General features: G+C 38.8%; 2 protein-coding genes across 2 annotated transcripts; one reads left to right on the top strand and one right to left on the bottom strand.

Annotated features, from left to right (window-relative positions):
• Positions 1-36,081: 36,081 nt before the first annotated feature.
• Positions 36,082-37,124, bottom strand: LOC149002315 (Gibberellin-regulated family protein). Its single transcript, XM_089137299.1, has 4 exons — positions 36,987-37,124; positions 36,850-36,906; positions 36,732-36,765; positions 36,082-36,643 (listed from the first exon to the last, which is right to left on the bottom strand). Exons 1-4 carry the CDS (start codon positions 37,053-37,055, stop codon positions 36,462-36,464), a joined length of 342 nt encoding a protein of 113 aa, XP_088993425.1. The 5' UTR covers positions 37,056-37,124; the 3' UTR covers positions 36,082-36,461.
• Positions 37,125-50,550: 13,426 nt separating this feature from the next.
• Positions 50,551-55,516, top strand: LOC149002314 (uncharacterized). Its single transcript, XM_089138510.1, has 2 exons — positions 50,551-50,965; positions 54,601-55,516. Exons 1-2 carry the CDS (start codon positions 50,609-50,611, stop codon positions 54,628-54,630), a joined length of 387 nt encoding a protein of 128 aa, XP_088994636.1. The 5' UTR covers positions 50,551-50,608; the 3' UTR covers positions 54,631-55,516.
• The last annotated feature ends 16,573 nt before the right edge of the window (positions 55,517-72,089 follow it).

The following is a 72,089-nucleotide window of genomic DNA, read 5'->3' as shown; positions in this document are numbered from 1 at the left end:
AATATTACAGCTATATCTAGCGACGTCCCTTTCGGCGGTCGGTGCAGACTTGTTCGGGAGAAAGATAAAAAACCGTGGCCGATTTACTATGTAAGCCACGTGTTGCTAGATGCGGAAACGAGATATTCGCAGATTGAGAAGCGGATCTGGCTCTCATGATGGCCGCCAGAAGCTAAGGCCATATTTTCAGGCTCATCCAATTGAGGTATTTACAACTTTTCCTCTTAGTAAAGTTCTTAACAAACCTAATTTGTCTGGAAGGACGGTATCCTGGTCGGTTGAGCTCAGCGAGTTCCAAGTGAGCTTTAAGCTCAGAACTGCAATCAAGGCTCAGGCATTAGCCGACTTTGTAGTAGAAACTACTGCACCAAGTGGAGCCCACCATTGAGGATCCCATTATACCAACCACTTGGGAGGTATATGTGGATGGTTCGAGTAATAAAGATGGAGCAGGCGCTGGAATTCTATTAAAAAGTCCAGCAGGATTTATTATTCGATATGCTTTGAGATTCGCATTTAATGCAAGTAATAACGAAGCGGAATATGAGGCCCTGATAGCAGGACTTCGGTTGTCAAAAGCATTAGCTATTGCAGATGTTACTATTTATAGTGACTCTTAGTTTATAGTCAACCAAGTCCAGGGGGAGTATGGCATTAAAGAACCACGCTTGCAAAAATATCGGGAGATAGTGCAGGCATTTCAAAACCAATTTCGGAATTTGAAGATATCTCGGATTTCGAGGAATGAAAATTCAGTGGCGGATGAGCTATCCCGACTAGCCAATGCCAAGGAAAAGAATCTAGACCCTTCGGTCTACATTGAAGAGATAACTTTTCCAAGTTATCATGAGAAAGAAATTTCTTATATTGAAGCGAACGTTGCTTTGGATGGATCCAATAATCGAGTATCTAAGGGATGACAAATTACCCGAGGATCCAAGTAGAGGCAAGGTTGATCAAGATTCAATCAGCTAGATTTGTCATTCGGAATGGGAGACTATACAAAAGATCTTATGCTGGACCCCTTATGAGATGTATAGGCCCCGAAGGAGCAAAATCAGCTTTGGCTGAGGTTCATGAAGGAATTTGTGGAGCTCACATGGGTGGCCGAGCCCCGGCCCACAAAATTCTAAGACTTGGGTTATATTGGCCTAAGGTCCAAGAGGCTGCTATGGACTACGTTCGTCGATGTGGTAACTGTCAAATTCATGCTACAAGTATCGAAGCGCCCGGCGGAAACTATGACTTCAATTCTAAATCCCATTCCCTTTGCAATGTGGGGAATTGATATCATGGGCAAATTCACCAAGGCATCAAGGCGGACGGGAATATCCGATAGTAGCAATTGATTACTTCACAAAATGGGTAGAAGCGAGTGCACTGGCGGCAATTACTGAGAAAAAAGTGGAGAAATTTTTGCTTGAATCAATCATATATCGCTTTGGGATTCCAAAGATAATATTCACCGACCATGGTACTCGGTGATTGTCCACAATTTGAGCAATTCCGTGGAACATATATGATCGAGCATCGTATGTCCTCAGTGGCATACCCCCAAAGCAATGGACAAGTAGAGGTTACTAACCGAACGCTACTGGAAGGAATAAAGAGAAGACTTGAAGCTGACAAAGCTTCTTGGGTCGAAGAACTACATAATGTATTGTGGGCTTATAGAACTACGGTTCGAACACCTACAGGAGAAACTCCATTCAAAGTTGGCATATGGATCCGAAGCATTGGCACCAGTGGAGATAATGGCGGGGACATTACGGGATCATGAGTTCGAGGAAAAAGCAAATGAACAAGGACTGCTTGATAGTCTTGATTTGTTGGACGAAGTTCGAGCAAAGGCAATAGCACGAACTCAACATTATCAAAGAAGGATAGCGTCTCATTATAATACTCGAGTGAAGAATCTTCGGTACTTAGCCGGAGATCTGGTGTTGAGAAACACCCTAGCTTCCGACCCGCGTCACCAAAGAAAGTTGGACCCTTCCTGGGAAGGACCTTATATGGTTGTGAAACCGGTCGGTTCGAGGAGCTTACAGAGCTGAAGAACATCAATTCCCAGAAAGAGTTGGATCGTTCGTGAAATGCTAGGCATCTCAAAAAGTTTTATCCTTGAGGATGATTTCAATTTTGTTCGCGATATAATAATTTTCAACTCAATCAATGCAATTTTTGGCTTTCAACAAACTATCTTTTGATTGGGGGGCATCATACACCACATTCAAGAACAAGATCCAACTATAAGGCATCGGATGAAAATTCGTATGGGTCCTTCAACACTTATGGAAATTTTTCGAACTTTCTTAAGTCGGGGCATCGGATGAAAATCCGAGTGAGTTCCTTTTGCAAGGCGTCGGTTTGAAACCCGAGTGAGTTCCTTCTCAGACTTATTGTATTTCTTCGGAAATCCTTAAGTAAAGGCATCGGTTTAAAACCCGAGTGAGTTCCTTCTCAGACTTATTGTATTTCTCCGGAAATCCTTAAGTAAAGGCATCGGTTTAAAACCCGAGTGAGTTCCTTTTCAGACTTATTGTATTTCTCCGGAAATCCTTAAGTAAAGGCATTGTTTCAGACAATTAAGACCTAATACAACGGCGATTCAAGTGGCTAGCAAAGTTCAAGATAAAGTAATTTCTTATTTCTTCAAAAGATCCAATGAGGCCAGTATCAAAACAATTACAAGAGCTGGATACAATCTTCGATCAAAGAAGAAAGTCATTATAGGTGACTGTTAACAAGTTATACAAGATCGACGCGACTTTGCTAGAACAAACATATGAGTCAACCATTGGTGGGGATTCAAGGAAAAGAAGAGAAGAAATGAGGATTACAAAAGTATTTCGGTATGCATAAAATCCTCCGCAATTTCATACTCTTTGTCCAGCTTGTCCAAGAGAAGAATGGTCCTCGACCAAACTCGCATTCAAGACAAGCTCGTCATAATTGACTTCTTCTAGCGGAGAATAAACAGGAGAATCTTCCGGATATTGCATAATATCCGGATCGGAAGGTGGAGGATCAATCTTATCCTTGGTCCAGTCGGGAGGAGGAATACCCGGGTCGGTAAATACTTCGAGGATGGCAAACAAGACCGTAGGGAGTCGTATCAAAATGAGGATCCTTCCTTAATATTGATTCCCATACTTCGTTCTCACCATCCCGGTACGCCTCGCAAGTTATAAGCATTCAAAGCATATCAACAAAAGGCTTACTCGTGTAAATACTTGAAGACACAAGCTCTGCGAACATCAGTTGGAAGGGATTCGGGCAAAGGAACGACAGCTTGCCTTTCGGGTAACGTTTCGATCCTTTGGCCCCGACTTTCCAACTGTTCGCTCCAATCGCCGGATCTTCTCCCCGGCATCATCCAAATCTGACTGAAGACGACCAATCATTGAATTTTTTTCTCCTGCCACCTCCCAAGCTAGTTTCCGAAGGCGAGCAATCTCAGCATCTTTAGCTTCAGAGATCTCCCGAAGCCTAGAAACTTCATTGCTCAACCTACTGAGCCTAGAAATTGCTTCCACTTGGTTGTGGAAGTTACCAACAAGACTCCTGCAAACAACTTTCGAGTTAGTAAGGAGCAGAAAAGAAATTTTTCAGAATCAGAGGATAATGAAGAAAGACATACATTACCAGTGACTTCGTAAAGACTTCATCTGGAAGTTTGGAAAGAATTGCGCTCTCGAAGTCATTCGAGCAGCAAGACACCATTCCAACGCTCTGTCAAACTCGTTTGACACTAATTTAGGCGAAGGATGAGAAGGATGAGCTACACCAAAAGAAGGATGAGCTTCATCACTTGTCACCCGACGGCGCTTCCTAGTGGCAAAATCCTCCAACTCGGAAGGAGAGGAGGAGGATGCCAAACAAGCACTAGAGTTAGAAATAGGAGCAGCACTCGCCGGGACCACACCTTCATCGACGCCAACATAGTTGCCTCGGATGCCCAAAGAGTCTCCTTCGGGGTGCACCAACAAAGCTCACCAATAGGCTCACCACCAAAGCACCATCGGCAACGGAGTGATCAAGATCTTCCTGGGAAAGACGAGCAATCACTTCGGGCAAAGGAGGCGCAGGGACGGCATCAATAGAAACTGCGGGAATCTGACTTGAAGATTCACCGCCAGCAGTCGCCTTACGCTTGGAGGATTCACTAGCTGAAACCACCGCACTGGCCCAAACCACCACCGACGGAACGATTTTCTTGCAAGATTTTGCTCTGATAAAGTTCGGGTTGATCTTGGGAGCCACTATGCAAACAAACAAAAAAAAAACCAACCGTATCAGTACAGAAATAAACGACAACAACAGGGGGGAAACCCTAGTTTTCTATAACTTCTGACAAAACAACAAACTAAACCCCAAGTATAACTACCGTGCAGTTTACTCGTGGGGGAAGTGGGGAAAGAGATGAGTAATCAAAAAAACTCACTTGTTCGAAGTTGATAGAGCCGTTGTTGGAGTACGAGGAATACGGAAGCGTGCCGAAGGACGAAAGGTCGCTTTGGCACTTTAGCAAATCTAACTTGCAGAAGTCAGGATAGATGGAGAGTACCCACGAAGGCTTTAAATAGCCTCAGGTATAAGACGACGGTTGAAGGCTAAGGACAACCGACGACCTAGATCGAAATGACGCTTCGAAATCCGCAAAAAGCAAGATCAACGGTCGAAGGGATGCCACATGGAAACATGTGGAAGCGAGCACCTGATGCAGAGATACCTCCAATCGTCGCACCGCCATTAAAATAATTGATGTATTTCCGATTCATTGGAAACAAGTGAATGGTATACAAAAGCAGAAAACGTTTGAACTTCGCAGAAGGGAAACGTGCGGACTTTGCAATAAATGAAGTACTGGGGAAGATTAATGCATCTTCTCGAAACGCATCTTCACGATTTTTCTACAAGATTATTATTCGGCGAGGAATGAAAAGTTAAGTGATAAGTTTTATCATTAATACTTTGATATTCAAGGCAAGATTTCGGCTGGAGATGGGGAAATATAGAGGCCAACATGAAAAAAAAAAAGGCTAATCCATAAATTGGGGGGCAAACTTAAAAAAAAAAACACCCCCCTCCCCTTTTCTTTTTTTTCGGCGGGGGCCCCGGGGGGGGGGACTCTTTCCCCCCAGGCGAGAGGGGCCCCCCTCGAGAGTGGCCTCTCCTCGAACCCCCTACAACAAAAACTTTGTGTTTGCTTTTTCTTCTCCCCTCTGCCCCGCCCCCCCCCCTCCCTTCTTTTTCGTCGTATTGTGGGTGATCGTTTTCTTTCTTTTCCCCCCCCCCCCCCCGCTCCCCTCCTTCCCCTTGCCCCTCCTCGCGGCACTCCTCCCGAGGGTGGGGGGCGGGGGAGGGGGGGGGGTGGTTGTGTCTCCCCCCTCCCTTTCTCCCTCTCCCCCCCCCCCCTCCTCCCCCCCCTCCCCCCCCCGCCCCAGAGTGTGATCCACAACCCCAAGATCGGGTATCGAGTGATCAACCTCCCACATAAACAATAACATAATCATGAACAATCATAACAAGGGGGGGAGAAAAAAAAAAAAAAAAAAAAAAAAAAAAAGAGGATCATAAATGAATCGGAATAATAGATATAATCGAGTATCAAAATGATAAGTAAAGCGAGGCAAAAATCCCACTTTACAACCAGCGGAAAAGTAGCTCTAAAGAATAAACTAGACAAAACCTAATCCCAGTAGCTAGTACATTGGGTAACTAAATTGTTCTCCACTTTATAGACAACATCCTTATAAGTGTAAATCTCATAAATGGCACAAGGACGCTTCCACTCAATGGTCGGACTAAGCATCGTACGGAGCATAACCACTCGCGGAATCTTCGTAGTAATTGTGGTAACCGCAATCACCTTCCCCGGAGATATGCCTCTTTGCCTTGCGCTTCTTCATAGGGACCGTCATAGTACTCAAGACTGCAGGATAGTCTAACAACATTGTACAATAAAGGAATGAGTTTCAAAGAAACTCTAAGAAGGCGCTTAAAAATCCATAATAACATAAATGGCGAGGATTCCGAACAATCATGAATGCAATATGATATGAGACAAGCAATGAATGAATGAATCTAACTCTATGTATGCTGGTCTCTATTGGCGACATGCTTTAAGTCATAGCACCGTACCTCTTTAGGAAAGTCCACTCACATCCTCAACCATTTAAGATATCTTGGATTCTCTCACGGATCATTTCACCGGTCTTGAGCAGCCGATTGGTAATGGGTCCTTCATCCCTCGAGACAAACCTTGGCAGGGGTTAAGTCAACACACTCTCTCACAACCATTTGGTATAAGTACCGGCGCATGTCGGGGTAAAACCTAGCCAAATGCAAGTCTTCTACTTAGTTACATCAAGTCGGATCCAGATACTTCCATTCCTCGTCCCCGACGATCCTTTCCGGTATCCTTCACACTAGAGTCCTCATAGTCCCCCCCCCCGCCCCCAACAACCCAAATGAACACCCAAAAATGGGAAAGGGGGGCCCCAGGCGGCCCCCTCTCACGGGTTGGTTACCGGTCTTAAGCGCCCGTGAGCCCAAGTCTAACCATATGCAACCCTACCAATAAATGGCCCCCACAATGTGATTCCTGTCCTCTCACGGGTAGGTTACCGGTCTTGAGCGCCCATGAATCCCCATTGCTACCACGGGTCGTTCGGTCTCAATACCCCCTCCGATTAGGGTCCGACATAACAGGACATCCTAGCCAAACACTACTAGACAATCCTAGATATGTCATCCAACAGCTTTAGGAAGGTGTCCAGAGGGCATCTCCGGAAACATCCCATAATATTCCCGTAGTAGTCCAAGGACAGAAGTGTCAAAAGGACACCTCTCCTTTCCAAACCATACGTAAGCATACACATGCATCAATTCATATCATCACATATATGGTAACTTCATATATGGAAAGAAATCAATAATTACAATCACTTTTATAACATTGGTAAGTAAATCATACATGAATCAATTTAATATGAATAAGTAATGCTACTGTAATCAAAGTTATGCAACAGTAGTATATCATTGTAAGAATCTAATTTAGGAATCATATCTATGATATTCAAATATAGAAACTAGATTCATGCTATCTATGTAATTAAGGAAATAACCATCCTTACCTTTTATAACTCGCAAAGGAATCCTAAGAAATCAAGTAAGATCTCGGAAAACTTGAGAAGAAGGTCCTAAACAAGTATATACAACATATTAGGAAAGATCCCTAACAGAAAAGATACCAAAACATCCAACATAGACCAATTCTGGAGTTGCCGTACTCATTGGTCGAGTGGATTGGTCGAGTGGTCCACACAGTCGACCAATGCAGATAAAGAGCCCAAAAAAACAGAGTTTTAAGATATGAAATCCGAATTTGGTGGTTCAAAAGGGTACTAATCAAGGGGTAGACTACATCAGTAGTATTCTAACATATAGGGGACCTCAAAACACTAATCCAATCAAGATATCAAGATCCAAATTAGGAAACAAAAAGTTACCATAATTAAATCAACCATGGATCTTGATGAATTTGAAATAGAAAACAAAGACAAGAACAATAGGAGGATGGATCATTGCTTCGGTAAAGGTATCATGAAAACATACTTAGATCTTCATGGAATAAGGCTTAGAAGCATAAATCTAAATAAGGAAATAAAACCTACCATATATGTAACTACCATGCATCATGAAGAACACATAGTAAGGTAGAAGAGAACAACTCGAGATTTATAGATTATGGATCATGGAAGGAAAACACAAGAATTAACTACTAACATGATCAACATAGAAGATCCAAAGAGATCAGAATTCAGATTAGAAGTTTAACAAAGATTAGATCATGGTTTGATCATGATTCCTTCAAAAGCTTGCAATGATCATGGTTAAGATCATTGTTCTAGCCTCAAATCCTTAGGATGATCATGAGAACATGTTCAGAGATGTTTGCAACAGAGAATGCAGCATCTCTTCTACTGTCTCAACTCAAAAAGGAAAGAAAAACAAAGATGGAGGAGAAGAAGAGAGAGTAGACATACCTTTTGATGCAAAAAGAAGAGTTTCGACGAAGATCCGTCAAGAAAGCACCAAGGATGCAAGAGAGATGACTTGCAGAGGTCTTTGGTTCTGCTCCAGAGAGTTTGGAGGCAGCAAATACGAAGTGGACTCGAGATTGGACTTAAATAGAGCAAGAACAACCTAATTGCCAAAGACAAGACTCATTGGTCGAGTGGATTGGTCGACTGGTCCAGCCGACCAATCATCGACCAATGCCGACAAAGAAACCAAAACAGGGAATTGAAGGTCCAGATCAAATCCAATCCTAAAGGGGTTTTGCACACAAGTCAAGTGACTTACCTAATAGGTAGAAATGCCTTCAAACCAAGATAGAGAGCACTCCAAGTCCATCAACTAATTAGATCTTCATCAGATTCAGTTTCCAAAAATAGAACCTCATCATCAACTTTCATGGATTCAAAGCCGACACCAAGTCCTCTACCGGGATGGCCCAAAGCTGACTTCTTACTTTACTTCGGGTCATCGGACCTACAAATAACAAGGGGCCCCCCCCCCCCCCCCCCCCGTTTCCGGCCCAAGGTTGGGGCGGGGTTCCCCGCCCCCCCCCCGCGCACACCCAGAGTTGCGGGGCCCCCCCCCCCCCCCGCAAAGCACGCCCTTCCCGCCCCCCCCCCCCCCCCCCCCCCCCCCCCCCCTCCCCCCCCCCACCCCCCGCCCCCCCCCCCCCCCCTTCCTCCCCCCCCCCCCCTCCTTCCTTTCCCCCCCCCCACCCCCCCCCCCCCCCCCGCTCCCCCCCCCCCCCCCCCCCCCCCCCTCCCCCCCCCCCCCCTCCCCCCCCCCCCCCTCCCCCCCCCCCCCCCCTCCCCCCCCCCTCCCCCTCCCCCCCCCCCCCCCCTCCCCCTCTCCCCCTCTCTCCTTTCCCCCCCCCCTTCCCCTCTTCCCTCTTCTCCAGCCCCCTCCCAGCCCAACCCCCCCCAAACCCCCCTTTTCATACCAAACCCAAACTTAACAAACAAAAAACATTCCCGGAAAGGCGGAAGATATCGAAGAAGTCATAAGAAATTATGAAAACATAAGTAAGCAAGAAGACCGGTACCTTGTAGATTGACTAACAAGGGAGGTGTCATCCAGGGCTTCAAACTCTCGGCGATCGAAGGAGCAAGACCGAGGGAGCTCCATTCTCGCAGCTTTCTCGGGATCCCAAGTAACCCCGTCCGTCATCTTCGGGGTCCACCGGGGGGTGAAGACCTCCTCACCATCCATCGAAGCTTTGGATTTTTTATTGGAGGGAGCATCAATTGTGTCATGCCTCCTCTTGGTTCGGGCGGAGGAAGAGACATTAGACCTCTCCACCATTGGTTTCTTCCCTTTACCCGAAGCATCAGCTACAGGCCTAATATTCCTGATACCCCTATAAGAGGGGTCAGGAGAGGGAAGAGAAGCCTCTTGATCTACGGTCAAGACCTTGGGCGATCGTTGCTCGGCTGTCACAACGGCCCTAGCGGCCTTCACCCGCAGAGCTTTCGGGGTTCATTCTGGGAGGCACCGCAACGAAGAAGGACAAGAGTCGGAATTCAAAACATATCACTTCAGTCAAATCAAAGGATGATGGTTAGAAGCTCACAATGAGCCAAGCCCCAAGATCGAAGGATGGAGTTATACTCCACTTCATATTCATGTATCTCTTGATACCACGGAATGGATTTGATCTTCCTGATGGCCGCCTCGTCTTCTCTGGATAAGGGAAGGCCCCGGTTACTCTCGGACGAAGAAGTAAACCTCCTCCAGGTGGTTGGGAAGTTAAGATCTGATGGAGGCGCTCGACAGAAAAAGTATCGTTCGCGCCATCTTTTGTGGTTAGAAGGGCAAGTTCCTTTGACAAGGATGCTGCCCCTCCAATCAAGTTCAGCCTTATTGCGTTTGGAAAGAAAAAACCCATCCGGGAGGATGGGAGATAGAAAGAACATGAAAATGTACAAAAAGAGAAAGAGATGGCGTAATGCCAAGCTCAAAACACAAACCCAAGAAGCCGACGATGAGACGCCAGCTATTAGGGAGGAGCATTCCGGGACAAATGTTCCAGTGATTCAAAACTGCGAAGAACAAAGGATTAAAAAAGGGAAAGCGAACCCCGCTTTCCAAGTGCATCTATATACGGAGAAAATTCACCCGAAAGGGATGAATCAACCCTCTCATCGGGGTGGGGAGCCCTAACCTGATATGAGGAAGGAAGATCAAAATCTTGGACAGCTGAAAGAAGGGTTTAATTATTGTAAATGGAGGGAACTGAGCCAGGTCCACCATTGGACCCGGAGGTTTGAGGCTGCCTAGAAGACTCGACAATCTTGGAAGATCCAGACTCGAGAAGGATAGGAGAAGTTTCGGTTTTTCTTTCAAAACCTTTTTGAGAAACTTCAGCAAACTCCTGCCAGAGGACAGTTAGGGTTTTGTTATCACTATCCGACTGTTCAGGAGCAGGAGAAGCAAAAGCATCACTTCTATTACCAACATGGGGTACTAAAGAAGCCCTATCGTCCGCCATTACTCGTTTCGGAAGAACTACAAAAAGAAAAAGACCAAGAAACTTACCGATTCGGTGAGACGGAAGCTTGAGAGCAGGAAGGCGCGAAGGCAGGACAACAAAGGTTCAAATTCCAGACAGGGAAGAATGAAACCTACGAAGACAACGAACCGCTTTTAAAACTCCCGCACGAGTGTTTGGGAATCTGAACGATCGAGATTGATTCAAAATCAACGATCAAGATTGAAAGACGTTTTGAAAGTTTGAACTCAAATAGGCGTTCGGAAACCGTCGCTTGGATGACGTGAGCCACGACAGATCAACTGCAACGAGATATGTGGCCTTACACTCACAACGCTCGAGGAAAAGTGACCACCGCATTAAATGTGATATGACATTTAATGAAGCACGCAGAGATCATCACCTGACGACGAACCCAGTTAAAAATCAAGCCCTCGGGATCGACCGAACGCTTGGTCTGGGGGGCTCGTGATATGGAGAGTTTATGATCAGACCGGGTTCATACCTGGTCCGACCCTCGACCCCGGTCGAGACGGAGAAAACCGAATCGCTCTCGAGCGAACCGGATCCGGAAGATGGCTTGCTGAAGAAGAAAGCTTATTCGGCTGCAAGCGTGCCCTAATCTTACTTATGGATTAGGGTAATCACCCTAATGATGGCAGACTCAAACTGACGGCTGCGGATAATCATTATCGAAGGGATAACCATCGCATAACCTAAAGGTTATCTCAGGAGTCCTCTACTAGCCCAAACTAGTAGAAGTCTATCGCTTAACGGATCTAACTGATAGGATCCAACGAATACCCGAAGAAGGCTCAAGTGCATCCAACGAAGGAGATTCGAAGGTACACTCTATATAAACCTCACTACCATACAAGGTGAGGAAGGGATCAATCGATCGAAAAGAATACTATCTGAGACTCAGGTTCAGATACATACTGATAGACCTAAACTATCAGCGATCTGCTATCTAGATCACCTTTCCCAGTTCTTCATTCCTTAGCTCTGTGCTTCTAGCAGAGCCGTTTGTGATTAAGTTCATTAACTGACTTAGCCTTCGGAGGTGGACTCCCGACCCCAGCGGTCGGGCCACATCTGACACTTTCGTTTTGCAGGTCATCACGAGGAGATCTAAGAGCTGAGCAGATTTTGGACGCATCACAATAATATCATGACATTGGTAAAAAGAATATTCTATTTTTATCTTAGTAATTTTGTATACATGTGTATGTTAAATTAAATCAAATCTATTCTGCACTCAGACCAAAAGTTGGCTCTTGGCCTACGAACAAAACAGTACAAGTTGCAAACCAATACCAAACTTGTTGGTTTGGATACGATTTTGTGACTCTCATAAAAAACGGCTCAATCCGAACTAATACAATGACACCTGTAGAGCACAAAAAAATTTCCTTCTCCTACATAATATGACAAGCATGTATAAAATAAACTTAGGCACTATGCAACTCCATCCTTGTATAGACTCTACTCCAATCAATTTTATTTATGCACCACTAGGGTTTGTCAACTATTATATTTATATCTATTAAATTATTTTGATATAAAATTATTATTATTATTATTATTATTATTATTATTATTATTATTATTATTATTATTATTATTATTATTATATGGGATGATGATATTATTGACACCATTAATGAGAGTCAAACCCACAACTTCTATATATATATATATATATATATATATATGGGATGATGATATTACTGACACCATCAATGAGAGTCAAACCCACAATTTCTATACGAAAATGTGTTGTTCATTACCAATCGAGCACATGAGCGATAGTCACTCATTAATATTTTTTTCCTATTACAAATATTTATTGTGTCTAACACCATTTAGTTTTAAATAAAAAAATAATATAATTTTTATTTGAATCTCTTTATAACTATAAAAATTTTAAAAAAATTACTTTAAATTAACAAGAATTAAAGGTGTTAATTGCATACCAAAACCAGTTAACCATACCGAACCGCGCCATCTAAAATCATACCGTTTAAAATTTGATACGGTATGTACCAAAATCGATTTTGAAATTTGGTATAGTACCGTAGCAATTTTAGGAACTCATACTGTCGGTATGTACCGAAATTATACCAAACTAAGGGATATAAATATAATTTTGCAATTAAAGCATTTTACCTGTACTCTATCCCTAATTCCCTATTTTAGTCTTTCGTTTCGTCCTTCACTCATTTTCTTAAATTTACTTGCTTTGTCTTTGTGGATATTAGATTATATTGACTGTTTGATCGCAATTTCATTAGAATCTTAATGAACTAATAAAAAAAGTGGTATGAGTTCGTTCATACAAAAATTGTACTACACTAGATATTGTGTTTAAACAATTTTCTGCACCGATTTAATATTAAAACATACCGAACCATTTTTACAAATACCAAAACCGAATTGTGCCGTGTAAATTTTGTATAGTACGGTTCTGGTTTTCGGTATTCAAAGTTGATACGGTACCGAAACCGTCCCGAATTACTGAAACCGTATTGATTGACACCCTTCCAAAATGCACAATATTACATTTAAAATTCTCCAATTTGTTAATTCAATTAAACAAAAAATATATATATATTCCATTTTTCTGAAGTAAAGGCAAGTAACATGTTCTACCAAAAAAAGACAAAAAAGGCAGGTAACATGGGAATTTTAAAAATACTTCAACATTGAGTTCTACTTAATCTTATTATTATAACGAGATAACATAAAGAATATAAACATAACAGAAGAAAATTCAAGGGGAGTGTAAATGTAATACGTTATATGTAACATAGACTTAAGAATTTTATATGCATTTTGCTTGTAGACTTATGAGTTTTATATGCAATTTACTCCACTGAGCACATTAAAAAAACAAAGGAGAAATATCAGGAATTATATATACAATGCCACTGAGGCATTCCTAGGTAAGAGCTGTTAGTTTCCAACAGATACTACTAAGGTGATACGGAGAAAATTAAACCGAACCCGATCCAATCGGGTTCATGCCTTAAAACCCGGTTGAACCGTGATCAAGACCAGTCTTAACCTAGTCTCTACGATCGTAAAGGAAGGAGTCATTTGATGGTTATAAGCCACAAACGTGATCCCGAATCTTGCGGGATACGTAAACAAAAGAGAAATATAAGGAATTATATATACAACCTTGAGTTTTATATGCAGTTTTATATGTTTCTGCAGTATTTTTCAGAATAGTTCAGCAAATTTAGGTGTGTACTTGGAGAGCTATACAAGGTCAAATTGCATGGGATTTTCTCCTATAGTTCACTCAAGAAGCCTAGTTTTGGGGAGTACCTTCGGATTGTGCACAGGAGTCCGTTTGATATATCAATTGTCTCACTCTTCATCAGTGCGCAAATTCTAACTTAACACTGATAATGTGATCAAGGAAGGAGCAACATCATCAATGTCCATAGACTGGAGTTCCAACACCACATTATCAACTAGTAGGGTCCATAAGTCCCTCCTACCACCACTTCGGGTCTTCGGACCTACAAACACAACAATTTCCGGGTCGGGTCAAAGTTAGGTAAAAGCTGGATTTTACACTGACATAATAAATTGGCCACTGTTTCTTGTCTTTCTCACGAAAAAGTACTGCACTCACTGTCGAGTGTGATGTTGCCAAGTAAACTTGCAAAATTTCTCCTTTCTCTGGTCGAGACAAAAGCGGTGGTTTACCCAGTGTTTTCTTTAGATCTTCGAATGCCTTTTGACATTCTTCTGACCACTTCGCCTCCTTGCTGCCCCTCAAATCCTTGAGTACCTTGATAAAGGGAAGGCATTTTTCTCCTGATTGTGAAATGAATCGGTTCAAAGCATCCACTCGTCCCGTTAAGCATTGCACATCTCGAACGGTCTTGGGAGATTCCATGTTAATCAAAGCCTGTATCTTGGCCGGATTGGCCTCGATACCTCTTTGAGATACCATGAAACCTAAGAATTTCCCTGATGAGATCTGTGTTCAGTCATGATATTCCGAGGACCAAAAAATTTAATAACCTTCACCGCCCCCCCCGGGGGGGGTTTTTTCTCACATCATATTCCTTCTTTCCCGCCCGGCGGCCCTAAAAATCCTCCTGGATCGCCAAACACATTCTCCATTTCCCGTTTGTCTTTTTGACCATTACCACGTTGGCCAACCAGACTAGGCATTCGATGGGTTCAATGAATCCAGAGTTCTTCAAATTTTCAACTTCGCCACTGATGGCCTTGTGCTTTTCTAGAGAGAAGTTTCTTTTCTTCTGAATAACTGGCTTTATCTTTGGATCTATCCAAAGTTTGTGCTCCGCTACCCTCCTGTCACACCCCACCCAGCCGGATCCGGTAATACCCGAATACCCGTGGGGGTGATACACCGCAAGATCTAGGTTCAGTGACAAATCCAAACAAAACATGATATAGCATAATTCAATGGACAAGAAGAAATCAAGTTCAAGAAATAAATTATCAAATCTTAAATAATGATTACAATCATCCATTATTTCAAATCAAAACTAAACATCAGAGTCTTAGAAGAGAAAGAATATTTAAAGTTGCAGCGGAAAATCATTTAAGGAAGCTCTAAGATAAAGAAACTCCATAAGAGCAGTCTTGGCATGAACATGAAGCGTCATGAGCTTCCACTTCTTCTCTAACAACGCCCTCCTGGTAGCCATTCATCAAAGGATCCTCAGCATAGGAGGGGTCCTTATAACCTGTAGAGCAGTCTAAAGAAACAAACAAAATAAAGGAATGAGTTCATAGAACTCAGTGAGGTAACTAACATTCATGTCAATACATTCATCCATACTCCATATCATAATTCATAAAACAATCATGTATTTAATAATATAAACAATAAATGCATGGTGATGATATGATGTTCCTAACTCTATAATGTAGTCTCTAAAGTAGACACGCATTAAGTCACACACCAGTCTTCTTTGGGCAGTCTCATCACTCTTCCCTCACGGCACTCAAGCACGTCTGTTGGGTTCTCCACGGCAATTGGGTCAAGTCACATCAATCCGTGGCTGGGGTATAAGTCACCACTCTCTCACATCACCATTGGTATAAGATCTGGCGCGTGTCAAGGATTACTCTAAGCCCAATGCAAAGTCATACGGTCTCGTACTACATATGGTCCGGATACTTCCCCTATGGCTTCAACCAACTCGGTTCAGTATCTTTTCCCACCTAGAGTCAACGTATCCTATGGCACCAACCAACTCGGACTACGTTGACCCCTAACCCTATGGTCATCCACATATAATGGACAGGATGCTCTCCATGTCCTCTCACGGGTCATTTCACCGGTCTTGAGCGCCCATGAGCCCTTGTCTATTATATGCAACCCTACCATCTCATGATGACAGTGGGCCTGCTTGATGCTCACAGGACCCAGCCACTAACATCACGGGTTAACCGGTTTCAATACCCCTACCGGAAGGGTAGTAGTACTCATGAGGTTACTTAGCCAAACACTTCTAGACATGCCCTACATATGTCAATCAGTAATTAGGGAAAGCGCCAAGGGCACCATAGGAATGCGGCCCATACCGCCTCCTTTGGTATCCTATGGCAGAAATGCCAAAAGGGCATTCCCCATTCCCCAATGTTACCTAGACAATCACATAAGATCACTAGGGCAATGGGCGAACCCATGACCCTAGTAGAAAATACAAGGTAGAGGAAATAATAATATTCCTCCTCTTTCATCTCATACAATATCATACCATATTCATATCAATAACATAGGATTCAATAGCAAAGAGAAATACTTAAGCAATAAATCTTACATTCCATTCGTGCAAAGTCATACACATGCATATCATGGTAAATATAAATTTACAACAGTTTATATCAATAAAAGAAATTAAAATAACAATAAATAATTATGTATAACAAGGTTAGTTATTCCTCACCTTTTTACTTTGCTCCTTTCTCCAAAGTCCAAGAATTCACTCCCACAAGTTTGGTGACTAAAGATACATAATGCCTATTCATGCAAGAAATTAATAATCACAAATTAGAGTCCATTTGGGTTTCAAAGGATATCCCAAAATCTTCCCACAAAAATCCAAATCCTTACCCCTACTTTACAAAAGGGTAGTTCCCAACCTTACTAGTGAATGATCTCTAATTCGCCACCGAATCGAAGTCTAAATGAAACGAAACTTTGGGGAAAACTAATTGGCAGCAAAAGGATCCTACGGGTACCTTCAATTTGATTAAATTTGACCCATCTCAAAAAGCCCCAAATTTGGCTCTCATAAATCACTCGTGGGTGACCTAGAGAGTAAAAATGCGTAAACCTTAGCATGGGATCTTACCATTACTCCCATACTCAAGGGACACATTAATATAAGAAAAGATAAGCTTGTATGATACCTATCATTATTCTCTTTCATAGATCCCCACGAAAGAAGAGAAGAGAAACTCTCACCAACTATGATTAAAGAGAAGGGTTAAAGAAAACTAACATTTCCTAATAATTTTGTGAAGATTCGGATCACAGACACCTTCGGAAGAATGGAAATTGCTCCTCTCTTTCGTTTCTCCTTTTCTCCAAAGCCTCCTCCTCTTTCTAGCCTCCATAATGCGTTTACAAATGAAATAAAACATAAATAGGGTTTAAAAATCTGAATTTCCAATTTTGCCCCTAAACAGAAAATTGGGTGGGGGGGTTGGTTCACCCAAACGGCCCAATCTTCCAGCCCATGGTTGGACTCCCAAACGGACTCCGATTTTAGTGATTTTTGGTTCGTTGGAAAGGTCTTTCGATGACCTTCGATTTGATACCTTATTTGCATCAATCAGATTCTCCGACATCAATATATGGTCATTCAAATATCACCCTATTTACATAATTGTGATTAATCTTCTCTCTTCATTTAAACTCTAGGAGAGTTGTTGAGTCATTACAAGGGTCATCCACCAACACTGGGTCCATTTTCAAACCTTAGGGCTTGACTTAAATGGTCCACGATTGTCGCCGAATCAAGACCCAGGTTCTCGGTCTTAAAACCATGGGTTAAAGGGGTAGAAATCCGGGGGATTTCACACCTCCGATCTATTCCTGGCATGTCCTCTGCCGACCATGCGAACACATCACTATTCTCCTAAAGGAAAGACTTTAGTTCCAGTCTTGAATTCCTCCAGCTGCTCAGATCCGATATGATTAGTCCTTTTTTCATCATCAAGATACAGCTGGATTCACTCCAATTTCTCTCTTGGCTCGGGTCGTTGCATTTCTGTTTGGTCCCGATCGTCTCGAATCTCTATTGGAAGTGTTGTGGCCTTCTTCGGGCCCTCCTTATCTTTTAGATATGCCACGTAGCACTATCGGGAGACTCTTTGGTCAAAGGAAACTTGACCGATTCCCATATTAGTGGGAAATTTTATTTTCAGGTGCTTTATCGAAACTACAACACCTAGCTTTGAAAGGGATGGTCTGCCGAGGATGACATTATAAGCAGGCAGTTCCCGAACCACCAAGAAGTTCACTCGGATAGTAGCTTCTTTGGGGAAACTTCCCGACATGCAATTTCTACCTTGATGACTATGGCGTCATCATGAGGTATGCAGACGTCTCTTTCATCTTCCTCGCCGAAGGTGATCGAACCCTCACCATTCGGTCTCTTTCGCTTCTGGGTCTCTCCAGTTCCAATGAACTTGGATTTGGCTTTCAGCTTTAAGAGCGACTCAGGTTCAAGTCCTCCAAATATTGTCAGTATGGGTGATCGAGTGGCATCGATCACTTCTTTACCCTTCTTTGACTTAGGAGCTTCGGCAAGCCTCTCTTGACTTACCGAACGCTCCCTCTTGTCCCCTGTTCCCCGCAGCTCCGTCCTTTTCCCTTTGACGAAACCGGACAGGTGACCTTGTGATATCAATCTTTTGATATCGGCTTTAAGATGCCTGCAATCATTGGTGTAGTGGCCGTAATCCTTATGGAAATGGCAATACTTCTCCCTATTTTGCTCCCCAGGCTTTGTTGGAAGCTTTGGTGGCCACTTCAGGATATCCTATCTCTTGATAATATTCAAGATGTCTGCCCGAGGAGTATTTAATGGTGTATATTCACTTTGATTGGGAAACCTCTGTCGCCACGCCATTTGAGGCCTTCCAACCCAATCTCGAACATTTTGCTTTGGCTTTTGCTTTTTCTCGGGGGCTTTCTGTGCTTTTGTAGGGGCCTTGGTGTCTCCCTGCCGCGCATCCAGGATTTCGATTACCTATGCTTGCTTCTGACACCTTTTACTAGTTCAGCATAGGTGGTTGGCATGTCCTGAAGCAATAACTCCAAGAGTCTTCAATTGGTGAGTCCAGTGAACAAAGCAGTTTTGGCTACCTGTTCATCTAGATTCTCAATCTCCATTGGGACCCTGTTGAATCTCTTCAAATATTCTCAAATCGATTCGCTTTTCCCTTGTCTTATGGTGAACAAGGTCTCCTCAGTCTTCTTGATCTGTATTCCACTTTGGAATCGACCGATGAATTTCTCGCACCAGTTCCTCAAAGTCCACAATCCTTCCCGAGGGAAGATTTGAGAACCACTTTTGTGCTGCACCGGTTAAAGATGAACCGAATACCCTGCAAAGGATTTCATCTGAATTACCTGCAAAAGCCATAGTTTGCTTGTAATAGCTAATGTGAGTGATAGGATCTCCCGAACCGTCAAACGAAGAGAAGGTTGGTAACCGGAAATTATGAGGAAATTGATATCCGGCTATTGCTTCAGCGAATGGAGTCTTTCTAATAACCAAATAAATGTCATCAGTTATTCTCCCTCTGGATAATTGTCCGAGTCTCTGATTTATATTAGCCAACTCTTGGCCAATATGCATTGAACGGTCAACGACGATGCGGGCATTATCCCGAACCGCATGCCTAGGGGTTGGTGAATGAGTTCGCACTCCTGCACCCAACCTTGTCGTTGAATGAGTTGTGCTTCCTTACGGTCTTTCAAATCGTTCACCTCTTCTAAGGGGCTCTCCCGTTCTTCTTAGTTCTCCGTCTTGTCTCCGGGCATCCTCCTGGAAATTTTGACCAACATTTTAGTCATCTTGAAGCCTTCCTTCCCTTCGTGGAGAATGTCTTGGTGGAAGAGAGGTAATTATTTCCTCTCTTTCTCTTATTCGCCCCGTCGCTTCATGTTAATCAGGAGCCTACAGCACCACCACCTGCCTGGCCAACGTACGAAGTGTTTGGTTCATCTCCAGAAGTTGGAGCTTTAGTTGATCCAACTGTTGCTGGCGTGGATTAGGAGGGTGCAATTGATCATTACCCCCTTGACCACCATCTTCTCGAATTTCATGGGGTCGACTTCCTTCAGGGATATCCTCCGGATTGTTCCCTCTAGGAAGTTGTGCATCAACTTCTCGCTGAGCTGCCGCAGCAGCGCTACTGCTGCCGCCGATGATCTGGTAACCATAGCTTTCTGAAGCGCTTCCCACAGACGGTGCCAAATGATGCTTTCAAAAATATGCTCAACCCTAAGATCTCCGATGGATGACTTGCAAAAACAATCGTTAGATGTGGCCCGACCGCTGGGGTCGGGAGTCCACCTCCGAAGGCTAAGTCAGCTAATGAACTGATCACAAAAGACTCTGCTTGAATACAGAGCAAAAGTATGAATACGAATAGATGGAATACAATTCAGATACCTCTCTCGAAATTAGGTTGTGTCTTATATAGTGTTTACCATCGAATCTCCTTCGTTGGATTTACTCGAGCCTTCTTCGGGTGGCCATCCAATCTTAACGATTAGATCCGTTGTTAATAGATCCGTTCGTGGTAGGATAATGGATAACTGCACGATCGTAGCGTGGCAGTTATCTGAATAAACACGATCCTTTGCTCCCGCAAGTGTCGCTAATCGTCTGCTTGACGATTCATCCACTCCGAGTAACACGGATTCGGGCGTGCTTGTTGACTGAACAGTTTACTTCCTCAGCAAGTTACCAAGTAAACCCGGCTCACACGGATGCGAGTCGGTTCACTTCTTCCTGACCGGAGTCGAGGGTCGAACCATGGGCGGACCCGTTCGATTGTGATTTCTCCCATATCAGTAGGTAAGACAATTTGGCCAAAATCCAATTGTCGTTTGGTTTCTTTCTAGCAACTATAGGTAATCCATCAATAAGTTATTCATCTAACAGAAAAACACATAAATTTCACGTGGTTCACCTGTAGCCTAATCCAAACAAAAAAAATCGACTCAGACAAAAATCAAACCAATGTACCCCACTAAGAATTCAAGACAGCATAAAGTTGAATAAAAAAATACTAACTCTTTAAACCGATCTTATATAAACCAAGTTGATACGATAACCCAAGTTGCTTTTCCACCAAGAGAGAGGGAAAGAAAAGAAAAAACAAAACCAAGTTGCCAAATGCAAACAAACCACAACAAAACCAACTTGCTAAATGCCAACAAACCACAATAAAAAGCAGCAGATGCATCATCATGCATGCAAGCTAAATGAGACTCGATCCCAGTAACCACACACTCTCTATAAAGAATTCTCAACGAGTACGGATTTTTTATTATTTATAATACGAGTACGGATCTTTTTATTGAATGGATTTAATATTCATAAAAAGAAAATATGAAGTTACGGAATGTCCAAGGAACTGATTTTATATTCAACAAGTAAATAAAAGCATAAACATGGCTGCAGGCTGTCTAAGGGCATGTTTGGTTAGTTAAATCTGAAGAGTTTAAAAATCTAGAAATTTCAAATCTATGAGTAATGATTTATAAAATTAACTGTTTGGTTAGCCTGAGTCTTTGGAATGAAATCTTTAGAGTCATGGTTCAAATGTTTAAGGGCCTGTTTGGTTACATGACTCTGCAAATTTCAAATATTTAGATATTTCAAATCTGTGGAGTCATAACTTATAAAATTAAATGTTTGGCTGTGGAATGAAATCTGTGAATTCATCCTAAAAACCTATTTGATCGACGTGATTTTTGTGAATCTGTAAATGTATAGCTTTTTTGAAATCCTTAGATTTCACCCCTTACTAATAAATCTACATATTCATGTTTTTAGTGTAAAAAGGTGAATTTCTAGATTTCATGAATCTAGAGATTTTTACAACCAAACAGGTATAATTCTCAGATTCATGAATCCAAAGATTTGAAATTTCTAGATTCATATAACCAAACAAGCCCTAACGCTTTCCTATTAGGGAAGAAATCTCTAGATTTCACCTCATACCCATAAATCTACAAATTCACATTTACTAAAAATGTGAATCTTTAGATTTTATGAATCCAAGGATTCACACAACCAAACATGTATAAATCTTCCATTTGTGAATCTAGAGATTTCAAATATTTGGATTCATGTAACCAAATAGGCCCTAAATGAATTCTTGCTATCAAATTTATTAAATTAAATCTAAATTGCTTATGAGGCATGATTCAGATTTAATCCTACCAAATTCTATAATAAGATTTAATCTTTTGAATTATCTCTTTAAATTAATGTTACTATTAAGTTACCTATTTTATTGAGTATTGATAAAGTGGACTATATATGCTCAAAGATGATCCTCCTCCCCCCCCCCCCAAAAAAAATATTTAAGTTCCCCCAAATTTGGTCTTCTTTCCATGTGTGGAATATGAGCATTTTGCCCCTTTCCTTATTAAAGAAATCGGGTATGACATTAAATACATGCTTAATATATGAAAAAATATCATTTTTTCAATTATACGTTCAGATACAATTATTAATATCGCAATCAATAGATGTATTTACTAATTATATGATCAAAACAAAAATCTATATCAAACCAAACTTGCCAAAAAAAAAAAAAAATCAATTTACCTCAATAGAAAATCAATAAGATCATGACATTGGTAAAAAGAATATTCTATTTTTATGTTAGTAACTTTTTATACATGTAGGGGTGTAAATGGATAATCGAAATCCGCTTCCGAATTCGCATCCGCATCCGTTTAGGGGTATGTGCCATTCGATTATTGATAGGATGCGGATATGGTATACCCCTTCCTCATCGATTATTATCCGTCCGATAAAATTATCCGATTAAGTTACTTATTTAGATTTATTATTCTTATTTTTTTAAATTTGACCTATGCTATGTGGCTATTTTTCTAAATTTTCTACTAAAATAACAATCAAAATTGTTAAATTCTTAAATTTCAAACCTAGCCCTCACAAATAAAAAGGTAATGATGTAATCAGGTAGTTGAAAACTTGTATTCAATCTATATTCATGCCCATTTAGAAGAATGTACATAAGAAAATAATTATCTGATTATCATCCGAATCCGACAGAATCCGTTCGAAAACGGATAGGATATTATCCGAAATATAATAAGAATACGGATATGAATATACCACTATCCGATCTGAATCCGATCCATTTACACCCCAATATACATGTGTATGTTAAATTGAATCAAATCTATTCTGCACTCACACCAAAAGTTGGCTCTTGGCCTACGAACAAAGCAGTTAGAAGGTGCAAACCAATACCAAACTTGTTGGTTTGGATCCGATTTTGTGATTCTCATAAAAAAAAACGGCTCAATCCGAACTAATACAATGACACCTGTAGAAAACACCCAAAAAAAAATACTTCTCCTACATAATATGACAAGCATGTATAAAATAAAATTAGGCAGTACTACAGTAAATTTATTTATGCACCACTAGTGTTTGCAAAGTATTATATTTATATCTATTTATTTTTTTGGTACAAAATTATATATATAAGAAATGAGAATGTTACTAATACTATCAATGAGTCGAACCCACGACCTCTATGTGAAAAGGTGTTGTTCATTATTTATCGAGCAACTCTGCAATAGTCACTCGTTAATTTATTTTTTTTCCTATTACAAATATTTATTGTGTCTAACACCATTAATTTTAGATAAAAAATAATATATTTATTCTTATTGAATCTCTTTATAACCTAAAAAAAAGAATTACTTTAAACTAAGCAGAATTAAGGGTGTTAATTGCATACTGAATCGTTTAACCATACCGAACCGCACCATCTAAAATCGCATTGTTCTATCATACTGAAATCGAATTTTGAAATTCAGTGCAATACGGTAGCAGTTTTAGGTACTCATACCGTCGGTATGTACTGAAACCGTATCAAATTGGTACCGTACCAAATTAAGGGATATAAATATAATTTTACAATTAAGGGATATAAATATAATTCCTTGTTTCAGTCTTTTATTTCGTCCTTCATTCCTCTTCTTAGATTTACTTGCTTTATCTCTGTTAATTAGATTACTTGTTTTGTCTCTGTTGATATCAGATTATATCGACTATTTGATCACAATTTCATTAGGATCTTAATGAACTAATAAAAAAACTGGTATGACTTTGTTCGTACAAAAATTGTATTGCAATAGATATTGTGTTTAAACCATTTTTCCGCACCAATTTAATTCCAAAACGTACCGAAACATTTTTGCAAATACTGAAACTATATTGTACCGTGTAAATTCAGTACAATAATTATGGTTTTCAGTATTCAAAGTTGGAACTGTACCGAAACTGTATCAATTGACACCCTTCTAGAATGCATAATATCACATTTAAAATTCCCCAATTTGTTAATTCAATTAAATAAAAAATATATATTCCATGTTTGTGAAGTAAAGGCAGGTAACATGGGAACTTTAAAAATACTTCAATATTGAGTTCTACTTAATCTCATTATTCTAACGAGATAACATAAAGAATATAAACATAGCAAGAAGAAAATTCAAGGGGAGTGTAATTGTAATACTTTATATGTAAGAAATTATGTATACAATGCCACTGAGGCATCCCTAGGTAAGAGCTGTTGAAGTTTCCAACAAATACTACTAAGAAAAACAAAAGTTTCACCAACAGAAGATTGAGTGTTTGATAAGGTTGGGGTTTTTGCAGAATTTTGATGGTTACCATTGAGTTATCTCCTAAAATTAATGTTAATTTTTAAGTTATTTAGATATCATTAACATTGATAATTTTAATTAATTTTTATTTATAATATTTTAATATTATCCTCACATCTTAAGATAAAAAGATGGAGTAGGTGATGAAAATATATATATATATATTCGTGTGACAAAAGTTTCATGTAAAAGACGCAAGAATAGAATACTAGTGGCTGCCAAAGATAGAAGAAGAAGGATACAAGTTGATGCATCCAAAATCTGCTCAGCCCTTAGATCTCCTCGTGATGACCTGCAAAACGAAAGCGTCAGATGTGGCCCGACTGCGGAGGTCGGGAGTCCACCTCCAAAGGCTAAGTCGGTGATGAACTTAATCACAAACGGCTGCCTAAGGAATAAAGAAGCGGGAAAGGTGATCTAGATCGAAGCCGATAGTTTATGTCTCATACCGAATCAGTCCGAGTCTCGGATGTGTGTGTCCACCTCGTAAAGCGGATAGAGTGTACCTCGAATCTCTTCGGGATGCACTTGAGCCTCTTCGGGTAGTCGTTGGATCTTAACAATTAGATCCGGGCAATAGACCACTAGTTTGGACTAGTAGAGGACTCCGAGATAACCCGGTATGCGGGATTATCCCTTCGATAATGATTAGCCGCAGCCGCAACGAGTCCGCTATCATTAGGGTAATTAACCTAATTCATAAGTAGGATTAGGGCGTGCTTGTAGCTAAATAAGTTTTCTTCCTCAGCAAGCCATCTCCTGGATCCGGTTCGCTCGAGAGCAAGTCGGTTCCCTCTGTCTCGACCGGGGTCGAGGGTCGAACCAGGTATAAACCCGGTATGATCATAATTTCTCCATATCACAAGTCAATCGTATGATTTTTCATTCAATGGTATTCTTGTATTTTTGAAAAGTTTAACTTAATTACATCAATATTAAACTATAAAAAGCTCCAGTTTCTCCAAAAAATATTAAACTATAATTTATAACCGAGGTATTTTTAACTATAACGGGTCTATTGATAAATTGAATAATTCAAGGCGTTATTAAATTTGAAGATGACTCAACAGGTTCGAAGGTTTAGCTTGAGTGCTCTAATTTATCGGGTTTGGGAGGAGAGAAGTCGAGGATATTTAATGGAACCACTGTATGTCCTAAGAAAGTGATGCGTCCAAAATCTGCTCAGCCCTTGGATCTCCACGTGATGTCCGCGAAAGCGGGGGGGGGGGGGGGCCCGCGGGGGGGGGGGTGGCCGGGCCGGAGTCTCACCTCCGAAGGCTAAGTCGGTGGATGAACTTAATCACAAACGGCTGCTAGAAGCACAGAGCTAATGAACTGAAGAAACGGGAAAGGTGATCTAGATAGCGGGACGCTGATAGTTTGGATCTATCGGTATGTATCCGCGAGTCTCGAGATAGTATTCTTTTTGATCGATTGATCCGTCCCTCACCTTGTATGGTAGTGAGGTTTATATAGAGTGTACCTTCGAATCTCCTTCATTGGATGCACTCGAGCCTTCTTCGGGTAGTCGTTGGATCTTATCAATGAGATCCGTTGAGCAATAGACTTCTACTAGTTTGGGCTAGTAGAGGACTCTGAGATAATCGTTAGGTTATGCGATAGTTATCCCTTTGATGATGATTATCCCAGCCGTCGGTTTGAGTCTGCTTTGTCATCGGGGTGATTACCCTAATCCATAAGTAAGATTAGGGCACGCTTGCGATCGAATAATCTTTCTTCTTCAGCAAGCCATCTTCCGGATCCGGTTCGCTCGGGAGCGTTCGGTTTTCTCCGTCTCGCCGGGTCGAGGTCGGACAGTGATTGATTGATTGGACTACTGCTACAGCAGTGGCGATGGTGTTGAGGAAGTCCTCAGTTCCGTGGAAGGTGGTAGACATTGTGGAAGACATCAGAGTGATGGGGTATTTCAAGGGTGTTTATGCGAGCATAATTTTTCGGGAGGTCGATACTTGTGCTGATTTTTTGGCTGGATTTCTTTTCGTGCCAGGGGAGGTGGTCTTTGATTGTAACCTTCTTCCGCAAAGATTGGCTGAGCTTGTTTATAGTGACGCCTCTAGCAAAACTTATTATAGTCTGTAAATGTCATGTATAGTCTCTTCTTTTATTAATATTATCAACTACTTTTTCCAAAATAATAAAAAAAGTGGACTGAATATTTTGTCTTTTTAAGTTCAACAACATTCTTGTGGTTAACTTTATGACTTTTTTTTTTAATCGAAAAGAAAAGAGAAAATAACACTTGACATGTTTACTATACAAAACAAAAAAAACAATTGAACCAACCTCTATCCCTCTAGCTTCCACCTGTAATGTGATGAGCAAGATGTAATAATTAATATATCTCATGATATTTTAATTTTTTATTTTATTTGAAATTCATCTGGGACAACTTGTGCATACCTCGATTACATCTTCAGCAAGGAGACTACCATCCTCAAGGTCGAACTCATGACTTCTCTATTGAGAAGTATGAATCTTACCACTTTCAAAATTATGCTTACATTAATTATTATTTAACAATTATAAATTAAAAAAATTAATTATTAAATATGATTCACATGAGGTATAAAAATGATAAAAAAAAATTTAATAATAACCCAATAAATAATATATAAATTAAGTTCCTAAAAGCTAAAAAAAATGTCAACGAAAGCACCGGTACCACTAATTTGGGAGAGAAAACATTAGTTTATGATTTTTTTCTTAGTTAAATTGCCACCGTTCGTTCTACTCTTTATTATTTTATTTAACTCAAATTTTAAAATAATACCAACAAAGAATATTCCTCATCATCTTCTCCATTTTACGTGATTTGGGTGATCATGGTGGGTTTGATCTCTACACTCAAACCTTCACTAATACCTTCCAATTTGACGACATCATGTTGGGTTTGATTACGTCGGTCCTAATCTCGGGATTTAGTTGATCTTACCTTTCAATTCCGTGGAGTCTTTGTTTTACTTAATTATTTTCATTAAAAATAATATATTTCTAGTAATATTTTCGAGGTTCAATGACTATGATTATAAAAATCGAATATATTTTGCTTTCTACGCAAGATTTAAACCATTGGTTTGGAATATTGTATTGGTTAGGTGTTTTAAGAGACAATAGTTTACCAAAAAGAAAAGAGACAATATCGTCTCGTATTATAGTATTGACTAATGTATTTTAATGTAATTCAATTGAGATACATAAATCAATTGTATATTTGTATTAAATATGATACATATTGACTAGTGTGTCATGAGATTGCACTTGATCCCATGATCTAGCCACGAGATGTTAGATGTATATATTGCACTGTATTTCTTTTTCTTTTTTTTTTTTTAAGTAAAACTTCATGACAAGTATATATCAATACATCCTAGCCAATATTAAGGGTGTTAATACGGTACGGTACCGTATTTCAAACCGTCTAACCATAACTGTATCATACCATATAAATTCGGTATGGTATAAAAACGATATTTTAAAAACGGTTCGGTACGGTTTCGGTATGAAATTAGTACGAAAAAAATGGAATAGTTCGTTATATGGAACGGTATGAATTGGTATAAAATCATATCACTTTGTTAATGAACCTTAATTTAGAAGGGCACTCCAATAGATGAGAAAGAGAAGAGATTGATTAAGCCAAATAACAACCAGGAGAAACATACCCTTAAGATAGCATGAAGGATATGGATGAGACAAAAAAATGGAGACAACATTAGTTATTCTGGAATTTAACTTGCCTACATGTTTGTCTGTTCTTTCCTATACAAGACTCAGTTTTTAGGTTTCATATAACAAAACACCCATGTAAATTTCATACTTGAAATGCTTGGAAAATTGCAAATACAAATGAAACGTTATGCTTTCTTGGCTCTTGCTACTAAGAGTTTAATGGTTATTAGGCAAGTAGGCAACCTGTTTGGTGGGGAAACAAAAAATAGAAATACGATTCCAAATTAGCACAAGTTGTTTAGAGACTAACTGGTTAATATCTACAGAAATGGAAGAACCATCTATTACAACTATAATCCTATAGCATCTTGGTTATTCACCTATTAGGGTTTAAAGGTTAAACTAAAATTACAAAACTAACCTAAAAAACGGTATTCGGTATGGTTCAATATTCGGTAATTCGGTATGGTATACGGTATGTACCAACGGTATATCGTCTGAAACCAAAACCTTACCGTACCAAATTCTAGAAAATGGTTTCAATACATTCGGTACCAAATTTGAATCGGTATGGTACGGTGCGTTTTTAAACGGTATGGTTAAACGGTTTCAGTACTGTATTGACACCCTTACTAGCCATGATATGTATAAATATCATCGTATCATGGTCTAAAACCCCTCGCAGAAAAGTCCTAGCCAGAAAGGCCCAATTAGTAAATAATCCAATTGTTTGACCCCTTACCACTCCTAGTAGTGTCAGTTGCTCCTCAATAAATAAATAAAAAAACTACCTTGAAAAGAAGGACATACTTTAAACCTTTCTTCTAATAACCCATGAGAAATACCAGCACCCAAGCATACAATAAACCAAGTCTTGCTGGTTTTTAGATGTTTCTGTTATGCTACTTTTACTAGTTGAAAGATCTTGGTTGCTAAAAGTTAGGGTTCTATAACTATTTAGACCGAAATCAGGCACCCAAAAGTAAAAAGGAAATATCCCTTCCACATTCAAGTTTTCGGCTGGGTTTGTTTGCTGGTATAAAGGTGGGGTGAGAAAAAAGGAGTGGGAAAATTATTAAAAAAAATAAATTTTTTCTACTTTTTCTAAAAATGTATATTGTTTATTTGTTTGGGATAAGAAAGTGAGAGACAAGCTTCCTTGAATCAAAGAAATTTGTTTTGTGAGGGGGCAACCCAACTTTTCTCCCCGAATGTTTTTTAAAACCCCACAAATTTGGTAGAATTTTATGAAAAAGTTTGAAAAAATAAAAAGTGAGACCCACCACTATCACTTTTTCACACACAGACTCTTTCCTTTTCTTTCCTTCTCTCTAACATCACTACATATGGAGCCCAGATTTTTTTTTCCCACCCCACCTTTGCAAATTAAAGGAGCCGAAGTTTATTTTCCACCCTACTTTTAGATCCTTGTTTCAAGGCTTCTGCTAAAGACCATCATGGAGAAAGATTCAAAGCACATTGAATCCTTCTTGTTTTGTGGGCTCAGCTCGTGCTCAAGTGGACAAAACCAACGGAAGAAATATTTAATAATATTTAAAATATTTAAAAAACAAATAAAGAAAGAAAACCAACGGCCACCATTGGAAGTTTGGAACCGATGGCTTCCTTGTGGGCCCCACTGTTTTGACACACTAAGAGCGGCCCTTCTTATAGCGTTTTAGCTGACTTTTCCAATTTAGTTCAGCGGAATTCCTACTTTCTAGAATTGTTAACAAACAGCATATGCTTTCTGGACTCTCTCTCTAATTCCTTTTGGTCTCTTCGCAACCGTCAATTTAACTCCCTTGGAGCCCACGCCAGAAAGCATTTTTCTCTCTTTAAATAACCCCCCATAACCCCAGTTCATTCTATAGAGAAATTCAAAGTCTCCTCTTCTCTTCCTGCCCAAGTTCTCTCTGCTGCCTCAAGTTCAGCCTACCTCTCTTGTTTTTTCTTCTTCAATCCAGGCTTCATCTGAGAATCCAATGTCTAGTCTTCTCTGCAACTTCTTCCCTAATGATATTCTTACACCTCAACAGTTACCCATCAAGACCCAGAAGCAGAAAACAGTTACGTGTGAAGGAACCATGAACTGCAATTTCTTCCCTAATGATGTGCTTCCTCCTTTTCAGTTGCCTGTGGGTGAAGGCCAGACCTCTCAGAATGATGATCAAGCAGCCCCTGCACAGGAAGGAACCCAGAAATTCAAAGGCGCTTCAATCCGTACAGAGCAAGTTCCCAGCCTCAGAGACTTACCTCCTGTTGTTATAAGTTCAAGGAGAAATAAACCTTTCTCTGCTTCGAAAGATATTTCCAATACTGTCTAGATCATCAGGTAGTACATAAAAGAGGAAGTTCTATCTTGTTAGAATTTAGATAGTAAGCAAAGGTTTTTGTTTTCTTTCTTGTTCGTTTCTGTTATGTTCATTCCATTTAACATGGGGATTGGGTTAATAGCTATGATCATAAACATTTAGTGTTTCTGAAAGTTGTAAATTCGGGTATTGATTAGTGAATGATATCTTTGATTTTTGGGATGATGCCATTGTTACATTTTGTTCCACTGAAAGTTGAGGACAGAGGTGATTCAACCTAAAAAACATGTCAAGAATTCAATTTTTTTTCACAGAATTGGACCCCTATGATCTCATACAGGGCAATATAACAGGGGAAGGATTTGAGAGTTCTATAGTTTAGAGAGATATAGTTTGGCTATGTTCCAGAAATTGGGGAGATGAACTATTGCATTATGAGCCCAAATTTCCACATCAGAAACATCAATTAGTTTTAGAATTTGTACAAAGCTCAATTACTACCAAAATATTTCAACAACCATCAAAAGTGCAGATCTTATAATCCATAAGATTCTAAATTATAGGAAGCAATTTGGTGGTAAAGATGAGTTGCAGTATTTGATATACACCATTCTAAATTTCTAATTGGTTAGATAGGTGAAATAAACATGTGCAATTTGACCAACTGCCCAAAATAGTTTATAGAAGTTGCTGGCAGCACTTGCAGGTCCTGCACCAACCAGATTATGACTTTGATTTCTAAGCATTTCTTCACGGGTATGTTTGTATTGCCATCTATAGTGACAACAGAAATTACCAAAAGCAAGAATACCCTTAGCTTTACATCTGCAGAAAGAAATCACCAAACTTGCTCACATCTACCTGGTAGTTTCATGTGTTTCACAAATTAACTAGCATTTGAATTTTCCTGGACCAAAGACAAAAAATACAGATGGGTATGGAATCTCCAAATAGAATATTCTGGCTTCCCAATTCTATATGAAACAGAGCTATCAGCAATTTTTTTTGATGACCCAAAAAAGCGTGGTAAATAACAATCAATCTTGTACTCTTCCCTAAAGTTCCAATTCTTCTTGGTATCTTCACAACAGTCAATGGAACTACCTTTCATCTCACGTAATAAAACTTTTTCTCTCTTTCAATAACTCCACTTGGGCCACTTCATTGTGTAGGGAATTCAAACAATTCAATGTCTCCTCATCCTTCCTACCCAAGTTCTCTCTGCTTCAACCTACCTTTTTCCTCCTTCCTAACTTCCATCTGGGAACTCAATGTCTAAACTTCTTTACAATCTTTCCTACTGATATCCTTACTCCTCACCAGTTACCTATCAATGGAAATAAGACCCAAAGCAGAAAACAATTACCTGTGGAGGAATCATTAACTGCAACTTCTTCCATAATTTCTTGTACTGTAGGGAGTAAACAGATGTCTCTTTTATTATTATTATTATTACTATTATTTCTATTGTTTCTCCCTCTCTGGGAGTGGTTATTTTCATTGTCTCTGTCCTCACATGTTCACTTCACTTAATATAGGATTGGGACTGGTATCTACAAAAGACAACATTTAGTGTATCTGAATGTGCATAACTTCATCTTGTAAATTCAGGGCATCCACAAACGAATAATTACTTTGATATTGGGATAAGTTGTAACAGTTTTTAAGCAAATTATGAAAGTTGAGAACAAAATACACAATAGTGATTCAGCATAAAAACCATGCAAGAGTTCATATTTATTTCACAAAGTTGAACCTCCATGATCTTATCCAGGTTATTCTAACTGGAAAGCATCTGAAGGTTCTATAGTTTGGAGAAAAACATAATCTAGCTTTAGTCCTGAGAATTGGAGACTAACTATTGAAATATGAGCAAAAATTTCCACATCTGAGACATCAAAGTGAATTTTGGAATGTGCACAAAGCTCAATAACAACCTAAAAATTTCAACAACCATCAGAAGGGAGATCTCCATACCCATGAAATTGTAGACCAGAGGAAGTAATTTAGTCAAGGATGAGTTAAATATTTGGTAAAGACCATTCTAATTGGTCTGGTAGGTGGAAAAAATAAACATGGCAATTGACCAACAACCCCAACACAGTTGGAAGAAGTTCCTTTGCAGCACCTACAGGTCCTGTACCAATCAGACTGTCACTCTGATTTCTCAGCATTTATTTATAGCTTTGTTGGTATCACTATCCTTCAGTGACAAGTGATATTACCCGGAAATTTATAGAAAGAAATTATCAAACTTAATGACATCTAGCTGGTAATTGCATGTCCTTTACACACTAACTTGCATTGAATTTTCCAGGATCAGAGACAAAATACAGATATAAAACCTCCAGGTAGGATATTCTGGGTAAACAAGAAGTTTCTGTGCACCATTCAAGAAGTTTGTTGCACTGACAGTTGAAAATTTTCCAGGGCCAGTCTTTTTACATTAAATGGTATAGGATCTCTAACTAGAATATCCAGAGGAATAAAAAGCTGTTTTTCACCTTTCATAGACCGTGACAAAGGATCTTTTTCTTTTTCACCATCAGTTGAAAACATTGTGATGCTATGCCAAAACTCAGTATTGGACACTCTTCGCAAATTTTCGACATGGCTTTGATAACCCAAAATATGGTGAGTTACACAATAAACCAATCTCAAAACCTTATCTATTATCACGAAAAATGAAAGGGGCACACCTAATGAAGACCATGGGGTTTGGGGAGGGTCATAATGCGCACAGTATTATTACCTTAACTTTGCTGAGAGGCTATTTCTTGACCTAAACCTATGATGACTAGGTAATAGATCATCTAGAAATAATTATTGTCATAGATGAAACAACAACAAAGGGCAAGTTCCTCTAACAAAACAGAGTAGAAACTCTGAAATAGCTAGTGCTTATCTATACATCAAAACAAAGCCATCTCACCACCTGCAATCTTACTTTCAAGTGCAAAAGAGAGTAGGAAACCCCCCCCCTCCCCCAACCACCAAAAAAAAAAAAGAAAAAAAAGGAGAGAAATTTATGTTCATGCACTTCTTTTCCCTTCATTTTTATACACATGGTCTAGAGAGAAGAGATGGTATATCTGGATTGGAACAAATATCAGCAACATGGTAAGCCAGATGGGGCTGAAATTTTTTGGGACACCAAGGTTTGGCGCAAACGCAGTCAACCAATATCGGGAATGAAGCATTGGAATCGAGGACAACCAAGAGGCAACACACATATAAGTGGGAGAATATGTAACTGAATTTGAGTATGGGTCAGTCCACAACATTCCATAGATACAGTGGTTGGAATTGCATCATCACCTTCCACATGACACAACTAATTGGTATGTAGACCATACATTTCCTAGCAGAATACTCAGTTCAAGAAACCTTTTAACTCCACAATACTACACTTTCCAGAAGCATGAACAAAAGACATGAGTGTAGAATAGAAATCAAGAACAGCAACAACAATCTCTGGGATTCTAGTGGGACATGAATCCATGAAGGATTACCAAGTAAACTAAAGATCCATCAATACCTTGATTCCCTATGAAGAAGAATGACTACTTAGCAAAACAAACAGACTGCTCAGATAAAGGAAATAAAAGAGGCAGTACAAATCACATTTGTCCAGCCAACTGTAACTGAATAAGTATGTCTTTTTCTAAAGAACCTGCATGGGTTGCAGAAAAAATATATCCACTGTCAGGCTTCACACTTGATGATGAATCCCTTGTAAGAGAATATTTCCCAGTGTTAGGGTAAAAATCAATCCAGAAAAAATGAGTATATAGGCCCAGTAGCACCTGTTTTCATCCTTGTTACACTACTGCTCTTTTTCAAAAGCTTCAATCACTGGACAGGATGGTTAATGCTTAATGTGAATCCAGCCTAGTTATAGTAACTGCTGTTTGGCAATAAGAAATTCTATTGAAAGAGAAGAAAAAAAGCATATGGCACTACCGCAGTAAGATGAAATGAAGATTTAAGATTTTCTTCTCATAAAAATCAACAATCTACATCATTAGAGCCTACCTGTTGCTACCATTCTATGACCATTAAATGTTGCTTGTCATCAACAAAGAGTTCAAGTTACTGAAGATTTAAGATTTTCTTTTCATAAAAATCAAACAAAGGCTCTCCAACCATATAATAAAGATTGGGACAGTACCAAAGCAATGCAGGGGAACATGAAAAGAATTATATATTTATCGAAAGAAAAACCCCAAGTAGTCATTGTTTGCTGGAAAACTCTGATTTCTCAATGAATCATTTTGTTGCCAATGTTGTCATGCAACTAACTCCCGAACCTAGAATGTTTTCCTCTTGAACTTCCCAACACCGAATATAAAAAACTCAGTACAGAAAAATAATCTCATCTCTAGTAGCAATACAAATTACAAAGAAAATATTATAAAATCCAAATTGATACATGCAATTGAAGCATGTGAAAGTCCAGTGCTTCAACATCATCAATAAGCTCCTCTTTCTGCATTAATTCACTATCCATTCCCATTTCCCTGCTACCCAAAGTCATCTCGTTTCTTTAATTTGGAAAAAGGATTAAAAATTAATAAGCAAGATTGACAAATGCAGTATAACCCTTCTGAATCATATCCGGACTGGGTAATCCAAAGCCTGAAAACATCTGAATTCCTCTGTTTTATTACAATTTAAGATAAAATCCAATCAAAACTGAGAAAACAAATGCCAAGTTTTCCACAATTACTCAAAATCAAACATGAATGCGAGGAACTCATTTCTCCGTCAAGATAAAAAATAAATAGCTGAAACATAAAAGGAAAGAAATGACTGGAAATCCATAAGCCTACTTGATCTACGAACTCTTCAAGAGCTTTAAAAGGAGCTACGGAATTGCCTGGAACGGAACTTGTAAGGGTCACTTCCCACTTCCAACAACATTTGCAAAAAAATTGAATCGAAAAAGAGACGTGAAACTGAGTAAAGTGAATCCGGAACCGAAACAAGATCCAGACCGAATAAACCATGGTTGGAAAAGTCGGCATCAGTATCGGATCGGGTGGATTTTATATTATAACTAGAAGCTAATTGGATGGGTGGTCAGATTGGCAATTGAAAAACCTATCGGTTTTGGGTTGGTTCGGTCGAATCTGTTAGTGTAAACCAAATGGACCAAATCACAACTCAACCGAACCATTAAAAACCCAACCGATTATAACCCGTTTTAAATAGGTTAAACACCTTGGTAAGATCTAAGAGGCAAGATCTAAGGCCTAAATATAATTTTAAATTTCAGGTGCGAAAATGATTTGATGACGGATTGGTAAAGGTCTCAAGATACACCCGACCCAAATGCAAACCGGACTCTTGCTAATAATATGTGAAACCAAAAAGCCCAAATAGAAATCGGCTTGGACCGAACCACTGCCACCCCTAGTATCGATTTCTGATTCTCTAAATAAAAATTATATTTTCAAATAGGTTGAAATAGTTTGACAATGTGTCAATAATGGCCTCAAAATCGATCCAACTCGAACCCAAACTGCATCAACCCGAAACCAAATCAAAACCGAAATCTTGCCAATGGTAACATGTTTGGTTTTCGGTGCTTTCAGCTTCAAATTGAAAAGCCCAAACCGAGACCGGCTTGGACTGAACCGTTGCCAACTCCGGTATCAATTACCTACTTTGATTCAATAGATTCTCACAATAGCCCTTTTTCAGTTACAACCTTGAATAACAGAGCTGGAAATTAACTTCTCCCAGATAGACAAACCTGAGCTTTATTTATGGTACTTGATTCTATATGAAGTAACTTACATAATTGAAGAGGGAAATCACCAGAGTCCTTTTATATGTTAAGACCAAATGAGAAGACAATTGAATGATACAGAGAATACATGGAAGCAATCTATGAGCCTTTGTGCTAGAACCCAGATCATGGGCATTTGGGTCCCCCTCTCTTGGTCTTCCAGCTATTGTAACAAGGACAGAACTGCTTGTTCCCATATGTTCCAGGAGGAACACACAAGCACTTAGCACAGCACTTCTGGCAGAAGAACATGCATGGCTTCTTGTAAGCTGTTGCTGAACATCTAGTAGTGCAATGTGGTGCACACTCTGCACAGAAACCATGCTCAGCCACACAAACACAAACCCACATACACAACAGAAACAAGCCCAGATATAGTAAGTGATGATCACTCACCTTCGGGTTTAAGGCTGCCTTGGGTGACTCCATGCTACAATCCAAGAAACCCAGAAGGGGTTAGTTATAGATTAGAAAAATTAACTGGGTGATCATGATTCTCTTAGTTAATAATTACCGGGTAAAAGCTGTTGGGTGGTTGTGGTTCTGCTGCTGGAGCTTCTGTGCTAGTTGCCTGGAATGAATTACCCAATTGAAATTAAGCTCTTAAAGGTACATAAGCAGGATTGGAAGACTATAAATTTGAGGACTTACCTTGATTCCTTCTTGTAGAACAAGTATCATCAGAAGAGATACCAAAAGAAAGCTAACTTTGTTTGCCATTGCTTGAGCTTCAGGGAAGAGAAGTAGAAGATAGGCCTAGAAGGAGAGGGAAGGGAGAAGTGTTATGTGGTGGATGAGAGGATGGGAAGGAAGTTTAAAAGGTATTTATAGACCGTTGGGCTTTCATAGTAAATGCAAAAAGGCCACATATTTACAATTTTGTCTCTCTCTAATAATGTGAGCTCTATCAGATATCCCAACCATGAAAGTGACTTAGTGCTTAATATGGTAACAAAATAAGTTCATAAATGACAAGAATACCCTCAGTTAGTTAGAGGACATACAAGACCACTCTCATGCACAGTTACTTCTTTACCCATCATTTTAAGGATGGCTTTTTACTTTTTTACCACAAAGAAGAACTAAACAACCCTAGCAATTCTTTTTACCCATTTCAACCACTCGAGAAATTATAAACAACAATTTAGGTGAATTTAAGCCCCAAATCAAGTCCAGAACATTTTACATGGTTAAATTTGGTCTTCATTATAACATGGGCTTAGAATTAGAACAACTTAATGCAAATTAACCATGTTTCATAGTCCATGAATATATATGTAAGGGTATTATAGTCTTATTACATTGAAGGAAAAGCCTAGTCTAGTAAATTTATTAAACTTACAAAAAAAAAGAAAAAAAAAAAAAAAAAAAAAAAAAAAGGGAAGCTTGTCTTCTCTCATCCATGTGCAGTGAAACTATGAATGCGACGGTGGACGACGTTCACATGCGAATTCACATGCAGCTCTTAGCCTGCGTGGGACCCTCTTCTTTTGTCGGAAACAAACAAATTATCCTCCTCGCTCTTTCTTTCTTCTTTTACTTCCTTTAGGCTGCGTTTGTTTGCTGGAATAAAGGTGGGGTGGGAAAAAAGGGGTGGGAAAATTCTTGAAAAATGTGTAAATTTCTTACTTTTCCTTTAAATCCTAAAATGGTAGAGTGTTTCGCGTGGGAAAGTGGGAAACAAGGTTCTTAGCCTGCGTAGGGACCCTATTTTAAAACCCCCATATTTGGGGGATTTTGTAGGAAAGTTGGGAAAAAAAAATTGGGATCCAAATCCTTCCTCTTTCTCCTTACCCTTCATGTTTTTTTTTCCCACCCCACCTTTGCAAACAAACGCAGCCTTAGAAAAATAAAACAAGCGGGTAAGGAATGAAAGGGCGTGATTAACCACAGCATTTAAAGGTAATTTACAAGGACATCCCTGATGCTTGCCTTTAATATAGTTTGACCCCTTATCATCTCAGTAAAGTTTTGTTATTAGTTGCTAACATATTAGCGACTGATAAGGATTTTATTCCCAAAAAAGGACTGATAACGATTTCAATTTGATACCCAAACCGAAACCGAAACCGAAAGCATCAATGTAAAATTGTACCATTTTGAAACATTTCAAAAGCTATGGCAACGGTTTTGAATGCGGCACCGTCTGCTATTTATAGCTTATATATATTGTTTTTGTATTATATTTTAGGTAATTTTCATCTGGACCTTTTGAGGTCAGGTCACTTTTAGTTCAGTTTAAGTTTTCTTTTACAGATGGCTCCCCTGTAGTTTTAAGAAATGATTAAATAAGGACATGTTTAACAAAAATAGTTAGTTTAATAAATTTTGTGACGAAAATACCCTTGTGTCCTTTGGAATAAAGCTGAAAATAAAATAAAATATTATGGAATGGGAGAATCTTGGTTGGTATCGTCGGTGTTCACCCTTTAGTTGTACCAGTGTGGTTTCTTCTTCCCTACCTCTGTTGTCATCTGTTGTGTTCTCACACTCTTCAACTATGGAGCTATCAATCCATCGCTATTAGGGTTCTTCTTTGTCTGTGACACTTCTAACATCTCTTTCTTTATGTGATTTGATTGGAAGAGAGAAGACGAAACAGGGTTATGTTGATAGAAAGAGATGGGTCAAGAGAGCCACACAACTCAGAAGAGAAGTGGAGGAGCTGGTGGTTCGCTTCCCATCAGCAGCACCAGACTCAGCGGCCGAACTTCTTTAGGCTTACCTCGTGGTTATCAGATCAAGAAGACCTTCAACAATCTCAAGGTCACCATTCTTTGTGGGTCTGTCACCATTCTTGTTCTTCGTGGCACCATTGGCGTTGACAACCTTGCCAGAATACCAGATGCTGAGGCAGAGAATCAGAATATCATCGAGGAAACTAATCGAATTATAGCTGAGATTCGTTCAGATAGCGATCCTATAGACCCTTCTAAACCTTCTCAGCCTGATTTCAATCCCAACGTTACCTACACTCTTGGCCCCAAGATCTACGATTGGGACTTGCAGCGCAAGATCTGGCTTCAAAATAATCCCCAATTTTCCAACTATGTCAAAGGACACAAGGGTAATTTTGTCATTAAAGTAACTATTTATGTAAAACATGTCCTTATTTAATCATTTCTTGAAACTACAGAGAGCCATCTGCAAAAGAAAACTTAAATTGGACTAAAAGTGACATGGACCAAACCTCAAGGGTCCAAATGAAAATTACCCTTACTTTTTTACAATTCTTTTATTATTTATATCATTTTTATGTATTTTCTTTGGCCCAAATATCCTTTTAATGTCATATAAACATTAACATCATATTGTACCCTTTAATATTGTATTCACACCATTTTTTTTAATTGAAATGTTAGCATACCGTGATGGTATAGTAACAGTTTTGTAAATGTACATACAAAACCGTCTAATATGATTTCAATTTCGGATATTGATTTGATGTACAGTACCAACACCATACCGTTTGACATCCTTAGACTACTGATTGATGCTCAAAAAAAGATAAAAGAACCCTTTTAACTTGAAATCCTGTCAGTTTTCCCATGGATTCATTTGCATTTTGAAGCATATTAAAGACAAATATATTCATATATTCACAATTAATGAAAATGCTCAAATAAAACGGGGTCAAGAGTTCGAATCTCCTTGAGACCAGGGCAACGTCTTGTTGTATATTTAAATAATTATATAAAGCTATACTCCTGATTAGAATGTAGTCATGATGTGCTTAAGTTGGCCCAAACAAAACTCAATTCTAGGAGAAAAAGAAAAACAAGATGGAGTTAAGTGTAACAATTATGCTAGACTCAAGGAGTCTAGATGAATATCTAAGAAACATAGGGTCACACTGAATTATATACCCTAAAATAGCTCTATTACATAAAATAAACAGTGGATGGAAAGTGGCCTTAATTTTGTGTATATATATGTCTTGTGACCCCTGATTTCATGTGTCTTCTTCCTTATCCCTTCTTCAGGAATGTGGTGTGGTATTGTGTTGGGAATGCCTTTCTAACAGTTTCTCCCGTGAACCTTTAATAAAATCGTCTGTTCTGTTACTGTTTTCTGCTCAAACCTGACTCTGAAAGTCTGTGATGAGAGAGATCTGTTTGTCATACATACCTATACGTCTCAACCACCAGGAGTTTGATCAGATCTCGTGATAGCTTGTCCAAATGGCACATGGTTTTAAGTGTCACATATCTGGGTATTCCTTAAATAATCTGGGATTGTTTTCAGTTTTTGTAATTGTTTATACCCCAACTCCTCTATTTTAATCGTCTGGGTAAAATCATCCTAACTACTATCTATAAGTAGAAACAAGAGGCGTCTCTGCTTAGCTTGTATTTATAAAAATATTCAGACATGGACGTTGTGTTCTTGCTAATAATAGCAACTTCCCATAAGAGAGATTTCTTAGCAAAATCTTCCTGCACTTTCTATTCCTCTTGAGAACAAGGAAACAATGTATATGAAGATGGCCATGGACGTCAAGGCATCCCACTTTCAATTTGAAAGCAAACAAGAGAGCATCTTTAGGTTGATGATGAGAAGGAGTTATCCTATGATAGTAACGAGGATGGAAGCATAGCAAATTTTCAAGGACCACCATGCACCTAAACTGCATGTTGAAGTTAAATTAGTAGTTCTCGGAAGGAAGTCAACTCACGCTTGACACAGATGGGTATATAATTACCATGTAATCAATTCGAGAGTTACTGAGGTTGATGATCATCATGAAGCTAATTCCTGTAAAGCTGTTCGAGTTCCTAATTGGTAAATTGGGGGGCTAGACCCCTATGGTTCGAGAGTAGAGATCGGACGGCTAGATCTCTGCCACAACTAATCCCTGTGGATGGTACTGATGATGCCCGTAACTTTTGGAAGACTACTTCCTATGAGGAAGGACTATGAAGCCAAGTTAGAAACTATATTGGACTCGAACTTACAGTCCCAGAAGAAAACTACTAAGTAACTAGATTGGATGATCTAGGGAATGAAGCTACACAAGAATCTTCTTGTTGTTGTGTGTGTCTACTTGATTGCCTTAGGTGGCGTTTGGTTCAGCAATTCTGCAGAATCAGACTCTAGGGAATCATGACTCCAACAAAAAAAGGCGTTTGGTTAAAAATTGAATCGGTTTCTTCGTGAGTCATGAATCTCCAAGAATCCACGTTTTAGCCTAAAAATCTGAATCACTTGGAAACCACCTATTGAGGTGGTTTCCAAATCGAGTCAGCCAATTTTGGGCTCGATATAAAAAGGAGAAAATGAACGTGACTCGCCCAAACTCACTTTCATCGAAACGAATGCTCGACACTCGATAGAAGACAAAGCTCTCCGCACTCCCGCTGCTGAAGTCGAAGATCCGTTCACTCCTGCTGCTAAGAAGTTTGAATCACTCCCAACTCGTGACTTCTGCACTCCTCACTCCTGTTGCTGAGAACTCGAAGCACTTCCGCTGCTGAGAAGGCAAGCAACTCGAAACACTTTTGCTGCTGAGAAGGCGAGCCATTTCTTGATCTGAAGAAGGCGACAACACCGCCAACCCTGCGACGAAGGATCCCTATCACAGATTTATTGAATCGTGGTGTTTTCGGCAGATCTGGAAGAAGAACCCTAGCTTCTCTGCTCTGCAACTCCAGCGTTCCCAAATTTTTCTTGTTATGTATTTTTGTTTGCAACAAATAGGTAAAAACATTTGTCTTTTCAACATGTATTGTTAAGGGTACATTAATATTGGGTTATGAATGGTGCCTTCTAGAAAGAAATCATGTTGGATTTCTATTGGTTTTGTGGATGGTTCAAAATATTATTCTTTTTCACAACTTCAGCAAGTGAGAAACAGGTTTGATGAATCTTAGTATATACAGGTACTTCAATTGGGGATACTCATTGCCTCTCTCTCTAGTATGCAACAGGTTGGATTTCTATTGGTTTTCTGGATGGTTTTTTGTACTCATTTTCACCAACCGGAGATCTCAAGACATTCCCTAGAACAATTGCTTTTGACTCAGTCATTTTTGGAAGATCATTGGCAAAAGGATAAAAGTTTACCATGCCTTCACAGTGGTTCTTTTTCTACTCTTCAGGTATTTGTGGAGGATTGTTCAGTTACCTAGGGAAAGGAGAGCCTTTTGATTCATGTGCTTGCACCAGTAAGAGAACCTTACTTACGACACACAACTCTCCCTTTCCTACAAGAGGTTGCTGCACTATGCAATACAAATTCATCTTTGTTGTATGTTTAACTTATTTCATTTGAATATATTTGATACTTATTCAAATCTTTTCCCATTATATCACTTTTCCTTTACGAAGATTGTGCATTAATCAGTAGTTAATCGCTGTCCAAATCGGTCTGAAATCCAAAGTATAGTGCTTGCTAAAATAGAGTGTAAGCTTTCATCCCAATTGTTGTCTGGTTATCTTTTGTTTACCTTCTTTTTATGAATGCTTCGATTATTTATTTTGTGGTAATTTTGTTAAATGAAACTGACAGTGAGGGAATTGTTTCTTGAAACTGGGAAATAGTTTTTTAATAAGATTGTTGCTTTGATTCTGTCCTACCTAGTCCTTTCTTTTGAAGATTGCTGCTCTTTGCAATGTTCAACCTTTAATTGATTTATTATTTGTCTCTGATGCAGTACCTGCAGGTGATGGCTGCTTTACAACTGTGGAGAAGGGGAAGCTGCGCTGAAACAATTGGAAGAAGCATTGACCCATGCTGTGGAGGAGCAGAAGAGTGAGCAATCACGCAATGTAAGGTTAATTATGGCTCAAATTTAGTTTCTTCATAAGAATGTTGATGAGGCTCTGAAGATTTGCCAACAATTGGCAATGGAAGACCCAAAAGATTTCAGGCCTTACTTCTGCCGAGGTTTGATTTTTAGTCTTCTTGATAGACAAACAGAGGCAAGAGAACAGTTTGTGAAGTACTATGAGCTTTCGCAGAAGCAGTTCCAGGTGGAAGAGTACCTATGGATCGCATTAACAATCAGGAAGCTCCTTGTGGCAGATTCGGAGATATGAAATTCAGGGTATTCTATTTTCCTGTTAAGACTTTTGAGGGATATTAAATAATTATGTATGATTGAGATTTCCTTGTATATCTCTGAAAAAATTCGCTTAAAAGTTTTTTCCAGCTTTTTTTCCTTTTGGGTTCTCAAAATTTCAATGTAGTTTCTACCCCCCCCCCCCCAAAAAAAAAATAATTTCAATGTAGTTCTGTTCAAATCTCAGTTCGGTTTCTCCATGTATATCAACAGAATTTGTATTGTAAGCAGGCTTTCATTTTAGACCCCCTTTGTGGTTCTCCTTCTGTTCTTCACTGGTTCCAGGACATAAGAAGCGGCAAGTAAAACCAGAATTCTATCTTCCAATCTCCCGTTCCCTTGTATGATTCTTTAGTCTCAACCTGAAACATATGCTTCTGCTCTTGATCTCCATCTTGGTTACAGTAAGATTTTCTCTCAATGACTTACCCGTTAAAAGTGCAGACTTAAAATCTTAAACCCAACAACAAACTTTTTCTTTTCTTTTGTGTTTTTGATTTTTGGATAAACAGAGATCCATTATAAAGAGTTCGATTCTTCCTGCATTTACTGATAATTTGATTTCTGTGGTTGGCAAAACAACATAAAACAAAAATCACTACAAGATAGACTAATCTGAAAGAGTCACTATCTTCAGATGGTAGCAGAAATAAAATTTAATAAGCGATCAATTCTAGCATGTGGTACATGTGAATGGTCCTTACCAACAATGCATACAAAATCATTCGTTTCCAACAAAAACAAAGAGATCCTATTGCTTGACATTCCCAGTCCCAGTATGAAAAATAATTGAGAGTTTCTCTTTATTTTTCTACAACATTTCTCCTGCCAAAAATCCCAATGTAAATGTGGCTACCAACACCCCCCTTGATTGAGACCTTGCCATCTGTCCTTATGTCCTCTTGATCACTTATTCCCCACATGTCCTGCTATGTTTGATCCCCTTTGCCCCACCTATATATTATGCGGTGTACACTACCTTAGATAGAAAACATGAGGAAGGATAGAAAGAATAAATGGTGATAAATGAGAATTGAAAGTGAAGGTAAGAGGGAAGAGAATAGCCCCAGTGAAATTAGGGAAGTCTCAGCTACATGGTGCCAATGATATGTATACTAGCCCTCTAATAGGCCTCATCTGAGGTCATACTTGGCACTAGACACAAATAAAGTTGGTTATTTGGATATCCAGGTTGGGTTCAGTCACTGTTGATCCTATGGATTTTTGGCACCAATTGATTCTAGGAGGAGGCGTTTGGTTCCCCATTCATCCCCATTTTGAATTCTTGTCAAGATGAGCTGCATGGTATACATGGATGGTATGCAGTTGCTATAATTTTTTGCCTTGAATCTGTAAGTTCATTTATCTCCTATGGCAATGCAGGACCCAAAAGAAGGGAACTCGTGGATGCAATTTGGGAGTGACATTAGGCTACTGGCCTTCCTTCCTCTTCTTCATGGTTGATTTATTTATTGAATTTTGTAAATAATTGTTATGCTCAATCATTAATCAAATCAAATAACAAAGCAAATTCACTTTCAGAATCAGGGTAACCAAACAGTTTTTCAGATAGATTCACTTTCAGAATTAGGGTAACCAAACAGTTTTTCAGTCAGATTCACTTTCAGAATCAGGGTAACAAAATGGTTTTTCAGACATATTCACTTTCCAGAATCAGGGTAACCAAACAATTTTTTTTTACGAATATGATTCTATAGAACCTGATTCCTACATACTCATGACTCCCATAGAAGCGGATTCCAGGGAATTGCGGAACCAAACGCCACCTTAGGCGGCCTCCAGACCACCCAAGGTCGGTCCGCACTCATCTTCCATTGTTTTACAAGCTAATTGACGATTTATCAAAGGTCAAGTCAGATTCAAACATAACACTAACAATATATACAACTGTTTGAAAAAGAGAAACACGAGAATACACGAAGTCAAACTAGATGTTTGAACCTCAATTTAGCTGGTAAATCAGAGGGACATCTTTGTCACTTAAGCAAGCTTGGAGGTTAATGGAAAGTCCTCATTTTAGGTGGATTAAAGTTTTGCAGGAAAATTATTTCCCCTCCATGTTTCCTTAGATCCTAAAGTTTGAAAACAAAAAGGTTCTTGTGTTTGGAATGCCCTAGCATCCGTTTCTTAGGTTGTTAATGGGTTGAAAAATTGGTTCCAAGAGTTCTCTCTCTTTCTTTTTGTGGGGGTCCCATGATCCTTGGGCGATCTCTATCCCTGGCAACTCGTTACCATCAAAAGAACCAAACCTATGTGACTTATATTGTATTTTCTGGTATATGTCACGGTAATGGTATGGGCAAAATTATGCAATGAACCATATCATATTAAAATCGAAATCAGTTTATATTGAATAAATATGTTACTGTTATTATATGACGTACTTGTATAGTTATTTGTATTCAAAACCATGGTTCAAGTTCCATGCTAAGTTATCTAGCTAGTATCATAGGCGAGGCAAAGTGAGAAGGATGGAGGGACAGTGTTGCTCCATATAGCTTCTTGAGATTCTGCTACTTTGAAAGCCAACGCATTAACCCCATTATTACCTTCTCTAAGTGTATGAGAGAAGGTAATAGAATCAAAGGATGTACCTATACAGCCACTGCTAGATCTACAGTCTTTTATTATACTTATAATCTTCCAAGGAGGGATTGTGCTATTATTCTGTAGTAGCTTTATGATTTATACATTATCTTTTGTTAAAGAAACGGAAAAAAGGATCATAGTATTTGAGCTGGAACTTCTAGGCGCGTTACAATGTCGCTTTCCTTAAGACGTAATTTTCCCTCACACCAAGGTGCTATGAGGTACTGCGAACCGTCTCCCAGGATACAAAGAAGCCCAACTTCGAGTTGAATCTGTCAAGTTTTGCTAAGCACTCGCAAAACTCAAGAACAGAGAACCATCAAAACAATATTTATGGATCTACTTCCATCGCCCTAGATCATAACACACGGTTTAGATCTGATCTCACTCGAAGCGATGCCTAAGTGCTAAGTGCGTGCGCCACAAACACCCAAGCCGCGCGTGCGCGCTCGGACGATATTCCGTCCTCACTCATACACTGCACACACACTGGCGTGTCTCATTATTATAAGTTAAAGTTAATAGGTGGTAACTATTAATTAACCTGGATTCCGACACCTCGGTTTTCAATGTGGGACTATATAACAATACACTTTCCTAAAATAAATAAAGGAAAGTTTTCCGCACTTACAAATCCAATAAAATAAAACATATTTTATTATATTAAAAATAATACAACATCTTCTTCAACAATCAAGTCTGTTGTGCCTAGGTCTTGTGCTCAGTCCAATGCTAAATTTGAACCTGCAGGTCTTCTTCAAAGTTCCATAAACAGTGACTCATAGAGGACCACACTTGCTTACTCATTCAACATTGTAAGAAAACGTGATTTGTATTGGACTTTTCATATCCACATAAGCTGCATCCAGGAATATTACACCCACTCTTTTTTAGAAAATCTGGAGTCAACAATCTGTTGTGAAAGTTTCCAAATGAACATGATTACTCTTGGTGCAAGTTTTAAATGCCACAACTTGAGCCATATTGATTCTGGGGTGTGATTTTCTTCCTGTTCATGAAATATATAAGCTGAAGCCACTATAAAATTCCCTTTTGCTGTCAGCCACCAAATGAGTTCATCTTCTCTTTCAAATAAAGGTATATCTATATTAGATATAATCTACACCATGTCGTCCGGTCCACCATTCCCTCAGTATTTCCATGTTCCATGATTTAGATGTCTCATTGATAAAGAAGGAAAGACTTGGGTGCATTTGGGTTTAGGTGAAGGGTGGAGTGAGGAGGATCTCACCTGGGATCCATGGGTAAGTCCATGTTAATTGACTTTCCATCCCCCAATAAAAGAAGGAAACCCTTCTTCAAAAAATCTCAAGCCAATAGAAGTGATTTCCATTCCCAAGAAGAGTTTGCTTTCAAGTTAACTTGAAGGAAACTACCATCCTTGAAGTATTTTTTAGTTTTATCAGTCCCCCCAATGTGTTTGAGAGCAATTGAGGAGTTCCCATGCCTTCGAAGACAAAGTGCTTAGTTTGTACGCTTCAGTTTTTTATGTTCAATCCTCTAGCTCTTTTAGAGTGTTAGATTTTGTACCATCCAATTGCATGAATCAGTTTTTCTTTTTCATTAGTTCAGAAGAATTTCCAATCCGCTCTTTCTAGTTCTTCCACTGTTGCATTTGGAAGCTTAAAACAAGACATAAAATGGCTTGGCATTGATGATGAAGCAGCCTGAAAAAGGAAAGCTCTTCCTAGTGCACTTAAATAATCTTCTGTTAACTCTATGCACCAGTGATTTACAATGCTTCTTCTTCTTCTTCTTTTTTTTTTTTAATCTTTCCATGAATTAAAGGAATGTCTAAATAGATATCCATCTCTGATGTTGGAGTGATGTGGATTTGTGTCAACAAGAGTCTCTACATCACATTGGGAGTGCAAGGGCAGTAGTGTGATGTTTCTGTTGATGTTTTAGTGGCTTTCCTGAAAAATAACAGTAGCTTTTTAAAATGTTTTGGAAGCATGTTGCCTCTTGTTTTGTAGCTTGACTGAAAAGTATTAGGTCATCTGCAAATGCCAGATAAGTAGGACTCTCCCCTCCTTTACTTAATTTTATTCCTTTCAGTTGCTTCTTGATTCTTGCCTCCTTGAGATGAGCAGAAAGAACTTCAGCCCACAGTACAAAAAGGTAGGAGGAGAGGGGATCTCCATGCTTCAATCCTCTTGAAGGCTTGAATTTCTGCTGAGGGAAACCATTAAGAAGAACAGAGGAAGTAGTAGCAACACAAAACATCACTCACTTTATCCATTTTTGAGGGAATCTGTAGTTGATTAAAGCAAGCTCCAAGAATTTCCACTCCAACCTGTCATATGCTTTGGTGATATAAATTTCATAGTCATCAAACCTTTCTTTGCATTCTTTCTGTTATATGTATCACAGTCATCATTTCATGGCTTATTAAGATTTTTTCTTGAATGTGTCGACCTTGAATGGATCCATTTTGATTAAATGAGATCATATTCTTGAGCAAAGGTTTAAGCATACTTACGATAACCTTGGAAATAACTTTATAGCAAACATTACATAATCCTAGAGGTCTGAAGTCCCCAATTAAGTTTGGAGAATCAACTTTAGGAACTAATGTGATGTATGTATGATTTAGAGCAGTGGAGAAGCTATTAGTCATAAAGAAATCTTTGACAAATTTGACTATGTCAGACTCACATGTACCCAAGATCTATGAAAAAAGATACCTGAAAACCCATCAGGGCCTAATGCTTTGTATGCTCCAATACTGTGCACTGCTTCATGAATTTCCAAATCTGTCATTGGTGCTAACAAAGTCCTGCTTCCCTCTTCTGAAACTCTTCCTTTAATGTGGCAGAAATATGAATATTCTATGGTAGGAGAAGAAGAGCTGTATATAGTCTTGAAAATGAGAATTAAAAGCTGCTGCAATATGCTTTGTATCTGAAACATGAAGACCTTCATGATTGAACCCTCTTATTTTGTTGAAAGCCCTTGGTTTGAGAGTGGTGAGGTGAAAGAACCTCAAGTTTTTATCACCTCCCTTGATTCAATCACACTTTAATTTGTTGATTCATAACCAGTCTTAAATTTGCCAAGAGGTTCACTTTCTATTATGAACCAATTTTCTCATTTCTTTTTTCTAAAGGGAGAGCTGAGTGCATCTCTAAATCACTTCTGATTTGTTTTTCTCCTCTTTACATTTCCCACCATGGATTTGCTCCAAGAGATGAGAGAAGAGCTAAGATTTGAGAGCTTTTTGGATAAAGTATAAACATGGAGAACCTGAGATTTCTTGCTGCCAATTCTGAGTAACTAATTCCTTGAAAGATGGCTCTATAGTCCAAAATGCTTCAAATCTGAAAAAGCTTATGATGCTTGCCAACATTGCTGTGTGTATGGAGAATTATACTCTTGTCGTTAGTTTTTGAAAAATCCATAACCTGTCCAACTTTCCTTCAATTCTTCCCAATAATTTTTGTTTGTTTGTCCATGTCATTTTTCTTCCTATGGATTGTCATCAAGTAAATTTGCTTGTCTGATGAAGTGCTAAAAAGGTTTGATGTGTGTCCATGTTAAAGGAAGTCCACCTCTCTTTTTCATCATAATTTAAATAGAAGTTCCAATCACCTCCTAATTCCCAGACCAAGTCCATAAGATTGGCAAGATTTAGAAGAGAATTCCATTGCATGCTTTGGCTCTGAGGGTAAGGACTCATATAAAGGAAAGTCACATTGAATTGCTTATTCAAATAAGCCATTAATACATGAAAACACCAAGTTGTTGTCCAAACAACATGCACGAGCACACTGTTATCCCAACACAGTAGAATACCTCCAGCTCTACCACATGGAGGAGACTATACAAAACTACTAAAACCCAAACTAAAACAAACACTATGGTAACATAGATCCTCAGATTTTATTTGTGACAAGAACAAATAAGTTTGGCCTGACCTTGTGAACCAGAGTTTTGAGCTCCTTTCTTGTTGAGGAGTGGCTAATTCCTCTCGGTGTTGAATAAGTCCAGGATCAGGAGATCAGGAGCAACAGATTGATGGGGAAATGCATATAAGCAGTACATTAACACATAAAAGTATCTTCTTTGCGCATAAGAAGAACATAATTGAATGGAACCCTGAAATCCAATTAGAAAAAAGGCTTGAAAATATTGTGAAAGAATATCTGAATAAATACTAAAAAGAGATAGAAATAGCTCGCAGGACACAGAGAAGGATCAAAATTATCTCGAAATAACGCCCTCAGAGAAAAGTGAAGGTCTAAAATGTTGGTATCAAGTATTTATTAGTTAAGTGATTTTAATTGACGTTTCGTCTTGTCCAATGTATTTTAGCACAACCTAGAAATGTATTGAATATGGATATGTATTGTGTTGTATTGTAGAATACTTAAAACCTAGTCTAAAACTGCAAGTTGAAAAAAAAAAAGAGAGGATGGGTTAGGGTTTGAAAATTCCCAACCCAACCTGGCCCGGTTTCATTGGCGTGAGCCTTTGGCAAGAATGGTTGAACCAGACACGCAGGAAAAAGGATTTTGACTTTCATAAATCGAAAACATCTTCAATTTCTGCGTTTTGTTCTTGGCGAGTGTGGGGGCAAAGATGTTGAAGTTTCTGTCGAAGGTGAAGATCGAGTTCAATGCACTGGACACACGAACTGCGGCGTGCATGGAGTTTCTGGCACAGTGCAATGCACGCAAAGCGAAGGAGTCGAACCCAGCGTGTCAGCTTCTGGTGAAGCGACGAACAGACGATCACCCTCCACAGATCACCGTGACCTTTGTGAATGGCGTCGAAGAGATTATCGATGCTACCTCCACCTCAGCCCAGAACATCAGGACTATGATTCTGGACAAGGGTCAGCACCTTGAAACCGAGCAAATGTTCCGAGAGGCAGGTGAACGATGGCCTGTCATTATCCCTGAAGAGGAGCTCCATCAACACGCACCTGGTACCAAGGTATTTATATGGACTAATGTTTTTGCTTTCCTCTATCCTTATTTTTCTACTAATTTGGTGCCTCGCTTCTTCCCGTACTGGTTATACTACTGTTTCTTTAATGGGCATTTCGTCAGACATATGATGGGCATATAGTGTGATGGTCTGCTTCTGTATTTGCTGAGTGTTGATTCTTTCATTCTATGATGCAGCTGAATCATAGGAAGAGATTCTTTTATTTTAACGACTGCTACTCTCTCTCTCCGAAATCTGGCTTTAGTTAAACTGCAAAACTCTGGTTTTGATTCCCTCCTCCCACTTACATCCCCTCCTGTCTTTTTGTTGGGAAAATAAGTTTCCTGTTAGTGATATCAGGAGCAAAAAGTGCATGAATGGGTATGGCCTGCATTTGTGTACACGTTAAGAGTTATGTACAATCGACCTGTTAGTTACACTCTGTGCTATTATCTTTCAATGTCTTGAAATTTATCTATAGTGAATCTGCATTCCTACTTCAAAACCAATGTCAGGGTGAAATTGAAGATAAGACTGCTAGACTTTGAGAAAGACTTTCTTTTCCGAGTTCCTGTTTGCATCACCAAAAGGAACAGCTTTGGAAAGTACTCAAATAGATTTTTGGAGAAATAACCTGATGCATCATCTCCTTTTAAACAAGATAGGCAGCAACAATATTGATTCAAATCCTTAACCTAATAGCTGTAGGAACCTATCTGATATTGGGTCTCATCTTCAGAATACAATAGCAACACTCTCTTTCAAGCTCATGGGTTTACAGCCCTCTCTCTTTATCTTTCTCTCTCTTTTTTTGTATCCATCAATTTATAAGTGAGTCGCGACACTAGCTGTAGTAGTACTTGTGCTTCTGCTAAACTTTAACTCTCCATCAGTGAATTCAAAGAATTCAGCTGTTGAACGCATTTCATAGAGGGAGCTGGTGTTGCTGTAGGTCTTCCTTCTTACTATTCTTCTTTCTGACAGCATAGAAGAACTAATAATATGCTTGTTGGGGGGCATGTAAATTGCAATTTTAGTATGTGAGAAACCCCAGTTTCTTATTAATTGACAATAAGAGTTCTATATATCTGAAGTTCTCTTTTTCCACAAACTCTTTGAATCCCCTGTTTGATTCAAACTTTTGGAATTCAACTTTGTAACTCTCTTATCACTCTTTTCTTCATTTCATGGTAGAGAAAACCTAGTATACACACTATCCCAAGTAGTTCTTTTGGTTTCTTACCGAGATAGTTGTTCCAACTCATAGCATTTGCACGCATGAGCTTGGACCCTACACATTTTTTCTCTTCCTTCTGCATTAGTCCATCTAGAGCATTGAACAAACCTTTAACATGTCTCATAGAAAAGCCCCTAAACCCCCAAAAACTTGGGTTTTATTCTTTAAAAATTATCCTGTTTCTTTTGGTCCATTGGTCCAAAGTAATGGAAACTGTTACCAGCTGCAAGAATTCCATCTTTTCTAGTATAATGATGCTGACAAATCGAGTTTTGAGTTTTCCAGGGTACTAGTTTTATTACTTCGATATGTGCTTAGAATTACTATACAACTTGTACCCAAAAAAGTAAAACAGGACTATAAAATTTTGGTTATTGTCACCAAACTTCTGTTTGAACATGACCAGCATGCTGGGAGCTGCCTTCTTATTAACATTGTCATTTGGAGATCATCCAATTTCCCTTGGAAATGGTATATCAATTATTGATTGTTCCCTAATCTACTAATTGATAAGCATTCTTCCTTTAATGCAAGTTTGAGAAGGAAGTGCATACAATAATTCCATCTATATTGTAGTATGACTATATGAAGGTACTGATGAGTCTGCATTTTGAGCAGCTTTCAAGGTCACTTGATCTGATAAGTTAATATTTGTTTGTCATTTATACTCCCCAATCACTCACTTGATCCAAGTTCTTAACAAAACAGAACACAAGCCATGTCTGCTGGATTGCTTTTGCTCCAGTTACCTTTGTTTCAGCGGTTATTTTATTTCCCTTACTTGCACAAATTGAATAAACTGAACTTTCAATAGGGAAAGAAGAGAATTTTTTTGACAATTTGGAAAAGGAGAACATCCTACTGGTCATTGGAATTAGGAGCTGGAATCTGTTCAGTCAGATCTGGAATGACCTTAAATCTGTAAGATATTTGAAGCGTTTAGGTGTTCCTTTTTTTGGCCCTAGATATATCTTCTAGGATTGGGCATTTGCGTTGCATGGTTTCCCTACATCAGAACACATAGATTACATTAAATATCCTGTAAGATCCTTCACTCATTGTTTTAAGTCTGATAGGAATGACCGGTATAGGCTGCAATGAGTTCAGTGTGACTTTCCTTCAGATAATTCTTTTCAATCAGTAGATGAATGTGCTGTACAGTGTGTATTGAGATGTTGTGAGTGTTGGATGGTTGGTTGCATTCTAATATGTCTATCTGTTACCTGTTTGCAACCTGTCAGTATTCATGACCACTCCCCCACGTTGCCAACAAACCAGGAAACCAATGCAAGAAAACAAAAAGCATTGCAGGCTCCATGTAGAAATTATTTTTGAAGGCCAAACATGCGGTAGCCACTTTCTGTTTCCTGTCTGGACTAGTTGTAGATGCATGGGCTTCTAGATCCCACTGGAGACATTCTTGGTCGTGATCATAACCATCTATGCCATCTATTTGTTTATCTTTTTAATCTAATTAAAAAATTCCATAGATCAAATCTAAGGTCATGACTCATGACCACTTCTTTTGCATGTGTGCCAAGTGTACAGTTAAAGATATCGAGAATTTATTTTCCCTCATGGGTATAACTTTGCAGAAGGATCTGCCTTGATAAGCTTGTTGGGGCAGCCCAATTATGTGCCAAGTGGCAGATTCAATGGGACTAAGATTTTATGAACAGATAGTGCCTAAAGTACCCTGCTTACATGTGAAAATCTCAACCCAAAAAGATTTTGCCAGGTGATAGAATTTTAGAGAATCAGCCACAGGCGATGGCTGGATGAAACACAACAGTCCAAGGTAGAAAATACAATAACGTCAGGGGGAAGTGTTCTTTACAAAACACATTGGGAGGTCCATGTAATTTCCTATAACTAAATAGACAGTAGAAGCCAGTTGCCCTCACGCTAGAACTTATTAGTTGTAAACTTAATGGGCTGGAAACTAGGGCTGTGACTGTAATAGACCAACCCAAGGGCTGGCTGAGCTCAAGGAGGCCTAATAGCTGGGATGTGTCTGGTCCTTTTTCTTTTGTTCCTCTGATCTGCATCAGTATTTGATCAAATTAGACTGAATATTGACATGTGACTAATCCAAGACATGTTGTGGCTACCTCAGGGTCACAGTAACCTCATCATCAGTCCATGTGGCATAATGAGACGTGAAACCTTGATAAGCTTATTCAGGCCAGCTTGTTCAACTGTGTTTCCCTTCCCTCAAATATTATTGTGTTTTCTTGTAGAAAAAGTTGACATATAGTTGAATCATATGTCCTGCTCTACATGTTTGCCAAAATGGCTGTTATTGTTTTCCATATTCATATGTTGATTTTCCTCTGTCCACGTGAGTTCCCAGATTGTTGGTATGGCTTTTCATGTTCTAATGTTAACCTCCCTTTTTTTCCAGCCAAGGAAAGCAGAAGAGAAGAAGCAGTGATTTTCCCTTGCTGATACTCTACCCATCATGTTATTCATTTTTAATATGCATCTGTGGGCTTACTTCTTTTAGTACGTCCTGGTATGGAAATCCTAGTACTTATTGTTCAATATAACATTGCAATAAGTTTACAATTCACAATTTGAGTGCCATGTAAGTTCAATCAATGTAGCAAGTGCAAGTTTGCAAATGATACAGCAAGACCTATGCTTGAAATGGTTTTTGTTTCTGTTTTGTTTGTGTGTAATTATTCGATACTCAAAGTAGGCATAGGCACCAGCATATAATGGAGAGATGAGACAAGGAAACCAGGCATCTTTTGCAGTGGGCGTATCACCCCTTAGAGATGGGTAGAATCAAAACTGATATGAGTGTGCTTTGAATCCATCAAAAGGCTTATCCTTGGCCATGATTAACATGATCCAAATGGACACAACCGTCTAACCTGCATATCTTCATTTTGTCCATGTTTTCTGCTGGGCTGATTGAAGGATAAGAATCCATGTCACCAACCCATATAGTTGGGATAAGGCTGAATTATATTCTACCCAAATTATTATTGTAGATTGATGGTTAAATTGTTATGTTTTTGTTATTGGTTTTGGTTTCTGTTCTGGCTGAAAGCTTTTAATTTAATTTATATGCTATTCTGTGTCTACATTAAACATATCACCTGGTTGGGATCATTCTCATCCATCACCACTCACAGGCAAACCTGTTGGAATGGTGGGTTCCACTTTGGCTCTACCATGTGGACCATGAATGAACAGGGAAGTGACTTGAAGAATCCAAATATGACACAGGAACTGTTCATTGGAAACCATTAAATGGAATTAAAATATGCCCAAATTGTTCTGTTGACACATAAGCCACTTAAGTGAAATAAATTTACATTTTTCATTGTTGCATCAGTTCTAGGTTGCAACAGGGCTGGGTTGGGCCAGGATTCTCAAAACCCTGAGTCTGACCCTAAATACCCTAGCTGGGCCCTGACCTTGGTCCTAACCCTATAGAGTCACGTCTCAGGTGGGGTCGAGCCAGGTTAGACACCTAACCCTGACTTTGGTCCTCACCTTGATATTGGCCCTAACCTGAGTTGATAATTGTTGCAAGGAGCTCCTTCCCTATTTATAGACAAAATGTATGTGATACACCTGAGTTGATAATTGTTGCAAGGAGCTCCTTCCCTATTTATAGACAAAATGTATATGATATACCCTTGGTTTCTCCATCTATGTAAACATGTTTTGATTCGGCACCAAATTCAAGCAGAGTTCTCTTTGTTTTTCTCATGTTAGGTAAGACTGTAAGAGTCTACACTCTCATGTGTACATTATGGTGGGTCTTGCCTACCATCCCAACTCTTCTCACCTTCTTTATTTTACAGGTTCTTTTTGCAAGTATACTACTCACAAAAATAGAAAGAAAGGGGATAGGGAACATATATGCAGCAATAATGGAAAGAAATCAGATCTGATGGAGATTGCTGCTGTCCTGGAATGGAAATAGTTAAATTAGGATTTTTTATTTATTTGTTTTTTGGTGGGGGTGGGGGGATTATCTATTAGGAAACTAGTTTAATATTTATTTTGGAGTAGGGTAGGATGTTAGGGAAATTGCAAGGTATGCCTTGCAGGGGGAGAGCTGTTGCTCTCAGGTAGCTGTAGGAGGCGATTCTACCGTTGTGTTTGCTTATTCTGTTTTCCTCATAATTAAGTATTAATAAAACTATTACTATTAACATTAAGCTGATTCCATTCAGTGTATTCTGTGATTTTCTGAGGTTGGTTGAGGACTCTGTGTGTGAGAGAGGGAAGGGTCATCGTTAAGCTGGATCTTGGTGCTCAACAAATGATATGGAGACATCTCCTACCTCAATCAGCAGGGGGGGGGGGTGGAAGGTAAATAGTGATGGCTGCCTCACTTCTCTAAACTAATTACCAATATATATTGTCACAAGTGTTCCTTAAAAGCTTGGTTTTCAATTGAGTGCTTTGACCCTTAAGGACTCTCCTGTGAGCTTGACATGGATCTTCCATTGAGATAGTGACTTCTTGGCTCCATTCATTTTCTTGTGCACATCTTCTTGCATTCTTTGATGTTTTGCTGAGGATACCAGTTGAGTCATATTATTTTCCTTCACACAAACACAAGTTAGTAATCATCAAAGACATTCTATCTAATTAAATGTCAATGGATACTATATTCAACCAGCAAGCCATAGTCATTTCTCACAGAATTGCATTTGCTTAGGACCATAGGTAGTCTTTAAATGTCAAACCATGTACTGAAAGCTTCTGCACAAGCAGAGTCAGGGGCAACGTTTCCTACAGAGCCTTACCCCAACAATTTTATAGGTTACCAAGACATTTGAACATCATTTCTAAGAGATTCTTAAAAAACAGAGTCTTGGGATAATATGGAGCTCCACTTAAGATATAGACCTTACCTTCACCTAAAATACATACTTTATAGTGACTAAGGCATAAGTAGGGAATTTAGTTTCTGGGAATTGAAATTGGAAAATGATTTTCCTTGAGATCCACTGAATCTAGAGAGAGTATGCTCCTCTATGAAGAGATTCCAACTTATTTTTTAGGCCATATCTGTATTTGAAAAATTTCCCCCTTTCTTAGGTCTAACCACCCTTCATAAAAATGAAATGGTTTGGAATATAGTTACATGTCAAGGAACTGATATACCCTCGACAGAAATGGGCTTAGGTAAGGTCTAAATGGATCTTCTATGCTCAAAGTTGCTCAGTTACATTACATTAGAATTTTTTTTCTTCCCAATAAGCATGAAATTGCTATAAAAATACAGTAACAAAAATGGGTGTAGAAGTAATCACCTTCTAAAAAGATGTTAGTTGCTTTGTGTTGGTAGATTACTGGTCCAAGGATACTTTGCTTGACTGATTGTAGTTTTCTCACAACATCACTCATGTTCAAACATTCTTTTGGCAATTCCATGGAACACTGCAGTGCAACTTCAATCATCGATGTTATGCAATGTTGCAATTCATCTGCAATTTTGCAATTCATCTATTCTGTGACTAGGATATTCAACTTTGTTGATGGCTTCTTCTTCAATCTCTTCACTATGTTCTCCATTAGTTAAGATTTTTGGATCTAAAATTCATATTACTGTATGTAAAGCTGCCTTTGCAAAGTTGTGGAGATTGAAAAGTGAAAATTTGATCTGCTGGCCTCTTTCCTGTACACATCTCCAATAAAGGATACCAAAGCTAAACACATCTCCATCTGTAGTTGCCTTTCCACCCATGCCATATTCTGAAATTCAGAAAAACATCATTATTACCATGAAAATAGGAGATTTTCCAGTACCCAAAAGAAAAAAGAAAAAGAAAAAGAGAAAAAAAAAAGGTATAAAATGTTTCTAGATGCATGGACATATCTTCAATTTAGGAATGATAATTGTGATTATATTAATTATAGCCAACCTAATCCTGTTCAATTAGATTTTGGGATTTATGTGGTCATTGCATAACCAATTTCTAATTAAATTGAATACAAATAAAACCAGTCAGCTTTAATAAAGAGAGAGAAGTTTTTAGGTATACCCCATCAACTATGCCAGCCAGGGTATGGAAATTTAATAATAATTGGACTAATAACATGATTCTTAACAGTCTAATCCGGATCCCTTTTCTAAATCATCAATTGAATCTTGTCTAATACCCTACAATAGATTATGATTCACATTAGACAACAATTGCTTAGTACAGGGCCTCTGCACCTACCATAACGAAAATAATACTATACTGATAACTCAAACTAAAATCACTTGTATAATTTTATATGTTACCCATTTAGCATGAACTCATAAATAAGTGCTTTAACAATGGCTAATCACCTTTTGAATACAAGACAAAATTGAACAAGGCAATCAAAGTCTTAAAAATGTTTGGCTTCATGTTGAATGTTACTTAGTGATGGTGCATTCAGCACATAAGACTCTTGTAAGCTCTGAGGGTTGTGAAGATTGAGCCTATAAACCCAAAACAAACACCCAAAACAAAAAAAAAATAACACTCAAAACAAAAAGATTGAGTGAGTTGGGGGTCAACAACCCGGTGTGGGTTGAGTACCTTGATTGCTTCAATTCTTTCATCCTTGATGATCCCTTTATTCACAGTACCAAAACTACCCGAACCTATGAAATTAATTGGCAAAAATCCTTAAGTAGCTTGGAAGAGCTCTTAGTAAGAAATCTTAAGAGCTTATCACCAATTAATGGTGTGGATGGCGTTTTACTTTTTGATTTTCTTAGCCAACAGCAAATAAGAAGGGACTTTTCTCTCGCCTTGTTGATTCATGGTTTGTGCATGCAGGCAATTCTAACTCTACTATTCCCCCGCAAAGCTTGTCATTTCCGTTCACCAAAATTGCACTTGGATTTCCAAATATTCCCTTTGTTGGTACCTTCCCCTCAAGATTTTTGAAGGGCAAATTCATTCTGCATCTCTTGGGATTTTGCCCTAATAAATTGTTGTGTGAAAGATCTAAATCTTAAAGGGCCCTCAAAAGAATCAATGATTGAGATATGGTTCCACCAAAGAAATTACCTTCCATATAAAGATGTTTTAAACTACTACATTCACCAATGGAGGAAGGAATCTCTTTAGATACTATTGTTGGAGATATTTACTAGAGAGAGACTTTTCATATTGCCAATTTCCACCGGTAGGGAACCAACAAAAGGATTGTGTGCTAAATCGACGGACACTGACAAAGAAGAAATAAGAAAGAGTTGTTTAGGAATTGGGCCCTATAAATTAAAGTGAAGAGTTAGGTACTATAAATGTTAACAATTTCCAATGTTGGATGGGATCCTTGCATTCAAGTTGTTCTCTTCTAAATGGAGTGCATACAAAAGAGTAAGATTGTCTATAGATGATGACATTTGTCCAAAAAGTCTATTTGAACCCAAGTACAACCCTTGAAGCTTTGGAAGTTTCCCTATACTGAATGGGATATTGCCTTCAAGAAAGTTAATCTCCATGGATAATAGGGTTAAATTGACAAGATTCTCAATACCAGCAGGGATGACTCAAGAGATTTGATTCTTAGCTAGTTGTAGGTATAAGAGTTGTGTTGAAAGATTTGCTTAAAAGTTGGGAAGGGGACCCTTGAAACCATTATCAAACAATGACAATTGTTGTAACTGTGTAAAATTAACCAAAGAGCTAACAAATTCTAGATCATGATGTTTTCCACTTCCACATTGATTTCCACCAATATCCAACCATTGAAGGTTTCAAAGATTTCCTAGGTTTTAGGGATTGGTCCAGAAAAATTGTTCTGACTAAGATCAATTTTTTCTAGTGTTGAAATAGTAGAGATGGATTTTGGAATGTTCCTCAAGAAGAAGTTTCCTCCAATTGCCATTGTTCTAAGATTTGGAAGAGTAAGGCCTATGTCTTGTGAAAGGTTCCCATGTAGTAGGTTTAATGTGAGAGAAATAATTTCAAGAAATGAGAGATTGAATACTGAGAGAGGAAGCACCACTAGATAGGTTGTTCTCATGAAGTGATGGAAATTTCAGATTTTGTAGCCGACCAAAGGATTCTGGAATGCTCCCTTGCAGTCTATTTGCACCCAAAGAAATACATTGGATGGAGGAACTGTTCCCAAAAGAACTCGGTATTCATCCAGTTAAGCCATTATCATGAATAAAAAGTGTCTCCAACTTTTACAAAGACATAAGCTCACCCAGAATGCTTCCAACAAGATTGTTATATGAGAAGTATATTTGCCTTGGAACAGTGTGGTTCCCCATTCTGACATGAATCTCTCCTTCCAAAGTGTTGTTCGCCGCATTAATGTACTGCAATCTATTTAGATTACCAATTTCTTGTGGGATTTCACCAAAGAAGCTATTGTTTCTAATGTCCAGGAAATGTAGAAAAGTAAGATTCCCTATACATTGAGAAATGTTACCTCCTAAGCCCTTCCCTTGTAAATCCAAGCTAATAACCCGTTGTTGATGACGACGGCTACATATTATCCCTATCCAGTTGCAGAAATGGGTGGAATCATTCCAAGAACTTAGTGCTTCATAAGGATCATCAATTTGTTTCTTTGACTCCAACTAGGCATGTAGATCTGTCTCGTTCCCTGTGATTCTTCTACCGGTGGTGACTGATTCTTGCCTCATCAATGAGCTCCCAAATGTGAAAATGAAATCTACCAAAAAAAAAAAAAAAAATGTGAAAATGAAAACCATAAGAAGCTGATGTTGTGCCATCAAAATGAAATTTTGGACACTCTGCAATTATGAGATGTGATATAACTACTCAGTCGGTGTTAGTTAAGAGAGAATTTAAACTCTCTTCCATAATGCACTAAGGAATACTGTAATAAACTCCACGACCAAATGGCAGACCTTAGAAGTCAAGGTATTTCATCTTATTATTAACCTTCACCATTATTTGAGTGATAAGCCATTATGGAAGATTTTGAATCTCATTTTGTTGGTTAATCAGTTCATAGAACCTTCCTATTCAAAAGGTATGCATACAGGTTTCATAAGAAGGAAAAGAGAAAAAGAAAAAATGGGCAAAAATTTTATATTAAAATTAGATAAATATTTTGACATAGAGAACCAAAATGTCTTTTTCTCCTAGATATATAGCATACTGGTGTCCTCTCAAGACTCAGGTCACAGTAATAATCCTGGAGAAATATCACATGTTTCCACTAATACCCTTTCTCCATGGGAAGCATATTAGAACCTCTTTACCTAATCTTTGAACATTTAATATGTTTGATTTCACTAATCCGTTTGTTTTTGTCATTTTACTATGCCGTATTTTTCGCTATTGGGTCAAAATATTCCAACCACCGGTCTAGTCATCGCTCGAGTATGAACTAGCCAAACTGGAGGTTCAATTCGGTTTGGCAAGAGGCCGGTGCCAGGCGTCAGACTACATGGGGATAGTGGGCTCCCATGCATTAACTGTGCCATCTGACAGTTTATCCACCAAGTTCTATATCACACGTTCCGTGCATGCATGCCCCAAGGAACTTAATTTCGCTGAAATTCGGTGGTTTCGCCCCCTAGCAAACGATACAGGGGGCGAGACGATGTTTGCAACATATCGCCGAACTGGCGAGATATCGCAATATATCGGTATTTCTCGCTATATCTCGTGCTTTTTATATTTGTGGTCGAGTGAATTTTTGAAATTTGAGCCACTTACGTGGCTGTTGTTAAACCACGGGATTATAAAAAACAAAAAAAAACAAAACGTAAAGTCGTAAACATCAGTATATTGATTTGACAAGTTAAATATTTTATTATTTTTTTAAATTTTCAATTCACGTTTTGCAGTTTGCAGGTACATGATGTGACTCATTGAAGTGTTTTTGTTATTTTTTCAAATTTTGTATTAATGATTTGCAAAGAAAAAAGTCAGATTAAAATTATTTGATATTTTTAAAATTTTACATACTGATTGACGATGACATGTCCGCGTGTTGCATTATTATATATAATATATAACCAAGGAAGTAGTAACCAAGGAAGTAGGAACTTTTCCGCGAACTTCAGTGAAATAGCACCGAAAAATGTAGTTTCGTCCATTGTGAGATGGGAATTCGCGCTGAAACGAACGAATGGATTGCAGTCCCTTGTATCTACCATTCCTTGTCCTATGTGGACAATCAGATGGGAGTCTTTGCTACTGATTAAGACACACTCCACTTGCATTGTTGATTGAATCTATACTTTTACCTTTAAGTAGGGTGAGTTTAAATACTCACGTTTAATGCTAAACATTACTGCACACTTCTAACTTTCATTCCCAACGTTCATTGTTTAAGTACTCCTTTGGATTTCACAGTATCTTAATACGGGAAGTGTTGCTTCAGAACTTGACTTTAGCATCGGAGGTAGCTTGCAATCATCACAATCAGTTAGCCCTGTCTTCTCATGTTTTTTAAGCAAGGTCATATCGTATCAGTTGGTCAAATTCAACAGCAACATTCACCATATGTTGGTGCAGATTTTGCCGGGGTTTGTGAGCCGTGAATCCCACACCAAACTTTATCAGATCTGGTTCGATCCAACTAGAACTCACATTCTCCTGCAAGATGGAAGAAGGACTATTAGAAACGGAGCCAATCAGCTGGATCGGCGTTCCAGCTTTGACGGTCAAATCAATGAATGACGGAGAATTAGGGTTACAGAGCTCCCTAGAGCCTCTAGTGCTTTTGAATGTCTAAAAGCGGGAAAAGTGTAGGTTTGAGTGAGTGAATTTGAATGTCTTACCTTTCATGCATGTCGCAACCCTATTTATAGACTCCTTCTGTTGACTCGAGCCTCTCATGACCATCGATTGAATGATTTAGATCTGACGGCCAGGATTAGATCCTTGGGTGGCTTTCGAGTTGATCCCTTATTTGGTATGTACCATTGGTTGATCTCGGTTGGACCAGCATGAACCGGGTACAAGGAGATTTATTCACAACACAAGCCCCCAAGCCTGCTGATCAGGTTGAAATCAAAGTGAGACTTTGGTCAGGAAGTTTTAGCTTTTCTTCTGATCAATATAACCGCTTTTGTTTGGTCATCCTTTCAAACTGTTCTCGTCTGATCAACTTTAGTTCATCTCTTCACTTGGTCTGGGCTTTGAGCTCATCTTCAGTCAAGAGGAATCATTTGAACGCTGAGTTCATCCTTCAGTTGAGAGAGTTCATAAAAAATTCTAAGTTCAATTTATTGAATCATAGAGCTCATTAGAATTCTGAGCTCATCTTTCAACCCATGGAGCTCTTCAGAAACTTCTAAGCTCATCCTTTGATCAATTGAGTTCATCAGCGATTCTAAGTTCAATTTATTAAATAATAGAGCTCATCAGAACCCTGAGCTTATCATTTGATCTTGGGAGTTCATCGGGTATCGTCAAGTTCGACTCTAAGCTAGAGAGTTCATTAATGAACTGGATTTGATCAACTTTATTTATGCCTTTGAGGCTAATTGTTCCTGTTCAAGTATTTAGCTTTGAATATTGATTCTCAAATTTGCCCTCCACGTGGTGAAATTCGGATTCGTCAATGTTTGAGTTTCTAAAACCACCAGAATTAATTTCTGAAACCGTAATTTTGGTTTGCCTTTTCAAAACCAGAGTTATGATCTGCGGCTTGAATCCCATTGAAAATGAACTTTTCACGTCTCGGGAAAATGCTTAACCACTGTAATCATTTGAAAAACTGAGCTTAGCCCCCAAACCATCTCGAATATTTGATGAAGATCTTAGCTTGTTAGCCTTTTCCGTTCCTTCATAAATGCAAGTTTTCAATTTCACAGATGTTATTTATCCTCCAACACACGATTCCAATGCCCTTTTCTTGACTTACTCTTCCACGTGTTCAATTGTATCATTCCAAAATCAAGTGATTAACCTTAGATGTCGATTCGGATCAGTCATGGCCGTTGATTTGCATCATTGTATATTTTCCTCCAAATTTCAAGAGTTTCCAATCACGTCATTCCCTATATTTACTCGTCCTTCATCACCCCTTTTCTTCTCCATCTTTCTTTCGACTTCCTTTTTTCTTTCCTCAGTTGTTTGCAACTTGTTTTATCATTCTGCTGAATAATACTTGAACCTTTATCTTTTTCTTTTCTTCTTCTTCATGGGTCACCCCACCGATCCTTCTGGTCCTAGTTCCTTGGCCTGAGGTTGGGGCTCCTTCAAAGACTGGTTTGGAAAAGATCCTAGCTGATCCTTCTTCTGATCAAACTCTTCCGTTAGATTGGGAACCTATCTCTTATGCTCATGATGAGGTGATAGTCCCCTACCATCCTGTAGATGTTGAGGTTGAAAAAAAGAACCCAAAAACTGATGGGCTAGAATGGTACCCTTCTAAAATCAAGAAATCCAAACTGTCTTCCTACTTACGAGATTATTGTTTTCCTGCTGAAGTTAAAGCTTGGACCCCAAAACCTTATGAACATGCTTTTTTAATTGATCCTGGGGTTATTGTTGTTTACCTTGGCCACCTTGAAGCCAGGTTCATAATCCCTCTGATTCCTTCAATTAAATCTCTTCTTGACTACTACCGAATTTGTCCATGCCAACTAACTCCGAATAGTTGGAGACTTGTTTATTGTTTTTCGGGACGCAATCCCTCTGTTGATCTTTTCAGGAATTACTATACATTGAAAGTTGGAAGTGAGCGCGGTTTCCTCCATCTTTCAAGGAGAACCAACGTTAGCACTGAGTTGGGTGAGAACTCTATCTTTGCTAACTCATCCATTCCGCATGACAACAAAGGCTAGAGGCAACAATACTTCTTTTGTGCCATTCATTTTCCGAACTATCTGTCACATCCTCCCAGCCGGTACCCTAACTGGCATACCCGAGAGTGTGATCCACAGCTCGAAGATCAGGTATCGAGTAATCAACCTCCCACATAAACAATAACATAATCATGAACAATAATAATCGATGTGCGAAAGATAAACCATAGATCCAAATAAGGAAAGAATGAATCATATATAAATCAGAGTACTAAATATAATCAGAGTGTCTAAATCAAATAAGTAAAGTGAGGCGAAATCCCACTCTACAACCAGAGGAAATGTAGTTCTAAAAGAGAAGAAACATAATAGAATCTAATCCCAATAGCAGGTACAATAGGTAACTAAATTGTTCTCAATCTTATAGACAATATCCCTATAAGTATAAATCTCATAAATGGCACAAGGGCGCTTCCACTCTATGGTCGGACTAAGCATCGTACGGAGCATAACCATTCGCGGAATCTTTAGTGTAATTGTAGTAACCGCAATCACTTTCCTGGAGATATGCCTCTTCTCCTTGCGCTTCTTCATACGAGCAGTCATGATACTCAAAACCTGTAGAGTAGTCTAACAAACATTGTACAACAGGAATGAGTTTCAAAGAAACTCAGTAAAGCAGTTAAATCCATAATAACATAAATGGCAGGATTACAAAACAAACATAAATGCAATATGGTATGAGACAAACAATGAATGTATGACTCTAACTCTATGTATGCTGGTCTCTAATGGCAGACATGCTTTAAGTCATAGCACCGTACTTCTTTAGGAAAGTCTCATTCACTCATCATCAGTTGGTAATGGGTCCTTCATCCCTCAGGACATTCCATGGCTGGGGTATAGGTCACCACTCTCTCACATCACCATTGGTCTAAGTACCGGCGCATGTCAGGGTTAAAGCCTAGTCAAATGCAAGTCTTCTACTCAGTTACATCAAGTCAGATCCAGATACGTCCATTCCTCGCCCCTAGCGATCCTTTCCGGTATCCTTCACACTAGAGTCCTCATAGTCCCTGACTACGGACTCATCAACCCTATTGGTCATCCACATATGGTAAACGGGAAGCTCTCACGTCCTCTCACGGGTTGGTTACCGGTCTTGAGCGCCCGTGAGCCCAAGTCTAACCATATGCAACCCTACCCATAAATGGCCCCCACAATGTGATTCCTGTCCTCTCACGGGTTGGTTACCTGTCTTGAGCGCCCATGAATCCCCATTGCTACCACGGGTTGTTCGGTCTCAATACCCCTCCGATTAGGGTCTGACATAACGGGACATCCTAGCCAAACACTACTAGACAGTCCTAAATATGTCATCCAACAGTTTAGGAAGGTGTCCAGAGGGCATCTCTGGAAACATCCCATAATATTCCCGTAGTAGTCCTAGGACAGAAGTGTCAAAAGGACACCTCTCCTTTCCAAACCATACTTAAGCATACAGAAGCATCAATTCATAACATCACATATATGGTAACTTCATATATGGAAAGAAATCAATAATTACAATCAACTTGTGTATAACTGATAAGTAAATCATACATGAGTCAATTTAATATAAACAAGTAATGTTACTGATATCAAGACAGTACCACAGTAGTATAACATTATAAGAATCTAATTAAAGAAATAAATTAACAAGATTCAAATATAGAAACTAAGATATGCAATTTATGTTGTTAAGGAAGTAACCATCCTTACCTTTTATAACTTGCAAAGGAATCTTAAGAAATCAAGTAAGATCTTGACAAACTTGAGAAGAAGGTCCTAAACAAGTGTACACAATATATTAGGAAAGATCCCTAACAGAAAAGATATCAAAACATCCAAAACAGACCAAATCCGGAGTTGCTGTACTCATTGGTCGATTGGATTGGTCTATCGTCTCGATCGACCAATCGATCGACCAATCGATCGACCAATGGAGACAGTGGCCTACAAAATCAGAGTTTTAAGAATAAAGAACTGAATTTGGTGGTTCAAAAGGGTACTAAAAAAGGGGTAAACTACATTGGTAGTATCCTAACATATAGAGGACCTCAAAACACTAATCGAATCAAGTTTTCAAGTTACAAATTAGGAAACAAAAAGTTACCATAATTAGATCAATCATGGTTCTTGAAGAATTCAAGATACAAATCATAGACAAGAACAATAGGAGAATGAATCATTGATTTTGATAAAGATATCATGGAAGGCATACTTAGATCTTCAAGAAAATAGATCTAAGAACATAAATCTAAATAAGGAAACAAAACCTACCATAGATGTATCAGTCATGATTCTTGAAGAAAGCATGGTATGGTAGAAGAGAAACAACTAGAGATTGATAGATCATGGATTATGTAAAGAAAACACAGCAATTGACTACTAATATGATCAATATAATAGATCTAAGAAGATCAGAATTTAAATCAAAAGATGAACAAAGACAAGATCATGATTTGATCATGATTCCTTCAAAAGCTTGCAATGATCATGGTTAAGATCATCGCATTAGCCATTAATCCTTAGGAAGATCATGAGAGATAAGTACAGAGATGTTTGCAACAGAGAATGCAACATCTCCTCTACTATCTCAACTCAAAAAGGAAAGAAAACAAGGATGATGAAGAAGAAGAGAGTGTAAACATACCTTTTTGTGTAAGAACACGAGTTTTGAAGAAGATCTGTCAAGATAAACACCAAGGACGCAAGGGAGATGACTTGCAGAGGTCTTTGGTTCGTTCCAAAGAGTTTGGAGGCAGAAAATACGAAGTAGACTCGAGATTGGACTTAAATAGAGCAAGCAAGACCTAATTACCAAAGACAGAACCCATTGGTCGATTGGATTGGTCGACTGGTCCAGTCGACCAATGAGTCGACCAATCAGTTCAGCAACTTCTAAACAAGGAATTGAAGGCCCAGATCAAATCCAACCCTAAAGGGGTTTTGCACACATACCAAGTGACTTACCTAATAGGTAGAAATGCCTTCAAACCATGATAGAGAGCACTCCAAGTCCATCAACTAATCCGATCTTCATCAAGATTCAGTTTCCATAAATAGAACCTCATCATCAACACTCATGGATTCAAAGCCAGACACCAAGTCCTCCACTGGGATGGCCCAAAGCTGACTTCTTACTTTACTTCGGGTCACTGGACCTACAAATAACAAAGTTTCCGGGTCAAGGTTAGGGCTGGGTTTCACACTATCGATCTCGTTGGTGTTTGCATACCCCTGAATCTGTTGCACCTTTCAATCAACAGCCTTCCCTTGATGAATATGATCGACAAACCTAGAATTTACTTCCCTCTAGAGATCGAATCAATGTAAGCGATTTTAGAACTGACAATGGGTAGGCCCATCACAGCCTTTTGCCAGGTATATCCTCTTTCTTCCCTCTTTTTGTCTGTATATACCTCTCTTCTTATTCTCCGTTTTGATTTTATATTTCCTTTAGGAGTTGGGATTTGGAAAGGTCCTAGCCTTGTTGAAATTCAAGAAGAAGTTCATGCCGAAAAAGAAGCTGTGACTGTGTCCAGAAAGGGAAAGAGAAAAGAGAGATGCTCTCAAGATAAAGAAGTTAATGACAGTAGTTTTGATGAAGAGTCTGATCAATCCAAATTGAAGAAAAGAAAGACCAGGAGTATAAAAATGAAATATGTGGAAGAAAAGGAACAAGTTGAGAAAGAAACTGTTGGTGGTGAAGATATTGATATTGAAATTACCAAGGTGGTAAATGATGAGGATCTTGTGTCTAAGGCAAGAAGAACCAAGACTTCGAGGAGAAAACTTCGGTCCATGGGCCCTTCCTCAGGTCAGGAACTAACTATTACTGAAAAAGTAGAAGTAAGAAAGTTTAAGTGTCACCTTCCTCCAAGGAGAATCTTGAAGCCAAGAAGAGGAGTACAGAGGGGGCAGCTGAGTTAGTCCAGCCCTCTAGACATAAGGTCTCCACTCTTCCATTTCTAGTTCATCCTTCTGATGGTGGAAACCATACTTCTTTTAAAGAAAATGCTGAATCAGGAACAAAAGTTGAGGATTTTTCTCATCATCTAATTAATCAGTTTAAGCAAATGGTTGAAGAAATTGCGCTCATGCTGCATGTGAGATTACTGAACAAATAGCAGATCAATTATTTGAAGAGGATAATCATGACCAATCACATATCATTCCTGACCATGCTTTGAAGAAAGTTCCTGATGAAAATGTTTTTGATATTGACCCCTCCTCTTTTGGACATTGTTCCCCTTGCTCCACATGTTGTACTAAATGTTGCACCATATGTTATTCCAGATATTGCTTTAGGTATCATTCCCCCAGATATGCAGATTGAGTCTCACATTCAATCTTCTGTGGAGATTGGCAGTCAAGAAAATCCCACAGCTGAAGAAGTCATTGACCTCCAGGTCGCCTTTAATGATGTTGTAATAGCACCCAATCACCATGAAGCACTTAATGTTGCAGTTGATCACCCAACTAATCTTGCCCTGCTTGAAGACACCCACAGTATTGCTGACTGTATTGCTGACTCTAGAGATCATTTCAAGCCCTCTTGGAATTTGAAAGAGAATCATACTGCCAATTGGATTGGGAAGTTGCTTTTGAATGGAGAACCAAGGGTAGGATTCCACGTGACAAAAGAGAAACTGCTGCCATGAGTGATTTTGGTCTTTATTCTCATGCTTGGGGGTGAAATTTATATTCCTCATTTTAATTTGTAGTTAACCTTCTCTTCCAATCTCCATGATTAACCTTCTCCACTGACCTTGTTGATCTATTTACAGATGTTTTGGTGCCGCTTTTAATACTTTTCCTAAAGTTTTGGAAAGGGAGAAAGTTCTTTCCCTAGAGAATCAGAATTTGATCAACAAGAATTTTGAATTGATTGATGAGGTACAGGATCTTAAAAGCAACTTAAATATCTTAGAGAGGATATTAGAAGCTGCAAAATTGAAGGAAAACGAACTATATTCTGAGATTTATGGTTTGCAATATGATTTTGCTTTATGTTCTGATCTCTGTGTTGAATTGCAAGAGGAAAACTTCAGTTTGAAAGCTTCTGTCTTGAAGTAGAGAGAAGAACTCATACAATTGGAGACGTTGAAGAATGATGCTCGGAAAGGGCCAAGGTTGCTAATTATGAAAGAGAGGAAAGTCGCTAGAAGTTGGAAAGGGCGATAGCATGGTCCAAGAGCATTGAGAAAGAGAAAAATGAGTTATTAATTAGATCTCACAGAGCTGAGAAAAAGAATTCAAGCCTAGAGAGAGGAAATAAGAGGCTACAAGGGATTGTTTATTCTCTTTCATAAGAGAATTCTGATTTGGAAACTGAAAGAGATAACTTATTCTCTAGCTTGAATGAAACTTTTCAAGAAAAAGTAGCCTTAGAGGAAGCCTTTGAGAAGGAGAAAAGACAGTTTGAGTCAGAGAAAGAAAATCTGCGTAATGATTATAGGAACTCCATTAGGGTTTTTACTGAAGCTATCGACCAGGCAAAAGACAATCCTACTTTCATGGGATTCTGCAGAAATATGCTGAAGGTTTGTTGTGAAGTTCTTAAAATTCACCCTAAACTGGACATCAAAAAGATTCCTTTTCACTTCCTCCCAACCAAAAGATTCTTTGACTTTCAGAAAATCAAGCACCTTGAAGATGATAGTTCTTTAGAGGAATCCGAGAGTGAAGACTCCACTAAAGATGGAACCTCTGACTCTGGTAGTGATGAATCTGCTGATGAAAGCTTTGTTGAAGAAAGAAATGCTAGCCATCCTTCTTGAAGAGAGAAATGTCTCCCGATTCCAAATTCTTATGTCAAAAAATTTCCTTTTCATTCTTGATCAGCTACAACTTTTTGTATCTTTGATCGATTGTTTTTTTTTAAAAATCTTTGATCAGTTGCTTTTTTTTTTTTTTTTTTTTTTAAATTCAACTTTTGACCCAATTTCCTCTTCTTTTCATGTGAATACATTGTTGAAATTGGCCTTGAAGAAATCATATGATTGCATAATCTTTTCTTTGCTAGGCAGTTGACAAGAAACCTTGTGCAAAACTTGCCGATGAGGTGCTCTTAGGAAAGAATGGCTAATGAAGCCTTTTGTATGGCTGAGAGAAGCCTGACTTATGAAAAGTCTTGGTGGTCCTCCGCCTATGTGAAAAGGGGTTGATCATAAGCCTTTAGAAAAAATGGCTGACGAGAGCCTTAATGGCTGATGAAGAACCAATTTTGGCTGATGAGAGCCTTTTTGACTTATGGAAAGTCTTGATAGCTTATGAAAAGCCTAACTTATGAAAAGTCTTGGTGGTCCTCCACCTATGTAAAAAATGGCTAATGGGGAACCAATTTGAGTGACGAGAGCCTTTGTGGCCGAGAGAAGGCTTTTTGACTTACGAAAAGTCTTGATAGCTTATGAAAAGCCTGACTTATGCAAAGTCTTGATTGTCCTCCGCCTATATGAGAAATGGCTGATCAGAAGCCTTTAGAAAAATAGCTAACAAGAGCCTTAATGGCTGATGAGGAACCAATTTGGCTAACAAGAGCCTTTATGGCTGAGAGAATCCTTTTGAAAAAATGACTGATGAGGATGATTCGAAATAAACCGTTCTCTTGTATTTATTATTGATAATACTTCTTGAGATGAATTACATTCCACGGTCGTCTCAAACAACTTCCATGGAGATCTTTGAGCCAGTAAGTATTTGAGCTGACAATCTTGACTACCACCTAGGGTCCTTCCCAATTTGCAGATAATTTTCCACAGTTTCTAGCATCTGATACTGACTTCTTTCTCAAAACCAAGTCACCAATTCTAAAGAATCTAGGTCATATTTGCGTGTTATAATAAGCTGCTATCCTCCTCTGATAATCTATGTTTTGATTTAGTGCACGTTCTCTGACTTCATCCAGGAACTCCAGGTTTGCCCTCAAACCCTCTTCATTCATTATTGGGTTGAACTCTTTTGATCTTTTGGACCCAGCTATCACCTCCACAAGAGTTCAACCCAATAATGAATGAAGAGGGTCTGCTGATCTTTCGGACCCACCTATCACCTCCACAAAAGCCAGAGCTTCATATCCATATGCTAGTTTGAAAGGCATTTCCCCTGTCGGAGTTTGAATAGTTGTTTGGTATGCCCAAAGTACA

The sequence above is a fragment of the Hakea prostrata genome, chromosome 10, assembly GCF_041222555.1.
Source record: "Hakea prostrata isolate BN-2017 chromosome 10, UWA_Hpros_2, whole genome shotgun sequence".
Classification (NCBI taxonomy): Eukaryota; Viridiplantae; Streptophyta; class Magnoliopsida; order Proteales; family Proteaceae; genus Hakea; species Hakea prostrata.
Note: the sequence above shows the minus strand (reverse complement) of the source record. Positions and strands in the feature narration are given on the sequence as shown.

Excerpts from the sequence above, each read along its gene's own strand:
- LOC149002315 (XM_089137299.1), bottom strand. The coding sequence starts at position 37,055 with ATGGCAAACAAAGTTAGCTTTCTTTTGGTATCTCTTCTGATGATACTT. Across the intron at positions 36,766-36,849 it reads CACCCAACAGCTTTTACCCG|CATGGAGTCACCCAAGGCAG; the intron begins GTAATTATTAAC and ends CTTGGATTGTAG. Across the intron at positions 36,644-36,731 it reads AGGCAGCCTTAAACCCGAAG|AGTGTGCACCACATTGCACT; the intron begins GTGAGTGATCAT and ends GTTTCTGTGCAG.
- LOC149002314 (XM_089138510.1), top strand. The coding sequence starts at position 50,609 with ATGTTGAAGTTTCTGTCGAAGGTGAAGATCGAGTTCAATGCACTGGAC. Across the intron at positions 50,966-54,600 it reads AACACGCACCTGGTACCAAG|CCAAGGAAAGCAGAAGAGAA; the intron begins GTATTTATATGG and ends CTTTTTTTCCAG.